At 36.2% G+C, this 54,624-nt stretch overlaps 2 protein-coding genes, 1 long non-coding RNA gene and 2 other non-coding genes across 6 annotated transcripts; 3 read left to right on the forward strand and 2 right to left on the reverse strand.

Moving 5' to 3' along the window:
- Nucleotides 1–2,655: 2,655 nt before the first annotated feature.
- Nucleotides 2,656–12,263, reverse strand: LOC149658735 (putative glutamate receptor). Its single transcript, XM_089844484.1, has 9 exons — nucleotides 10,899–12,263; nucleotides 10,650–10,794; nucleotides 10,457–10,554; nucleotides 9,844–9,937; nucleotides 9,608–9,772; nucleotides 9,037–9,205; nucleotides 3,677–3,897; nucleotides 3,257–3,546; nucleotides 2,656–3,087 (listed from the first exon to the last, which is right to left on the reverse strand). The coding sequence occupies exons 2-9, from the start codon at nucleotides 10,686–10,688 to the stop codon at nucleotides 2,832–2,834; spliced, it is 1,332 nt and encodes a 443-aa protein (XP_089700610.1). The 5' UTR covers nucleotides 10,689–10,794; nucleotides 10,899–12,263; the 3' UTR covers nucleotides 2,656–2,831.
- Nucleotides 12,264–15,842: 3,579 nt separating this feature from the next.
- Nucleotides 15,843–40,467, reverse strand: LOC149658736 (putative glutamate receptor). Of its 2 annotated transcripts, XM_089844381.1 has the most exons (8): nucleotides 39,320–40,467; nucleotides 37,848–37,945; nucleotides 37,680–37,773; nucleotides 19,019–19,183; nucleotides 18,372–18,531; nucleotides 17,874–18,091; nucleotides 16,561–16,850; nucleotides 15,843–16,152 (listed from the first exon to the last, which is right to left on the reverse strand). In XM_089844381.1, the coding sequence occupies exons 2-8, from the start codon at nucleotides 37,913–37,915 to the stop codon at nucleotides 15,942–15,944; spliced, it is 1,206 nt and encodes a 401-aa protein (XP_089700507.1). In that variant the 5' UTR covers nucleotides 37,916–37,945; nucleotides 39,320–40,467; the 3' UTR covers nucleotides 15,843–15,941. The 2 variants fall into 2 exon arrangements, with proteins under 2 accessions (XP_089700507.1, XP_089700505.1); XM_089844379.1 differs by lacking the exon at nucleotides 39,320–40,467 and having other exon boundaries at nucleotides 37,848–38,117.
- Nucleotides 24,490–27,113, forward strand: LOC149658737 (uncharacterized). The gene is made up of 2 exons (XR_016369910.1): nucleotides 24,490–25,244; nucleotides 25,559–27,113. It is a non-coding gene; the product is annotated as an uncharacterized LOC149658737 (long non-coding RNA).
- A 3,419-nt stretch (nucleotides 40,468–43,886) lies between the features above and the next one.
- TRNAV-CAC (transfer RNA valine (anticodon CAC)) lies at nucleotides 43,887–43,959 on the forward strand. The gene has a single exon. It is a non-coding gene; the product is annotated as a tRNA-Val (tRNA).
- Nucleotides 43,960–44,024: 65 nt separating this feature from the next.
- Nucleotides 44,025–44,097, forward strand: TRNAV-CAC (transfer RNA valine (anticodon CAC)). Its single transcript has one exon. It is a non-coding gene; the product is annotated as a tRNA-Val (tRNA).
- Nucleotides 44,098–54,624: the final 10,527 nt, after the last annotated feature.

Below are 54,624 nucleotides of genomic sequence, written 5' to 3' on the forward strand. Positions count from 1 at the left end.
TGGGAAACTCGCAGGAAATATATAGTCTGGGAAACTCGCAGGAAATATATAGTCTGGGAAACTCGCAGGAAATATATAGTCTGGGAAACTCGCAGGAAATATATAGTCTGGGAAACTCGCAGGAAATATATAGTCTGGGAAACTCGCAGGAAATATATAGTCTGGGAAACTCGCAGGAAATATATAGTCTGGGAAACTCGCAGGAAATATATAGTCTGGGAAACTCGCAGGAAATATATGGTCTGGGAAACTCGCAGGAAATATATAGTCTGGGAAACTCGCAGGAAATATATAGTCTGGTAAAACTCGCAGGAAATATATAGTCTGGGAAACTCGCAGGAAATATATAGTCTGGGAAACTCGCAGGAAATATATAGTCTGGGAAACTCGCAGGAAATATATAGTCTGGGAAACTCGCAGGAAATATATAGTCTGGGAAACTCGCACGAAATATATAGTCTGGGAAACTCGCACGAAATAGGAAAACTAACAGGAAATAGTTTTTTTTTGGCAGGGACGTTACTCCTGCACCATCTTGAAAAATGGCGACCAGATATGTAAAAAAATTATTTTTGGAATAACTTTCGGATAATTTAATATATTTCTTTGTTATTTAGTACACTGGTTCCCTATATCCTATGAACTGGTTTCACGGCTATTGGGTTTGTATTTGCTGCCATCTTTTAAAATGGCGGCCGATAAGCTGACGGGCAACGCCTGGTGCCTTTGCTACTAGTTATATTATAATTTTCCTACCTGAAAGCGAAATATTTCCGATATCGCCGCAACGATCGTGTTGTCTTTGATAGAACACTTAGCTCTTTATGTTCAACTGCCAGGGTTGGGGGCTTTGAGAAAGCGGGCTATGAGCCTCTCATTCTAAATGGTCATTTAAGATTATAATGCTAAAAAAGGGATTATCGTTATAACTTTCGCTATTTTACCATTTTGCGTGGCTGAAGGTCGAAACGTAGGAAAATAATATCTAGTAGTGTTCCATAATGAGACATTTTTTTACTGAAAGCTTGTTCAGATATGGATTATTATGATATATCGATATTTTCTCGACGATATATCACGGTATCGATAATTTTAAAATTTTGGTTCCACTGGACATATACGTCGTTCAGATAAATTTGGTACTTTTCATGAGATATCTGACGTAACTGATCAGAACCACACTAGTTTCATCGACTTTTTGTATTCTAAATCAATTATCGATTTGTCTTTTCAATATTTTTTAAAATTTCGATATTTCTACCCGATATTAACTTCCTTAATGACAAGAGCGTACACTATGGGGCCTACAAAAGATATAAATCTGTATATGATCTGTTCTAAGGATTTGATAGTCCCATATAGAATCAATAACATTTCACTTAAATACCTTTACGACGAAACTTTCGGTGACTTATAGAATAAATTCTATACTTATGGTGGCCGTATTGTCAATACTGACTGACTGACCAAACAAAATATTCTAGACTCGAGAGTTTGTAAATAAGAAAAAACAATGAAAGTTTTTACGATTATTCTCATTGCCACGAGATATTTACTCTTTACAATGTTATAATAATGTAAGGCCCAAGAGTAGATAAAATATTGGTTGTCTTAATCGCTAGCCATATAACGTCGAGTTAATATAGATTATATCAGAAGTGAAATGAGACTAGATGTATTGAGCTAACCAAATTCTTCACTCGACGAAAGTGAATATTCTTGATAACACACCAACGGTTGGCCCTCTAGTGGCGGTTTCAGAATTTCCCCTCCAAAATGTGAGACGCTCGCGGTGGTAGACGGCCGAACTAGATTCAAGCACCCGTGTCCGTGTTCCGCGGCTTTAGGTTGAGGGGAAGGGGGTAAGAAATTTTTTTGGAACTCGACCAATTTTTTTCTCTCTAATTTTAGCGCGTCGGAAGCCGCATAAAATCCTCAAATTTGTTCACTAATGCCAGGATCTATCACCAATGCTAGACCCCTTCACTTCTAGCCTCATCTCACTTCTGATTATATTTAACTTGAAAATGAGTCCATTTTAGACTGAAATTATAATATTATTGTGAATATACTTTTTGTTTTTCCTAGATTCCCAAAAATGCCTTAAATGAACTTATATTGTTTTTTGAGGTAAAATTGCGTTGATTTATATTAGACTAACTGTTACCCGCGTCGTCGCTCTCGTGTAATAAGAACTTCCATCAAAATGATATAAAGAATGCGTAGATTTTACTGATGACTAATATTTTTACAGAACCCTAGGAGAGAAGGCACTCGGCGTTGCCCGTCAGCCCGACGGGACATTTTTTATTATTTTTCATGCAGATATTATTCCATAAATAAGCGATTTTAAGTTTTTGGCCGCCATTTAAAAAGATGGCAACAAATCGAACCCAAAAGATCACTCAGCCCGTCTATAGGTTAAAGGATACCAGTGTACTTAATATTTGCAAAATCGGTCGAAACGCGCGGACTTTGTTGCATAGAGAAGATTTTTTTACATTTCTGGGCGCCATTTATTAAGATGGCGGCGGATTGAAAAAATCTTCCTTAGTACGCGCCTACTACTTCTAGGGCAAGTGGTTTGGGCTGGGCGTTGATTATCAGTCAGTCTGTCAGTCAGTCAGGACTTTGATTTATATAGATATAGATTTATTTAATATTAAAGTGAATGGTACATATATATTTTAATGAGTTCATTTCAACAATTAATTGCAGTATATATAAACTGAAGTACCCTCTCGTAAGTTTTTATGTTAACGCAGTAACAAATTGGGATCGTCAGCTGTAATCTTTGGTTATTCAGCATGTTTTCCAGAACATTTTCTTTTCTATTTTCTCCAAGCCTCGCGTTTTACGAGAGTTGTTTGTTTGACTTTTCTTCCTACGACAAACTCAAATATAAACACGAATATAATTAAAAATTCAGACAGAGACAAAAAGAACAGTCCCATTCGAAACTGCTTTAGAGAAAGAGGTTCCACAAGGCTTTTGACCAATTTGTGTTCTTCCAAGCAAATATGCGTCTTCCACACGTTGAACCGTTGGTCGTGGTACAGCAAGTGACCCTCAAACAAGGCTTGTGATCTGAATGAAACTTTATTTTGTAAGAAGTAAAATATTTCGTTGTTGTGGGGAAACCGGTTTTACAAATACAGAACAACTTTTATGTTTGATTTCAAGATGGTGAAATCATTAACGAAGGTTCGAGAATAGCAAACGCAAGACATTGTAGGCAAGCACAAAGGTTTCTTACGTGTTTCTAAAGACAGCAGAAATATAAGGATGGACTCCTCTCCTGATTGGAAACGCCAGTCTGGTGGTGAAAGCGGGTTCTTTTGAAAGATGTATTTGATTCTCAAACATCTCGCATAACTCGAGCATTTTAATTCCTTCCATTATAACGATCTTTGGTAGCATCGAAAATAATAAGTTGTCCGCCATCTCGTTAAAGCGTTCCACAATATTGGTTTCAGCCACAGTTTCTATCATGTTGTGTCTTAAAATCTGTTCGTGGATAGCCTTGGCAACTGGATCTATCGAATCCTGAAAGAATATTATATATCATTTAAATCAATAACATATGTATCAATGCCGAATTTGCAACAGTATATATGTAGTTGTAATGTAAAATCAATTATATCTCATGGTTTTGGAAAGTTCATTCTCAATTTACTTTGAAGTGTTCTTCTGATGCCGAGTCTTTAGGAACATAAATGGGCAGGTTAGGATATCTCAACATATCCTCCAGTGTTTCAATGTAAACTCTTTTCGATGGTAAGGTCAACTTTGAAAGAAGGCCTCCCGAAATGCATTGCGTCATAACGAAACAAAAGATTACCCATGAACAGACGGCCAATTTAAGCCCAGCGTACTCGTATACATTTGCATTTACTCCTATAAAAAACGCAGTATTCGAATGCCTTGATAAGTAAGTAGCATCAGAAGTCAATAAGAACACCCTTCAGAAGGGGGAGGTTACTTTGTCGCGTAGTTTGTTGAAACAGAAAAACGGTGCGATGCATTTAATTTAAGAAATTATGTCCAAGTTGTTTACCACATTAAAAACATTTTCCCTATAGAGATATCTCAGTTGTGACGTGGGTGCCTAGGAAAAACGTCACCGGTTTAGCTTTGGCAGCGGGCGGCCATGTTTGGTACCGCTTTGTTTCTATGAGGAAATAGCATGGGTGACGTCACACCAAGGAGTCTGAGATAGCTCTATATATGATAGTGTATTTTAGTAAAGTCACGCGGTTAATAGTCCGCTACTTTGGCGCTACAACGTAAGAGTTCCTTAAAATTTCTATTAAAACGAGTTCGTAACATTTTCCGAAAAAGGTGTCTCATTGACATGTGGTTTGTGTTGAAGTCATAAGACAATTTACCGAGGGGCCGGACATGGAGCGATTTTGTGTACGGGATTTCAAGATTTTGGGATTTTCAAAATGATTTTGGAATTTTGAGATGGATTTTAGGATTTTGGGTGGGAATTTGGAACTTTGACCAGGATTTTAGAATTTTGACCTGGATTTTAGAATTTTGACCTGGATTTTAGGATTTTGGGTGGGAATTTGGAACTTTGACCAGGATTTTAGAATTTTGGCCTGGATTTTAGGATTTTGAGTGGGAATTTGGAACTTTGACCAGGATTTTAGGATTTTGATTGGGAATTTGGAATTTTGACCTGGATTTTGGGATTTTGAACGGTATTTTGGGAATTTGACCCTTATTTTAGGATTTTGAACGGTATTTTGGGAATTTGACCCTTATTTTAGGATTTTGAACGGTATTTTGGGAATTTAACCCTTATTTTAATTTTCAACTTATTATTATAGTGTTCTGAGTGCTGAATTATATGCCAGTAGGCCAGGACAGATAGGCCAAAAATGGGCTTGACCTAGAACATTTGAACATAAAGATGAAACTTGGTACATGTGTTGTTTTTGACCCAACAAAAAATATACTAAAAGTCCCCTGCTGTAGAGCGCGAGCTTTCGCCGCCATCTTGGAAAATGGCCGCCGTGAATTACAGCTACAATGTATTCTACATTCTTCTTCAAAAATTATGAAAATTGGTGCACATTATGATTGGAACCACATGAACATCATGGCAAAGTTTTACAGCTCTGTGTTTAATAGTTCGGTCGCCATATTGGAAAATGGCCGCCGTGAATGCTAGGTACAGTATATTTCACCATGTTGTTGGAAAATTATGAAAATTGATAGCTATTATAATCAGAGCTGTGTGAATCTCATAGTAAAATATTGAAGCTATCAGACACATAGTTTGGCCGCCATGTTGGAAAATGGCCGCCATCAATGCCATTTAGATACAGTATATGGTTCAAAAATTATGAAAATTGGTAATTATTATGTTGAAGACCGTCTAAATATCATACTTGAATATTGAAGACGTGCTACTGATAGTTTGGGCGCCATCTTCGAAAATGACTGCTCGAAGTGCAAAATATATTACCTATGTATAAAATTTTTCGATATTTTTTTATTGAGTAGATGATTTTCATGAACGTATAAAACGCCATAAAAATAACTTTTTTCGAGTCTAAATTATCGATCCTTCTTCAAAAATGGTCCCTGAAATATTACTATCCTAAAATCTGGAAAAAAGAAAAGGAAAGCCATATTACTTGGATTTTGGTTATGAAAAACCGTGTTATATGGGGTATATACATTCTAATGTCGTTAAAGATTAGATTTAAGACACATTTTTAACATTTCGTTCATATTTCTCGTCATCCTGAAGATTTTTTATTACGGCTAATACCTTGAAAATGACCACACATTGCCCAGCAAGCTAATCCTGATCGTCTACATTCACAGTTCTTTATACAAGATGTTCTGCAGACTGCAGGTAGAAATAATGAGTGTTACAAAATCATCTGATGCCGGAAGGAGAATGGTGTGAATGGGATTAAATCGTTTCCTAGCTATTTTGGACTTGAAGATACGCTCGGAAAAGTGTAGTTTTGCGGTGTCGGTTGTTGGATGAAGCTTAGCGAGATCAAATGAGGACTTGACAGTATATGTGGCAACCGTTCCATTATAAGTGTAATATCTACATAGTTGAAGCGTGACGTGTCAATTATCACCCTATGAAAAGCGAAAAGAAATCTCTCTTCGGCAGCAGCTATGGCTTCCCTAGATGCAATATGGCCATTAAAAAAGCGCAACAAATTTGTAAGATGTTGATTATCTGTCAATACTTTAAACCACGCCTTATCATAACCACACCAGTCACAGCACATAAATGGAAGAAATGTTCTCTTAACCTTTTTAACTCAAAAAACTTATCGTGGCGGAGGGGGCCAGAGTTCGGTGTGACGGTTCGGGAGTTCCTTGGGTTCGCCCTTGGTTCAGACCGTTCCTTGCCCATTCCGTGAAGGTTTTGACCCCCCCCTGCTTCGCCCCCGCCTATTTGTTGCCTCGGCTCGCCCCCGCTATTGGTAACCCTCTAGGGGTCGCGGATACACTATTTGTTTGGGCCGTATGGCACTGTTGTGCTTGGAGAGAACTCCCCCGTCCCCTCGAGTCTTCTGCTGCCTTAATCCTTCCCTATCACCGACCAACTCCTGACTGGGCTCGCCGCTGACGGTGTCCAGCTTCTGTCACCTGCTCAAGTGGCGTTTGTTGGTCCCACTGGCCGATCCCGTGTGCCATGACGGCGGTTCCGCAGGTTCAATTTGGAATATGATGGGGAGGGGCGCTGATAAGTCCCCTAGCTAGGTGTAGCGCCTAATCAATTATTATGAAAAATCTTCAGGATGACTATGAATATGTATGAAATGCTAGAGATTTGTCTAAATTCTAATCTTAAACAACACTAGAATGTATAAACCCCATATTAAATCATATTCTCTAATCAACATGTTGAGAATAACAGCTTAGAATAACTTTTGCTTCTTTCAGAATTTAGGGCAATGATTTTCATTTGGCCATTTTTAAAGATGGCGTCGATAATTTCGACTTCGAGATATCCAATTTTTGTTTTTTATTACGTTAATGAAAATAATCTATTCAAAAAAGGAATTTCAAAAAGATTTATATATTTGAAATATATTTATCATTTTCAGCAGTCATTTTCGAAGATGACGCCCAAACTGTCAGTAGCACGTCTTCAATATTCAGGTATGATGTTTAGACGGTCTTCAATATAATTATTACCAATTTTCATATTTTTTCAACCATATACTGTATCTATATAACATTGATGGCGGCCATTTTCCAATATGGCGGCCAAACTATCTGATTAATGGCTTCAATATTTTACTATGAGATTCACACAGCTCTGATTGTAATACCTATTAATTTTCATAGTTTTCCAACAACATGGTGAAATATACTGTCCCTAGCATTAACGGCGGCCATTTTCCAATATGGCGACCAAACTATTGAACACAGAGCTGTACAATTTGGCCATGTTGTTCATGTGGTTCCAATCATAATGTGTACCAATTTTCATAATATTTGAAGAAGAACGTGGAATACATTGTAGCTGTAATTAACGGCGGCCATTTTCCAAGATGGCGGCGAAAGCTCGCGCTGTACAGCAGGGGACTTTAAGTATATTTTTTGTTGGGTCAAAAACAACACATGTACCAATTTTCATCTTTATGTTCAAATGTTCTAGGTCAAACTCTAAAAGTCCTGGGCTACAGTGTATTATCGTCCGATTTCAATCCCCAGTGTATTGTTTTCATTCAATTTACTATACTACCACTTAAGCATAGTGTAAAAACCGAAATTTAAAGTAGATCACCTATTCATCATATTATGACACCATATTTAATGCATATCAAGGGAGTGGCGCTAGTTATGTTAACAAATAAGCCGACCGTCACAACAAATCCGTTTTAGAACCCTTAAAATTAAATTGATTTTTATTACTTTTAACACTCGGCCTATCTACTAGTTTTCATCGTAACATGTTGAAACAATTAAGAAGTAGAAACTTATCCGAGATTTATCTGTAGAATAATAAAACAAGTTGCGAAACCAAAATAAGCCTCTCCGAGGTGAGACGAGGGCTAACTACCAAATTAAGAGGTTTTTCTCAAAAAACTAAATAAATATAGTTGATATTAATTATTTTAATCGTCAGAAATATACCTTTGTTCTAGTTAAGTCGCTTTAAGAAACTTTATTCCTAAAATAATTTTAAACATAGCAATTTTTAACGTTTGATTTCTAGCGACCATCTTTTTCACTGATTTTGTAAATTTATAAGGCAATTGGTTCATATTAAATGATAAGACAAGTTTGGAAACATAAATACACCTCTCCGAGTCGAGACGCAATTACGAGGTTTTTCTTAAAAAATTAAATAATCGTCATTAATTTACCTTAATTCTAGCTAAATCTTTTTAAAAAAAGTCATTTTAAACATAGCTATTGTTGATCTTTGAATTCAAGCGTATGCCTCTTTAACAGCTTTGGAAAAGGGTATTGATTCACAATAAATGATAAGAAAACCCGCAATTGCAATTTTTGGTGGAAGCCGTGCCATTGGGAGGCTATAAGTTTCTCGTAACCCTATGCCAATCGCCGCGTACTTCTTAATCCTAACGATGGGAGTAGAAGCCAAAAATTGCTTTCTGTGAACACATTTGCTCCGATTTGCCAACTGCGGACGCGGTGACAGACACACACACACATTTAGTGATTTTGAAAGGGATTTTAGAATTTTCACAGGGATTTTAGAATTTTCACAGGGATTTTAGGATTTTCATTTGGATTTTCGGATTTTAACTTGGATTTTAGGATTTTCATTTGGATTTTAGGATTTTCATTTGGATTTTAGGATTTTCATTTGGATTTTAGGATTTTCATTTGGATTTTAGGATTTTCATTTGGATTTTAGGATTTTCATTTGGATTTTAGGATTTTGACTTGGATTTTTGGATTTTAGGATTTTCAGTGGGATTTTAGGATTTTAAACGGGATTTTAGGATTTTCAAAGTGATTTCAGGGTAAGTGTACGGGATTTTGGCCGAAGTCCGACCCCTCGCAATTTACCCTGATTTAAACAAATCTTGAAACTCGTGAAGACATTTTCAAAAACGCGGCTGAGAATCGATAATTTACGGTGCCTGTTCCGTGTGAATTTAGTTTTTGAATAACCAATTTGAATGCCCGATAAAGCCATTGAATAACAGAAAAAGGCGACACCGAATGCTACCCAGGTCTGCAAAAACAAATATCATTTTCAGTGGGTGCACATTTGAAGGAGTATACCAGGAATAGATGTAATTTTAGAAGCAGGAATGGAGAATAGAGTAATCTGGGCGCGCTTCAGAGTCCCGGACCCCCTTCCATGGGACGGGGGCGTATGAAAGAAGAGGCGGGTCATAGCGACAGAGGTAAAAAGTAATAACATATTTTACGGCATGCCGGCAGCAGCGTCATCAAAACGTATGTTGAAGTGAGCCAATAAGATAATTTAAAATTTACGTCAAGTGTTGGAGGGAGGTGCTATATTCTGGGCTATGATTCAGACTGAAGTAAATACTAACCGTTCTCCATTCCTGCTTCTAAAATTAAATCTATCCCTGACTATACAGTGGATATTTATTCGAACGTTATTTACCAAAATATCGAAAACGCCCAGAAATGAGAAGGCTGTTGAACGAACTTCAACAGCGTCACTGGAACTAGTTATAATCCATTCGTCAACTGAGAATACATTGGTGAATTCCACATATTTAAAGTTGTCAATTTTCGGTTGAATCATAGCGAAACCGATGTCAGCTTCCTTAAATTATATTCGAATATGACCTTCAAGTAGAACGTCTTAACTAAATAATCTAACTTGGTTGCACTAACCCCTCTGGCAAGTATTCCTAGCATCCCAGTGCCATTTCCTTCACCATATATTCGACCGAAATCCATGTCATTCTTAGTGAGAACTCCTGTATAACTAAACAAAATTATGAAGCACCACAGATGATTTGCGTGCCAGTTATATCTTAGACCACCTAACCCATGGACAGGCAACTGAATAGGAAGCTAGGTTTGCTTAGAGCAACGGCTGACACTAGCGCTGTGGCGGCGGATGTTGGACGTTTTTCACCAAACCCTAGTAGAATTCGCGCCATTTTGTTTTTTGACGAGTAGAAGCCTCCAGTCACCGATATTTAAGAGTTGAATCTCATTGTTTATTTATTTTAGCTTGTCTCTAATTAAAGATTCATAAACGATCTATCAAGTTAGTTTTTGTAAATATCACACTGGTATTGTTCATAAAGTCTGTTTAACATTAAGCCTTGGCTAAAAAATATCCCGAACCATTACAGAGGAATTTTTCTTTACGGGACATTTGGCGATAATTTGCGGTCAGTAGACGCGTGAGGGCGCGTGCTACGCATTGACATTTGATAACGCGGGTTTAACATGGCTTTGCCTGTCCATGGGTTAGGTGGTCTGAGGTTATATTTACTTCGTATTCATTTTCAATATTGTTGATTCAACAAGAAGTTTAACTTCACCGTCGACTACCGGAGGTACCAAGCTATCGAAGAAGCCCCAAAACGGTAACTGGTCAAACGAAATTCTTATGTTTTATTTTTAACGTTCTGGCGGTTGGATCATCACCATAGCAATAACATTCGGATATTTTCTATAGTACTTACGGCTGTGGAGCAATACGTTAGAAACGGCCGTGCCTCCATTTGTGCTGTTTTTGGGTGCTCGGTTATCGGAGAGTTAGAAATTTTTGGATCTTGGTGATCACAGAATTCGTAGTGCAAACGTGAAAAATTTAATTCGGTACGGCTACTGGAACAGATCCAAAGTAGGCCTACCGATTACTTTTTTAAAAACAATTATTCACTTTCCCCTCGCGGTTAAAACAAATTGTACCTATGCAGAGAAACACTTACGTTTGTAGCAGAATTCGTTAAAAATAGATTTACACGTTTAAACTGAACGCTACCTGCGGACGAAACTAGATCATAGAACATGAGTTAGCTTAGATCTGTCAGTGTCTTTCGGTTTTATCAAGAATCATAAACCAAGAAAAAAAAAATGTTTTCGAAAACCCAAGCGCAATTACCTTTGTATAATGTGAAAGCACCTGTTGTCGGCAATATTCGTATTTTCAGAAGTGAGATGAGACTAGAAGTACTGAGCTAACCCAAATTCTTCACTCGGCAAAAGTGAATATTCTTGATAACACACCAACGGTTGGCCCTCTAGTGGCGGTTTCAGAATTTCCCCTCCAAAACGGGAGACGCTCGCGGTGGTAGACGGCCGAACTAGATTCCAGCACCCGCGTCCGTGTTTCGCCGCTTTAGGTTGATGGGAAGGGGGTAAGAAATTTTTTTGGAACTCGACCAATTTTTTTTTCTCTAGCGTAGGCGCGATTGAAGCGGCGTAAAATCCTCAAATTTGATCACTAATGCCAGGATCAATTACCAATGCTAGAGCCCTTCACTTCTAGTCTCATCTCACTTCTGGTATTTTTGCCTGTTTTAGTTTTTTGAAGTATAACAATGCTGGAGTTCACTTACATAATCGATTAGTCTGTAAAGGGAAAGAACCCTAGCTCCTTACGGGAAAGTCTCCTTCGTATGTTATTAAAACAGCACAAGGTAAATAAGTATGAGAACATTTTTTACGATGTCCTCGTGCTCCGCTTACACTGGGCTGAAAATTATGTATTACTTAGCTTTCACCTCAATGTTGCCAGGACGTTGGTGGACAAGAGGCTGCAGAGAGATAGGCCTGCAGTTCAGTTTCAATCAGTACTTGACTAACTAGGCTAAAAAAGCGGGCCTGACAACACTGCAATGAAGGTAAAGCTGAGACAATAGGGAGGAATTTCTTCAACTCCTTTAGTGAAAACATCTCTATATTAAACCTTCCGACTTTGCTTACGAAATATGATGTACTTTATCTACATCGTTAACCTCATATATTCCCAAGATAGAGGGAAATAATTAGCCTCCTTGCCAATATGGTTCTTGATAATTAGATTTTTGGAATTTTCCTTTCATGTCGAGCTGACTAATTACTGGGTAAACATTGTTTTCGGCATAAGATAATGGGATATATTGCAATTATGGTTAAGTGTTGTTTTTTTCTTATTACATTTTTAATTGCATTGTTTATACACTGTGGTATGTTTTTGGTATTGTTTGGTTACATACAAGATTTCTATACCATGTAAATATATACTATATGTATATATATATTATTGGGGGGATTGCTAAGGTAATCGAAGCAATTGGATTTTTTATTAAACTAATAATTATCCCGTGGAAACCGAATAATTTCCTATTATATTATTAATTACACTGTTTATACACTGTCCCCAGTAGCACAAGCCTTCCGCATAACAGTCGGTTAAAGGTCGAATAGTCGGTTTACGGTCCAGTCAGCTGTACCATGCTTATTCCGACACTTTTCCGACTCATGAAGCCGACTACTTCTTTTAGTTGGCAATGCCGACATCTATCTGACAGTTGGAACAGAGATGGTTTAAAGTAGGCTTGCCTACCGTCTAGAAAATTCCAACTTATTTTTTGCCAATTGATTACCGACTCTCTCGCGCTAGTCGGTATTGTGACGTTTAAGAAGAGTAAAATTAAAAGCAAAGTTATGCTTAGGCCGTTTAGTAACCGACATTTATCCGACAGTTGGAACTGAGATGAATTAAAGTAGGCTTGCCTACTGTCTAGAAAATTCCAACACATTTTTTGCCAATTGATTACCAACTCCCTCGCGCTAGTCGTTATTGTGACGTTTAAGAAGAGTAAAATTAAAAGCAAAGTTATTCTTAGGCCGTTTAGTAACCGACATTTATCCGACAGTTGGAACTGTGGTGGTTTGAAGTAGGCTTGCCTACGGTCCTAAACATGTAACCCATTTTAGCCAATTGATTACCAACTCCTTCCCGCTAGTCGGTATGGTCACGTTTTAAAAGAGTAAAATGAAAAACGAAGTTGTTGTATAGGCCTTCTTTTTCCGTGGGACGGTTTTTTGGACTTTTACTATTCCGCATATGCCACCAAATTTTTTTTGTTATATATTTAACTTATACTATATTTCGACCCACAAGCAGAAGTTGATAATCCTATATTTTTAGCAACACTAGAAACATAACGTTACAAAAAAACTGCAAAGCAAGAAAACACATCTGATTTTCTAGTTTGAATTTTCCAACCTGTAATTTCTTGGGTCAGGTGACACGCCTCTTCTATTGGCGTAACTAAGGTAACGCCATGCACGTCATCATCGAAGAGGGCGCTGCTAGTGCGAAAGCAAGTCAGCCTTTCCAGTATCTCTGACGCGGCTGGGTCGTTAGAAGGTTTAAGCGAGATTTTTGTGGTCGAAAATGATTAGTTCTAGGCTTGCTAACTTTTAATTTCATCACTAAGGTTCTTTGTCACACTATATAAACTAGAAACGTCTTCGTTTGTCACGTAAGGTTTGAATTTTGTTATTGAATTATCAATTTATCTTAGAGCCAGTTTTATGCATAAGCCTTTGCTTTTTTACCTAGCTTCTCATCTGCTGGGAACCACACCCATAGAAAATGAAACCAAAACTTAAACGTTTATGTATACCTTCAGTTTCTTTGTTTGATTATAAAAGAAGCAAGTGTTTTGGGCCTTTGGAGTTCAAAAATCATATATATTAAGTATTTTAAAGATTTTTGGTTGTGAAAATAATACCGAATTCCAAAATAGATTTCAATTTGTTTTAGTTAGAGAATTTTTATGCGGTTTCAAACATTTTAAGAGAAAAATGTGTCAAGTAATACCCTTTAGAATTGCATGGTTTTTTTTTTCCTTAAAAAATCTGTAAGTGTATATTTTTCATTAAGATTTTTGTAATTTAAGAGATAGTAATTGGCCAAATCGAAGATATTAACAATGAATATTAATAAATGCTTTAATTGATGTAAATATTATACTCGCCCTGAAAAATTTTAATTTTTGTTAAAACCAATTAGCTAGGCAGCTAATAATTTCATTCGACTAGTCGTGTCATATAGAATACATTGTTTAATATTTGAAATTGTTATAATTGACCTGCATGTTACTTGAAATATAAAAAGTACAAATTCTTAAGTGTTGTTCATTGAAAATGTATTAAAGAAATTTCAATACTAGGTATCAGTATCCTTTACTATAAGCGAATGAAGCCTCGAGTTAAGGCTTGATCGTCGCAAAACCATCGGGCCTCGAGTTAAGGTTTGATCGTCGCAAATGCGTCGGACCTCTTGCTGACAGGCGGTTAAGTCGACTCTCAAACGTGTTGGATGAGGGTCTTATTTCATTCGTGTCGTAACAGTCGGTAAACCAGTGGGCCGTAGTCCCACCGGGCGGACATTTCGATTCTCAAACCCTTACTCTACCAGCCCTTTACCGACGATTTACCGTTCCTATACAAAAAAGCCGCGAAATCGTCGGATTGATCGCGGCTTTAGGTAGGCATAATGACGCCGACCTGTAGTCGGCCAACAGTCGTTTTATAGTCGCCTCATAACAGTCTGAAAACCGGCGGGCCGTCGTCCCGCCGGCCGGACATTTCGACTCTCAAACCCTTACTCTACCAGCCCTTTACCGACGATTTACCGTTCCTATACTAAAAAGCCGCGAAATCGTCGGATTGAGCGCGGCTTTAGGTAGACATAATGACGCCGACATATAGTCGGCCAACAGTTGTTTTATAGTAGCCTCAAAACAGTAGGAAAACCGGCGGGCCATCGTCCCTCCAGGCGGACATTTCGACTTTCAAACCATTACTCTCCCGACTTATTAGTGACTTTTTACCAACTCGTCGGTAACACACAAAGCCGACCATGTAGGCCCTACGTCGGCAGTGCTACTGGGGGTGGCGTGTTTTTCGGTATTGTTTGGTTACATACAAGATTTCTATACCATGTGAATATATATATATATTTTTTGGGTGGGGGATTGCTAAAGTCATGTAATCAATTGAATTTTGTATTAATTGAATAATTGTCCCGTGGAAACGTAATAATTGTCCCGTGGAAACGTAATAATTGTCCCGTGGAAACGTAATAATTTTCCCGTGAAAACGTAATAATTTTCCCGTGAAAACGTAATAATTGTCCGGTGGAAACGTAATAATTGTCCCGTGGAAACGTAATAATTGTCCCGTAGAAACGTAATAATTGTCCCGTAGAAACGTAATAATTGTCCCGTGAAAACGTAATAATTGTCCCGTGAAAACGTAATAATGGTCCCGTGAAAACGTAATAATTGTCCCGTGAAAACGTAATAATTGTCCCGTGAAAACGTAATAATTGTCCCGTGAAAACGTAATAATTTTCCCGTGAACACGTAATAATTGTCCGGTGGAAACGTAATAATTGTCCCGAGGAAACGTAATAATGGTCCCGTGAAAACGTAATAATTGTCCCGTGAAAACGTAATAATTGTCCCGTGAAAACGTAATAATTGTCCCGTGAAAACGTAATAATTTTCCCGTGAACACGTAATAATTGTCCGGTGGAAACGTAATAATTGTCCCGAGGAAACGTAATAATTGTCCCGTGGAAACGTAATAATTGTCCCGTGAAAACGTAATAATTTTCCCGTGAAAACGTAATAATTTTCCCGTGGAAACGTAATAATTGTCCCGTGGAAACGTAATAATTGTCCCGTGGAAACTTAATAATTGTCCCGTGGAAACTTAATAATTGTCCCGTGGAAACTTAATAGTTGTCCCGTGGAAACCAAATAATTATCCCCTGGCAACCCATTATGGTAACCGAAAAATTGTCTTTTGGAAACCAAATACTTAGATCTAACTTCTTGTTGAAACGTCGTGTTCTTGATGAATTTTTTGTCCTGCGATCAATTAATAGTCAGAATAGTATCGTAATTTTCTCATAACAAATTTAGTGTTTCACTCCATGTTATTAGGTTTCTGATTTTTAATAATTATTCTTAATGAAACGATCGAACTTCTATGAAGCATAGGATTAAGGCTATGATGGATGATACAACTAAGAAGAAAAAAGACAGCTCAAAATTTTTAAGAGATATGCTAGCAAATTCTTCCACTTCCACTCGATGCTGAGCGAGACACACTTCGGTTGTCCATAGAGCAAAAGTTAGGTCTCGAAAAATAGTACCACTTTCTAGCAAAGCTTGTGAGCTATAAAATAGATAATATGTATTAGCTTTAAGTAACTAAGAACTCGTTGCATTTATGATTGAACCATTGGACCGAGCAAGGAAGAAACGAGAAATACACTCGAAGAGTCATTTTTCGAAGATGGTCACCATTAGACCCTCTTCAAAAGTCAGGGGTGTATGTTGATACAAAGACTTGGGATATGGCTTCCAATAATGGGGACTTAATTGGACTGGTAACATTGAAGCCTATATGTAACGTCTTTGGGTTCACATACCTTATGTTCCGTCAAGCAGACGATGCTGCGCCCCCTTTTGAAAAGGGCGTATTTAAAAAAAACTGTACGTGCACGAACAATATGATTTTGTATCTAAAAGTAATTCTCGCTCGCTCATTGCTCGGTGAACAGAACTTAGGTTAACTTTTTACGTTTTTCGAAAGGAGTTTGTGATAAATATACTAGCTTCATCTCGCATTGGAAATGCCAAGCTCGATATTAGAGCTGGGGCTCTCGATAGATGTATTTTCTGTTCGAAAGCTTTGCACATGTCCATAACGCGAATCAGCTCTAGGAGGACGTCTTTAGGGCCAATTCCCAACATATTTCCATTCGAAATAGCCTCAAGAGCCTCCAAAACATTCTCGCTGTCGGCGTTAGTCAGCATTTCATGTCTCACGATTTGCTTTTGAACTTCACTCGTGATTCCAAATTTCGACTGCTAAACAAAATTTAAACAATTTCCAATTTAAGTTCGGTGGTGTAAGATGTTTCACTAAGTCATTTAGTTATCTCTAGACTGATCGTTCTTTAATTTCACTATAGGTAACATCAAAAGTAGGATGAGACTAGAAGTAAAGATCTCTAGCATTGGTAATAGATCTGGCACCCGTGAACAAATTTGAGGATTTTATGCCGCCACTATCGCGCCTACACTTGAGAGAAACAAATTGGTCGAGTTCCAAAAATTTCCTACCCCCTTCCCCTCAACCTAAAGCTGCGGAACACGGACGTGGGTGCTTGAATCTAGTTCAGCCGTTTACCGCCGCGAGCGTCTCACGTTTTGGAGGGAAAATTCAGAAACCGACACCGGAGGGCCAACCGTTGGTGTGTTATCAAGAATATTCACTTTCGCCAAGTGAAGAATTTGGTTACCTCAATACTTCTAGTCCCTTATCCTACATCTGGTAACATATTATTACATTTCAATTTATGTGCAGCTACTCACTGTTTCACATTTACAGTAGCTAAACCAATATCACTTCCAGATTCAATATATCATAAGATATGTTCCATAAGTTTGTCACTGGTTATTGAGAGCTTGTCGTGAAGTGCCGTAGGTGAAACGTCATAGATTCTCGTAAAGCGATGCCTGTCGAGGCGCTGTCAAAGGCTTTGTACTGATTAAATAGGAATATGAACTGCAAAACAGCGTGTAGTCAATTCTCGCGTCGTTCTCGAACTAGCTCTCAGTATGTCTCTAGAATTACGAAGTATAGAAAGTGTCATACTTATGGAACATATCTCATATACTTATGATAAGACTAAACCCATATATATTTAAAATGTCTTGAAATTAAGGAAGATCATCGTTTGCCCCACGGTCCAAACAGCCCCTTTAAGAATGTGGAATTTACATCCTCGGATAATTGTACAAAAACAAAGATCCATTAATTCGAGGCACTCATGTTTTGTATATCACTTCTTTAAGAATATTAAAACTGTAATTTTCTTTTTAACTTACACGGAAATACTTTTCTGGAGCAGATGATTTGGGTAGATATATTGGCAAATCCGGATACTTCAAAACGTCCTCTAGAGTGTCAATGTAAGTTGGTTTCGGTGGTAAGGTCAATTTGGAAAGAATGCTGCCAGAAATACATTGAACAACAATAAAGCAAGCGATTATCCACATAATAACAGCAATTCTTAGACCATCGTGAGTTGGGAGGTTCTTCATGGCTGTGAAATAAAGAAAAACATGGGAAAATATGAAATTACTTGACAAAAATAGCAAGTCAACTAGAAAAAATCTTTTATTATATTATCTCAAATCATATCTGAGCATAGCCGACTGAGTTTTGGTAATTTATTGAACCCCTTCCCCAAAAGGTTGAGTTTCAATTGACATTCGCCAGTTCTCGCGTTATCTACCTTTAATAACAATCCCTGTTTCTAATATAACAGTCACATACAGCTTGCTTTAATCTTTCTTCTTTGAACAGATTAACAGTCTACTTACACTGGCTAAGAATATTCCTTATACACGCGAAGATGTGCTCAATGAAGAGTTGACTTATTTTGGACTTCAGTTCTGCCCCTTTCTGTCGAAAATGTTGTATTTCAAGGGCAGTCCATGCCATCGAGAAAATGATCACAGTGAAAAGAAACGTCAGCCATGTCTGAAATAACATATTCAAATTAATATTATTTGTTTTTATCTAAGTTTATATCTAGTCCAAAATTTCATGATGTGATATTTTTGTTAGAGTTACGCTAACACACGTCGAAAACTAATTTTAACAGAATAATTAACGAGCTTACCCTAGATCGCCTCTAACTAGGCGCTAGCAGGAGCCTATTTTCTTCTAATTGATTTTGAAATTTACTCGAGTGAAGCTTTCGAAGTAGGAATGGAGAACAGAGTAATGTGGGCGCGCGTCAAAGTCCCGGACCCCCTTCCACGGGACGGAGGGGTATGAAGGAAGAGGCGGGTCATAGCGACGGAGGTAAAAAGGATTTCTCCATTTCTACTTCTAAAATTAAATCGATCCCTGCTTGTACTAAAGCGATTCGAGAGTGACTGCAGGGTAATTTTTTATGATAGTCAATAAATCCATGATTTTACGTAATTAAAATCTAGCATGCAGTTAAAAAAAATTATTATACTGTTGTATCAAAGACGCTAAGGATGGTGAAGTCCGTTGAATCATAGTTCACGATGTTCTTGGGACTAATAATGATCCATTCATCCTCTTGTACAATATTTGTGTATTTGAGATATTGGAAATATTCGTAATTTGGAGTCACCAAGATGAAGCCAATATCCGCTTCCTAATTAAAAATCGTTAAGGGGTTATTATCTTTCGAGTAGAGATCATCTGTATGTTTTACCAAAAACGGATTTATGTACTAAGAACGTCGGATCGTAGCTTTAGCCTCTAGTACCATCCTCGCATACTTTATTGAGAAACTTCGTCTGCTTATATTTTGACTCCACCCACAAATTCTGTGTATAGCGACTTCTAGAGATCGAAAATGTCATTCTTATCTCTATTTTCGTGGTTAAATATTTTTTTCCGAAATAGCGCCAGTGGTAAAAAAGCAAAGTGGACAACAATGGGATATAACTCCCGATTTAGTGGAATTAAGTTTTAAAGTTAAATAAAGAATATAAATAATTGGTGTTTCTTTTTTTAAGTATCTAGTTTTTCTTCAACATCATTTATTTAAATTCTTAACTTTAAAACTTAATTCCACTAAATCGGTAGTTATATCGCATTGTTGTCCACTTTGCTTTTTTACCACTGGCGCAATTTCGGAAAAAAATATTTAGTCGCTATATACAGAATTTGTGGGTGGAGTCAAAATATAAGCTAAATTTAAAATTTGCTACGTTCAACGTTCTTCTTACATAAATCCGTTTTTGGTTTTACCAACAAAAGTGTGGCTAAAGATGGAACATCCTGTATGTGGATCCAAAGAGGTAAGTTAGGACTTCTTTCGTTTGAAGCCTTGTCTCATGTCTAACATCTTTGGATCCACGTACCGGATTCTTTGTCTTCAGAAAACAAGATGGTTAAACACAAAACTCTATTTTACTCCCGACGTTTGTAGGTCTCTTGTTAACACAAGTTGGGAAAACCAAAATATTACCTCTCCGAGTCAAGAGGTCTACTACTACAAACTTATTTACCTAGATATGGAATTATTTCTCTTTTTTTGAAGTAAAATTTATGAAATATTGAAGCAGTATTCCAAGCATAGCGAATATACAGTAAAGCAGACGACATTTTACATCCAATAAGAATAAATCTCGGACACATGGAAATCAGTCAATGGGGAAAAGAACAGGAAATGAAGTCTACGCTTCAGCTGTTTACCGTTTATTCTGATAGCTACATTCACAACTGGTTTGCAGTGTAAACACTATCGTCTCGTCTCACCTCAACAATATTCTTAGTTTGCCAACATGAATGTTAATGTTAAATAACACCAAAGCTAAATTGTAGCTAGACGCACTAATAGTCAATGCGCACCATAAAGAGAATAAAAAGTCTGTAGCTATTACCCGTTTATCATTAGCCCTTTTACTATTCTAATTGCCACCATGATCTTTCCTTCTATTATAAAATCTCAACCTGATTATTTAAGAGTGTATTTAACTTTCGGTTCACTCTGAACCGTTAATGTCTCTCCATTATAGACAAGAAAATCAAAGCCCAAAGTTTACTTCACCTCAGGCCTCAATTATTTACTCTTTGTTTCACTAAGCCTATTGCGGATAATACTTGATATACCCGCTGGAGTCTAGGTCTTAGTTTTCTTCATGAAATCACTAAATCAAGGATTATTCTATATACAGATGTAGTAAAGCTTAAGTAATATATAAACAGCCATTTCAAATAACAATATTAAAAAAAATCTTTGGAATATCAAAATGAAACAGAGCTTTAAAGCTACAAAAGTACTAAACGCATCATAATTACGAAAAATACTTCCACATATTCACTTTATATTATGGAAAAAGGGACTATTAAGGTTCTGTATGATTTCTTAACACATCAACACAAGGCTAACTGCTAACGCGACGCACTAGTGTAACAATGGACGGACACACACAGACAAAAACATAAACTTCTACTTTACTCTTTCCGTATTCTATGAGAGCGATAGCTCTCTTAGATAAGACCTCATACCGACTTCAATGTATAAGGATGGTTTTTTGATTGGTTATAACTTTTTTTGTATCGTATTAACTGCTTTGAAAAAATTCCACAGAACTACAATTCGGGCCCTCAATATGTGGTTAAAATTTCAAAAAGATCCACTCATTAGTTTATTTTATAAAAAATAAAGTTGCTAAGGGTGGTTTTCATTTGCATAAAATTAATCAGCCCTTTTGGTGAAAAAGTTAAATTTTCCCATAGAAATAACATGGAGTTTTTTTCAAATTTAGCCATTTTGTGGCCACCTTTTTGACATGAAATATTCGTTTGTTACGTTTGGGAACGGTTTTATATCAAAATTTAAACCTTTTTCTAGGACCATTTTTAAGGTTTTTGAGAAAAATTAATTTTAAGTATGTTTAATTTTAAATTTTAAAAATACCCCAATCTGCGATATTTTAGCATTTATACACTGTTTTATTAGGAAATATCAGCGAGACCAATGTTGGCCTTTTTTAACGTATAGTTGCCTCATAATAATCCGATTGTTTCTTCTTAATGCCTTTTGGTTGGAATGGCCTATCGATAGTGAGATAAGACGGCTTTAATATTGTTGCAGTGACGTTGACGCGGCCGCTACAGCGACGCCATCAAAACACACGGGTCTAAATTGTCGCGGATATAGTCAAATTCAAACTAGCTTAATGGACATTTTAACTTTTCCCTACTAATTATTCTGGATTACCAATAAAAGATAATTAAACTAGACTCCCAATTAAAGATAAATAAACTAGACTCCCAATTAAAGATAAATAAACTAGATTACGAATTTAAATAATTAAAGTACTTTACCAATTAAACGTTCTTAAAATAAATTATCAATTAGAGTTAATTAAACTAGACTACCAATTAGAGGTTATTAAACTAGATTACCAATTAAGGGTTACTAATTAAATTACCAATTAAGGGTTACTAATTAAATTACCAATTAAGGGTTACTAATTAAATTACCAATTAAGGGTAATTAATCTAGATTACCAATTAAGGGCAACTAATCTAGATTACCAATTAAGGGTAATTAATCTAGATTACCAATTAAGGGTAATTAATCTAGATTACCAATTAAGGGTAATTAAACTAGATTACCGACGACTGGTAATTAAACCAGATTACCGACGACCGGTAATTAAGCTAGATTACCGACGACCGGTAATTAAGCTAGATTACCGACGACCGGTAATTAAGCTAGATTACCGACGACCGGTAATTAAGCTAAATTACCGACGACCGGTAATTAAGCTAGATTACCGACGACCGGTAATTAAGCTAAATTACCGACGACCGGTAATTAAGCTAGATTACCGACGACCGGTAATTAAGCTAGATTACTGACGACCGGTAATTAAGCTAGATTACCGACGACCGGTAATTAAGCTAGATTACCGACGACCGGTAATTAAGCTAGATTACCGACGACCGGTAATTAAGCTAGATTACCGACGACCGGTAATTAAGCTAGATTAACGATGACCAATAATTAAGCTAGATTACCGACGACCGGTAATTAAGCTAGATTACCGACGACCGGTAATTAAGCTAGATTACTGACGACCGGTAATTAAGCTAGATTACCGACGACCGGTAATTAAGCTAGATTACCGACGACCGGTAATTAAGCTAGATTACCGACGACCGGTAATTAAGCTAGATTACCGACGACCGGTAATTAAGCTAGATTACCGACGACCGGTAATTAAGCTAGATTAACGACGACCGGTAATTAAGCTAGATTACCGACGACCGGTAATTAAGCTAGATTACCGACGACCGGTAATTAAGCTAGATTACCGACGACCGGTAATTAAGCTAGATTACCGACGACCGGTAATTAAGCTAGATTACCGACGACCGGTAATTAAGCTAGATTAACGATGACCGGTAATTAAGCTAGATTACCGACGACCGGTAATTAAGCTAGATTACCGACGACCGGTAATTAAGCTACATTACCGACGACCGGTAATTAAGCTAGATTAACGACGACCGGTAATTAAGCTAGATTACCGACGACCGGTAATTAAGCTAGATTACCGACGACCGGTAATTAAGCTAGATTACCGACGACCGGTAATTAAGCTAGATTACCGACGACCGGTAATTAAGCTAGATTACCGACGACCGGTAATTAAGCTAGATTACCGACGACCGGTAATTAAGCTAGATTAACGACGACCGGTAATTAAGCTAGATTACCGACGACCGGTAATTAAGCTAGATTACCGACGACCGGTAATTAAGCTAGATTACCAACGACCGGTAATTAAGCTAGATTACCGACGACCGGTAATTAAGCTAGATTACCGACGACCGGTAATTAAGCTAGATTAACGACGACCGGTAATTAAGCTAGATTACCGACGACCGGTAATTAAGCTAGATTAACGACGACCGGAAATTAAGCTAGATTACCGAAGACCGGTAATTAAGCTAGATTACCGACGACCGGTAATTAAGCTAGATTACCGACGACCGGTAATTAAGCTAGATTAACGACGACTGGAAATTAAGCTAGATTACCGACGACCGGTAATTAAGCTAGATTACCTACGACCGGTAATTACCGATGGACGCGCAACGCCCTAAGACTTTTTCTCCCATATTTTCTAAACAATTTTAATTAATATGAAGACTGAAGTGACAGATATTAATAAAAACTGTCATTGTAGACAAAGACTGGAAAGTGTAAAAGATAAGGTTTGAAAATGAATTGCCTAAAGTAACAGATATTAAAATTTTCACTTTTGAAGACATCATTATAAAACATCAATTATTTTAAAAAATTCTTATCTTACTTTTTTTCACCAAAATTACTTCGGGAAAGTATTTTAAAAAGGAACATGCGCGTTATTTTAAAAATACTACGGCTTTACATTTTATTTTTTATCAAAAATTTAAAATTAGGTAGAAAATTGACCCTATAACGTGAGAAAATCGTTGAGAGCTTACAAAATATAAACCGTATTAAAACTTTACAAAACGTATTCATAAATTGTAAAGCTTTCAAAGTATTAAATATTAACGTGCTGTGTTGCTCTCAAAGATCACGATCAATCTACAGATCTTTTCGACACTAATAACTAAATCACAAAGAAAAGGCCTATATTATTTTCCGCTTCTCAATATTTTGAATTTTAAAATATAAAAATTTAAACTCTTCAAGAGAAATCTTTTCAGATATCGAAGTATTTGAATCTCCTAGAATCAAATGTTAGTTGAAAGTAAAACCAGTACCAAGCTAGTATCCCTTAAACCCTTCTAGGTGACAACTACTATTGAGGACAAAATACTTGGTAAATATTGCTGAAAAATATTTTGGGAAAATGAAATTTTGGTGAAAAAAAGTAAGATAAGAATTTTTTAAAATAATTGATGTTTTATAATGATGTCTTCAAAAGTGAAAATTTTAATTCTAGGAGAGCGATAGCTCTCTTAGATAAGACCTCATACCGACTTTAATGTATAAGGATGGTTTTTTGATTGGTTATAACTTTTTTTGTATCGTATTAACTGCTTTGAAAAAATTCCACAGAACTACAATTCGGGCCCTCAATATGTGGTTAAAATTTCAAGAAGATCCACCCATTAGTTTATTGTATAAAAAATAAAGTTGCTAAGGGTGGTTTTCATTTCCATAAAATTAATCAGCCCTTTTGGTGAAAAAGTTAAATTTTCCCATAGAAATAACATGGAGTTTTTTTCAAATTTAGCCATTTTGTGGCCACCCTTTTGAAATGAAATATTCGTTTGTTACGTTTGGGAACGGTTTTATATCAAAATTTAAACCTTTTTCTAGGACCATTTTTAAGGTTTTTGAGAAAAATTAATTTTAAGTATGTTTAATTTTAAATTTTAAAAACTACCCCAATCTGCGATATTTTAGCATGGATACGCTGTTTCATTGGTAAATATCAGCGCGACCAATATTGGCCTTTTTTTACGTATAGTTGCGTCATAATAATCCGATTGTTTTTTCTTAATGCCTTTTGGTTGAAATGGCCTATCGATAGTGAGATAAGACTGCTTTAATATTGCCGCCGTGACAAATTACCCCGTTTGTGGCCGCCATTTTTTTAAGGGGAAAAAAATTTGAGAGTGGGTCCTTTTTCGTTGCCATTTTCATATTTTTTGAGGATTTGCTCATGGATGGATTTTAAATATAATATAAAGTAGGTTTCAAGCTTTAATATAAGCCTAATTTCATAGTTTTCCACCTTTTTATTGTCCCACAATCTATTTCTAAACTTGGCACTTTCTTTAAGGCGGTGAAATTGCGCTAAGCCTTGGCTTACCTTTAATTTTTGCCATTTATAAAAATGTTTACCTCTTGTTGTTACTTCGCCTTCTCGTATCGTCGTGTTTTTAAAGTTTAGACTTTGAAAGTAGTGCTTAGTTTTCTTAAATATTACTTAATTGTATAAAATTTCAATATTATAATTGCCTAAAACGTCCGTATTAACGAATTCAATGTTTTTTGTTGAAGGGACGCGCCTTGCATTTGAATTTCGTTCCCTCGAAACTACCCCCTTTAAGAGACCGGCCGCCGGAGGCTTTTTCTTCTACGCCCTCTCGGTCGCTCGTTCAGCCCCGATTCCCCCGAAAACAGCTGTAGTGACTCTGTTATTTACCAAAAATGTATGCGGTCAGTGTGTTGTTTTTGCATTTTAATGCTTCTAATCGTGGTGCACGTCGAGGTTTACGAATCCAACGTGTGTTGCGTAATGAAAATCAAGGGTGGATACTATATGATCTAATGATCTATGCTTTAAAAGGAATTTGACGGCGACAGTCATGCAAAAACGGTATTAGGCCTTGCCAAAAGTTGACCAAGCTATAGTGAGCCTTGTCAGTCAATGATATAAGAAATTGACCCTCGGATATCCTCTGACTAGGAGATGGTTATAAAGTTACTAACTCTCGATTTTGGAGGTAGATACTGTCTAGTGACACTTAAAGTAACGACTTAATCTTATAAACAGACTAACATCATAAGCCCATATCGTAAATTCACCGATGTTGATATCTAAGCTTACTTGAAATACCAATACCAATTTTTTTAACTCAATGAATCTTAAATATCAACATCAAAAATTATCTTCTGAAAGAGATATCTACTTATATTCCATTCAAATTTCTCGCAACATTTCAAATTAACGAATAGAAATGTGCAAATGAAGTTCTAACTGATTAATTGGGCAAATTGCTATATTGGTCACCATTACCGATCGCAGATAGATTTGCGCCCTTCAGTAGTGTTTATTATGCTTGTGAAATGGTAAGCGAAATCTGTGATTAAAGTTTAAAATAGACATGAGCAAAAAGGGCTTTATTCATATCAACTCGATTACCGAATATCTAAATTTGACTAAAATTAACAAAATATTCCCTTCATGGTTAAAAATCTTGTTTGAAGCAGCAAGCCATCTAATCCTTATTGACCTTCTTTTGAAAAAAAATAATAGGTTGATACCTCTTTCAGTAGATTATTCATTCATATTTCAGTTTCATTGAGTTTAAAAAAAATTAGTTCCACCATTGGTTAATTTTCAATATTGACCAATCGACAATCAAAAATTTTAATAACTAAATTACAAAGACCGGTTCAAAACCATATTAGTTTTGAAACGATTAAATTATAATTTTAAACATATATACTAGTTAATTCCTCGTAGGTAATTAGTTTATTTCCTTAGTGAAATTAATGCTGAATATTATATACACAAAGTAAATAATAAATTAACTTCTAAAATTTAAATGTAAAGTGTGTGCATTATTTCCCGATTAATAAAAGATATCCACCTATTTTCATTCAAATTAATTACTAATTTGTGGATAATGGATAGAAAATGTCGAGCTCTAATTGCGATATAGCTAAAATCAATCCCACGGGCTAATTATATTACAATATAACCTTTGCCCTATGTTTACTGTTTTGAATTTTATTTGTAAAATTTAAAACATAAAATAGTATTACAATTTTTTTTAATTAAATAATTATTAATAAATTTCAATAAAATAAATTCTGGTTAAATACATAACACTACTTTTTATTAATTTTCTGAAATTATCAGAGCTAAATATGAAAGACACATATTTAATTGCTCTCATTTCGACACAACTGCAACCGTATAGATTTATTCATTTAATAACATTTCTCATTTCTAATTATTTAAATTCAAAGGGCTGTATTAACTTTTAAAGGTGAAAACCCAGCTGACTTAGAAGTAAAAAAATACCAGGCTGCCAGGCTGTCTCTTTACACAACAGAGTTGGCCATTCTCGCTTATGAGAAATGAATCCTTGTCATATGCATCTCTGGACTTTAGGAGCTCCAGGACTCCCAACTGAATCAGGGTGGGAAATAGGGATTTTTTTAAAACTAGACATTGGGCCAGCGACCCCCTGCCCAGGAATAAATGAACTGGTCCATGACCATTGACCAGGGCGCGGCGTCTGCTAAACTAAAGAAGTGGGTAATTAAAATAGTTGAGATAATGTCTGGACCCTGGTTACCCTAGAATTTCCTTAGTGGTCCTGTGGACCACTGCTCACCCTTCGATTTAATTTTTAAACTGGTCATTTTCCCTGTGCCACCGCCTTATTTGCAACGCTGAACTGAAGATTTCTTTTGACCGGACCATAGCCTACTCGATCACGCGCAACACGTCGCAAGCATTGAGTTCAGAACATATATCCATGTCGCAAGCTGCTTGCGCTATAGCGCGAGTCAGGGTGGGAAATAAGGATTTTTTTAAACTGGACATTAGGCCAGAGCCCTCCTGACTTGGAATAAATAAACTAGTCCGTGACAATAGACCTTTTCACCGGTAGAGCGGGGGTGAACAGGGGGGGAAATTTCGAGAGGTGAGCATGCGTAGAAAGAATGTTTGGGTGCAGTGCAGTACTTTTAACCATTCCTTTTGCCTTATTTGCTACGCATTCGAGTTTATTTTTATAAAACAGTGTTTTATTACTTGTTGTAAAAGTATTAATTGAACTTCCGAGGTGAAATTTTATCGAATTCAATTGATAGACGTAAAATTAGGGAATTTAATGAAATTCTACTCACTAAATTGGGCGCCAAGGCTTACGAGCGTGTTATACGCAGCACTTTCGGCACGGCATCGGCGGTCATCGCCGATGATCCCATACCGTCGCCGAGGCTTAGTGAGTTTAACCTACTAGTATCAATGCACCGTTTCCATTAGAACTTAAACACTTTATTTCTTAACATGGTTTTAATTGTACTATCTCAGTTTTAAATACTAGGCATTTTATTTTAATATTGAATTTCAAAAGGTCTCCCATACGTCCATCGTAGTTTAGTTTACACGTTTAACTCCATAGAAGCGCTATAACTCATGCCCCCAAACATTGCAACTTCTCATGCGCGGCCCTTAAAGTGAATAGGCTAATTGGCCAGAGCACGTCGTCTGCTAAGCTAAGGAAGTGGATAATTAAAATATTAGAATTTTAATGTGTGGACTCTGGTTACCCTTGAATTTTTTAGTAGTCTCGTGGACCACTGACCCCCCTCCGATTTAATTTTTGAACTGTACCAGGCAATTTTTAAACTCGTCATTTGCCCTGTGTTACCGCCTTATTTCCCACGCTGGCGCGAGTTGCTTTGCGTTGTCGAGTGCGTGATGGAGCGGGCTATGCCTGGAGTCCCAACCCCCGTTACTTACTACCAAAATACCCACTAGCATAGCCCACTCGATCACGCTCTCTTTTCCCCGGCTACATATTTTGAAGAGGGCACTTTTTAGGCGTATTTATTAACAATCTTGGATCACCTTTGTGGACTTTTAGGGTAGCCCTTATAAACTGAGTCGGCATTGCCCTGACTATTTTGTGTTTAAGGTTTATAAGCTTAATATCAAACAGACGTTAGTTAATGCTACAAAAAAAGTTCGAAATTGATAATCTCGGATCGTCTTTGAGAAGTTTTAAGGATATCCGAATTTCATATTGGGCTTATGAAAAGTTTGAGCTAAAGGTTAAACAGACATAAATCAGCGTTTTAAAAAATTGTGTAAAACTGTCAATTTGGTCCTATTTGTGGAATTTTTAGGGGAGCGCCTCGCGTTTCAATAAAGGGTTGTAAAAAATTGTATTATGTTAATTACAATAAGAATACAAACTTTCAATGAGTTACGTTTTTATTTTTTGGAGTATCATTATAAATAAATGACTGATTGAGCTAAAGTTACGGTCCCCTTTTTATATGTTTCTGCTTAGTGTAGATTTTGAAAATGTAAAACAGTTTCTTAACAATCTTAATTAAAATGAAGACTGAAGGAGCAGATATTAATCAAAAATGTCTTGATTAGAATCAAGTCCTAAAAAGTATCGATAAGACTGAGGTTATCACTTGTCTGAAGGATCAGATATTAATTTTTCTTTTTAATTGAAACTTAAAGGCATGCTTAAGAAAAAAACAACGTTCCATTACCGTTTTCCGTTGAAATAACTTATTTTACAGGTAATCAATTTCAAAAATTTACTTATCTCGGGTTTTCGGGCACAATTCCATTCCCCCAAAACATTTTATCATTACATTAATTACTTTTGAGAGATAACGTGTCAAAATAAGCTTTAAAACAATAAAAAACTGAATGAGCGGTCTGTTTAGCCATGACCAAAACCTTCAAATCAGTGTTGCTAATGTTAGAAAGTGGATGTTCCCACTTCCATTTTAAAAATTTGCCGCATTTCCCACACCCCCTTTTTTACAGTCATATTTATCTGGACTATTTTATCATACTAAGTTTAATATGGAATATCACTCCGCATGGCTTTGACAATATGTACAAATGCTATAAAGCTTTAAAATTCTCAAAATATGCTTTCTTTTTTTTCAGTGCCAAACTTAAAATCACCGAATTTATTTCAAAATGTCGCTTGAAATTATTAAACCGGATAAAATTTTCGAAAATGCACTAATTTTAACTGTGCAGTTAAAATTAGTGCATTTTTGAAAATTTTGCACTATTAACCCTTGAACAGGAAAATTCCGACATTTGATTGATTTCGGAAAAATATTACTTTTTCCCCACAGAGCCTAAAACCAAACCTAAATCTCCCACGATGTGGGAAATTACCCACACATTGGCAACACTGCTTTAAAAACTTACAACAAGCACACTTTCGAGACATGTTCTGAACAAATTAGTGCTTAACCCTCTAATAGTACGACCACGGAGAATTGATGTAAACTGTAGTTGAAATATATTCATGTGCGACCTGTGGCACTGAATGGTCTCTAACCATTGTTTGAAACTAGAGAGAGAAATAGTGAGCAGCATTAATCATGTCCTGAGCTATGAGAATGAACAGTATGACTGTTGACTGAAGTACACTAGACATTACATCATTTTGCATAACCACGAGTAAAAATCTAACTGTCCCTACTTAATTTTCCGCCATTGTTTTAAAACGTATCCACTGCGAAGCATACCGGGCACAAATGAGGGAACCTTTTAAAACTCAATGTCATACACGTACTCTCTCAAAAGTAATTAATGTAATGATAAAATGTTTTGGGGGAATGGAATTGTGCCCGAAAACCCGAGATAAGTAAATTTTTGAAATTGATTACCTGTAAAATAAGTTATTTCAACGGAAAACGGTAATGGAACGTTGTTTTTTTCTTAAGCATGCCTTTAAGTTTCAATTAAAAAGAAAAATTAATATCTGATCCTTCAGACAAGTGATAACCTCAGTCTTATCGATACTTTTTAGGACTTGATTCTAATCAAGACATTTTTGATTAATTAATTCTGAGCTGAGAAACAGGATTATCTCGAATACTAAGACAAGGAAGGATTATAAAATATGAAACATGGAGTGGAAGCTGTATCCTTATTACTCAGTTTTTACCTCTCCGAGTGACGTATGTCACGGAGAGGTATTACACTGGACGTGTGTGTGTGTGTGTGTGTGTGTCTGTCTGTCTGTCACGCCCCACGTGACCGCGTTCGCAGTTTGCGTATCGGAGCAAACGTGTTCCCAATTTCCGGACTGCATTGACAGTTCACGGAAATTTGGGTTTGTCTCCTCTGGCTATTCTACTTGAGTTCCAACACCACCAGCTTTGGTTTTCGTCCACTCCACATGGACACTAGTCTGTACGTGCTTGCTTCCAAGCACCACCAACTTCTGTTCTTCGTCAATTTCACCTTGACTCCAGCTTCTATGCACCACCATCTTCTGCTCGTCGTCAATTCCACATTGACACCAGCTTCTATACACTACCATCTTCTGTTCTTCGTCAGTTCCTCATTGACACCAGCTTCTATGCACCACCATCTTCTGTTCTTCGTCAATTCCACATTGACACCAGCTTCTATGCACCACCATCTTCAGGTCTTTTGTCCATTCCACATGGACGCCGGTCAGTACATTCTGGCTTCTTTTCCACCGTCATCGTTTGGTTTCAAGATATACGCGGCGAGCGGCTAGGGTTACGAGAAACGTCTAGCCTCCCAATGGCAGGGCTTCCACCATCGGTTCACGCGAATGCGTTTTTATCTATTATTTGGTTTTAAGATATACGCGGCGATCAGCTAGGGTTACGAGAAACGTCTAGCCTCCCAATGGCAGGGCTTCCACCAAAGGTTCACGCGAATGCGTTTTTATCTATTATTATAATGGAAACGGATCGTATATATACCCCAAAATTTGAAGAAAGCGGGCAAGAAGGGTACCCTTCACTTTAAACGTCAATATTAGCAAAGATTCGAAAGATATTATGAACAACTTTATTTTAAACGATTTAACTATTTTTAAAGTTATTTACTGGCGATTAAAATAATTAAAAATAATTATATTTATTTAAATATTAAAGATAAACCCAAGTACCGAAGTCGTTAAATCATTGCCTCCTATATCTATCAAGGCCCGTGCATTGCGTTATATTTCCTACATTGCCTCCTGTATCTATCAAGGCCCATGCATTGTGATATATTTCCTTCATTGCCTCCAATATCTATCGAGGCCCGTGCATTGCGATATATTTTTGAGAACAACAACCAAAATGGGAAGCTCCTCTCAGAACCATAATAATTTGTTTTCTCAGTTATATGAAATGAAAATATGGATAATATTTTCGACAATTCGATTTGAATGGCTCTTTCTGATGTATCATTCTCTCAGCACTGTTCATAATGGACAGGAACGTAGAGATTCGAGACACTAGGAATTACGATAGTGTTTCAAATCCTCTGTATTGAGGGCTTAAAGGCTTGGAGTGAGTCGAAAGATAAATACACATCCTATTTTTTAGTTGTACCATGCGTACCACAATGTTGCCAGGCGTTTATTGAAGGATGCTTGGGTACTTGGTACAGACTGTTACGTCTACCAAGTTTCCTAGCATCCAAGAATAAATAGGATTCATAGAAGCCAGTGTTAAGGGCATGTCATGGGTCAAGTCGTTAAATATATCGACGCAGTTAAATAGCTGATGGCATTATTTTATCCACTTTCCCATTGCCTTCGAGTGGAAGTTCAACTTTGGCACGGACGACAGATGGCGCTCTTAAACTTCTACCCCCAAAAATCGTTGTTGTCTGCTCGTTTTCCCCTTCCGCGTTTTTTCGTTATAAACTTATGATTTAACGAACTGTTAAGATAAAATTTCATATTTCCTAAGACAGATAAGCTTCTACTCCTTTCATATTACTCCCAGTTAGATTTAATGCTTAAAAAATATATTTTCAATAAAAACACCGCTTCCACTAGTGGATTTATACTCCTTGTTAGATTAGTGTAGGTGTAGAGAGTAATCATTACAAACGCTAAAAAATATATTTTCAAAAATGAAGAACATAGAACATTTATTCTATATCAAAAAATATTTTGGTGGTAAGATTGGTTTAGAAAAATCCAAACGGCTAGATATTGGTAAAAAAAGACATGTGTAAGCTATTTGTAGATGAGATAATTGTTTTACATGTTTTAAATGAGACTAAAACTTCCACTATTGTGTCTAAAAAAGTGTTGGCCATGTATATTTTTTAAATATGACGGAATTGCGGTTGATATGATAGCGCCCTATTTGCGAAAAAAACCTTTTTTTAAACAGTTGAATCATTCTTTGATAGAATTTCGAAGGAAGAAGTTAAGTGTTAGATTTGCTCGATTAATTTTGTTCGGCAAATAATATAATTAAGCCTTACGTATTACTGAAGGAGATTGATTTTGCCAACCTTTGTGAGTATTTAACTGTTTAATAATTATTTTGGTTAAGTGGGAGCCTAGCTTATGTGTGATTGGGTTGTGGCTTCCATGATTTGGGCACATTTGCTTTTTGTGTGGCAAGGTATGATTCAGCTTTGATATGGACAAATGTTACAAATCATACTGGTAGACTAAGAATGCGGTTGAGGTATAGCGAGAGAGTAGAGTTTCCACAGCAATTGAGAGATATTGAAAAGGCTTGAACAATAGACTATTTTAAAATTCAATTCCTGCACTTGCAAAGAATTAAAAAAAGCGATAGATGCATATATTTAGGTTGTTTAAGGGGTAGTGATAGTCATCTCCACTCGGAGAGGTAATATTTTGGCTTTCCCAACTTGTTACCTCTCCGAGTGACGTATGTCACGGAGAGGTATTACACTGGACGTGTGTGTGTGTGTGTGTGTGTGTCTGTCTGTCTGTCACGCCCCACGTGACCGCGTTCGCAGTTTGCGTATCGGAGCAAACGTGTTCCCAATTTCCGGACTGCATTGACAGTTCACGGAAATTTGGGTTTGTCTCCTCTGGCTATTCTACTTGAGTTCCAACACCACCAGCTTTGGTTTTCGTCCACTCCACATGGACACTAGTCTGTACGTGCTTGCTTCCAAGCACCACCAACTTCTGTTCTTCGTCAATTTCACCTTGACTCCAGCTTCTATGCACCACCATCTTCTGCTCGTCGTCAATTCCACATTGACACCAGCTTCTATACACTACCATCTTCTGTTCTTCGTCAGTTCCTCATTGACACCAGCTTCTATGCACCACCATCTTCTGTTCTTCGTCAATTCCACATTGACACCAGCTTCTATGCACCACCATCTTCAGGTCTTTTGTCCATTCCACATGGACGCCGGTCAGTACATTCTGGCTTCTTTTCCACCGTCATCGTTTGGTTTCAAGATATACGCGGCGAGCGGCTAGGGTTACGAGAAACGTCTAGCCTCCCAATGGCAGGGCTTCCACCATCGGTTCACGCGAATGCGTTTTTATCTATTATTTGGTTTTAAGATATACGCGGCGATCAGCTAGGGTTACGAGAAACGTCTAGCCTCCCAATGGCAGGGCTTCCACCAAAGGTTCACGCGAATGCGTTTTTATCTATTATTATAATGGAAACGGATCGTATATATACCCCAAAATTTGAAGAAAGCGGGCAAGAAGGGTACCCTTCACTTTAAACGTCAATATTAGCAAAGATTCGAAAGATATTATGAACAACTTTATTTTAAACGATTTAACTATTTTTAAAGTTATTTACTGGCGATTAAAATAATTAAAAATAATTATATTTATTTAAATATTAAAGATAAACCCAAGTACCGAAGTCGTTAAATCATTGCCTCCTATATCTATCAAGGCCCGTGCATTGCGTTATATTTCCTACATTGCCTCCTGTATCTATCAAGGCCCATGCATTGTGATATATTTCCTTCATTGCCTCCAATATCTATCGAGGCCCGTGCATTGCGATATATTTTTGAGAACAACAACCAAAATGGGAAGCTCCTCTCAGAACCATAATAATTTGTTTTCTCAGTTATATGAAATGAAAATATGGATAATATTTTCGGCAATTCGATTTGAATGGCTCTTTCTGATGTATCATTCTCTCAGCACTGTTCATAATGGACAGGAACGTAGAGATTCGAGACACTAGGAATTACGATAGTGTTTCAAATCCTCTGTATTGAGGGCTTAAAGGCTTGGAGTGAGTCGAAAGATAAATACACATCCTATTTTTTAGTTGTACCATGCGTACCACAATGTTGCCAGGCGTTTATTGAAGGATGCTTGGGTACTTGGTACAGACTGTTACGTCTACCAAGTTTCCTAGCATCCAAGAATAAATAGGATTCATAGAAGCCAGTGTTAAGGGCATGTCATGGGTCAAGTCGTTAAATATATCGACGCAGTTAAATAGCTGATGGCATTATTTTATCCACTTTCCCATTGCCTTCGAGTGGAAGTTCAACTTTGGCACGGACGACAGATGGCGCTCTTAAACTTCTACCCCCAAAAATCGTTGTTGTCTGCTCGTTTTCCCCTTCCGCGTTTTTTCGTTATAAACTTATCATTTAACGAACTGTTAAGATAAAATTTCATATTTCCTAAGACAGATAAGCTTCTACTCCTTTCATATTACTCCCAGTTAGATTTAATGCTTAAAAAATATATTTTCAATAAAAACACCGCTTCCACTAGTGGATTTATACTCCTTGTTAGATTAGTGTAGGTGTAGAGAGTAATCATTACAAACGCTAAAAAATATATTTTCAAAAATGAAGAACATAGAACATTTATTCTATATCAAAAAATATTTTGGTGGTAAGATTGGTTTAGAAAAATCCAAACGGCTAGATATTGGTAAAAAAAGACATGTGTAAGCTATTTGTAGATGAGATAATTGTTTTACATGTTTTAAATGAGACTAAAACTTCCACTATTGTGTCTAAAAAAGTGTTGGCCATGTATATTTTTTAAATATGACGGAATTGCGGTTGATATGATAGCGCCCTATTTGCGAAAAAAACCTTTTTTTAAACAGTTGAATCATTCTTTGATAGAATTTCGAAGGAAGAAGTTAAGTGTTAGATTTGCTCGATTAATTTTGTTCGGCAAATAATATAATTAAGCCTTACGTATTACTGAAGGAGATTGATTTTGCCAACCTTTGTGAGTATTTAACTGTTTAATAATTATTTTGGTTAAGTGGGAGCCTAGCTTATGTGTGATTGGGTTGTGGCTTCCATGATTTGGGCACATTTGCTTTTTGTGTGGCAAGGTATGATTCAGCTTTGATATGGACAAATGTTACAAATCATACTGGTAGACTAAGAATGCGGTTGAGGTATAGCGAGAGAGTAGAGTTTCCACAGCAATTGAGAGATATTGAAAAGGCTTGAACAATAGACTATTTTAAAATTCAATTCCTGCACTTGCAAAGAATTAAAAAAAAGCGATAGATGCATATATTTAGGTTGTTTAAGGGGTAGTGATAGTCATCTCCACTCGGAGAGGTAATATTTTGGCTTTCCCAACTTGTTTATTAACTAACGTTATCATTACTTGTCCGATATTAGCTTTGCAAAAGAGTTTCCGTGGTTTGTAATACTCGCTCTATATTGACTATGAAATGTGTATGGTGTTTCGACTTCATACGCAATCTTCATTACTCGTCCTATATAAAATTTGACTAGAAATTTTTGATTGATAGAGGTTTTTCTTAAACAATTTCTTAAATTTATTTGATATTAATTATTATCTTCGTCAGATATTTGCTTTAGTTATACTTACATCGTTTTAAGAAACGTTATTCGTAATATCGTTTGAACTTAAACTATTATTTTGGTTTCCCCGCTAGCGTACTGCCTTTGCCAAAGTTTTGGAAATCTAGGGTATATATAGCAATCGTCTCCCAGTAAATAATAGGAAAGTACGCAATTGCGAAAACCTTCGGTGGTGATCCCACCTTAGGGAGGCTAGACGTTTCTCGTAACCCTAGCTGATCGCCGCGTGTATCTTAACCCCAACGATGATGATGGAGATAAATAATAAGAAAATGCGCATTTGCGAAAACCTTTGGTGGTGATCCCACCTTAGGGAGGCTAGACGTTTCTCGTAACCCTAGCTGATCGCCGCGTAAATCTTAACCATAACAGCGATAATAGAGTAGAAGCTAGTGTTGCAGATTGGTGTCTATGTGGTATTGATGAAAGACCAGTTGATGGTGATGTTAGAAGCCAATGTTGCAGATTGGTGTCTATGTGGTATAGACGGAAGACTAGTGCATGGTGGTGTTAGAGACCATCAAGTAGGGACAGTTTTCCGAATTTCTGTGAACTGCGAACGCAGTCCGGAAACTAACAATACGTTTGCTCCGATTTCCCAACTGACAGACACACACACACACCCACCCCCACACACACACACACACAGACACACGTTGAGTGTAATACCTCTCCGTGACATACGTCACTCGGAGAGGTAAAAACTGTTAATTGATTTCAGTTTATCATCCGATAGTTCTTACATAAATATAATTTTTTTCTAAGTGTAGGACTGTAGGGACCGTTTGCCTAAGTTGGGAAAATTTCCCATGTTATTTCTATGGAAAATTTCCTGTTTTCCGTCAAAATCAGCGACCCATTTTCAGAAAAAGGAAAATATTTTTAGCAACTTTATTTTTCATAAAATAAACTATTGGAAGGATATCTTTGAAACTTTAACCACACAATAAGGGTTCAGTATTTAGTAAACAGAAAACGAAAAAAGTTACATCCAATCAAAAAACATAATTATACATTAAAGTGATCTTCAGGTCTTACCTACCCGCTCCCTTAGAACATTAAAGTTACCTTTCGGAGTAACATCCCGAGGACTCCCGTACCGTTTCCTTTTCCGTATACATCTCCGTATTCCATTTCATTTTCAGTAAGAATACCATTGTACCTTAAAATGTAAGTTTACGTGATTTCAAATTACCTAATTATTGTACATATAAAATTATTTAAGAGTTACGTTACTTGACGTTCAATTTCGAAAGTGTTTTTTCAACAATTAATTTGTAGTAACCTTCAACCTTGGCAGGCATCAGTTGTTCATAGACGCCCCATATTGGTATCTGAATCACAAATTTCAAATTACGAGTGATTATTAATTTAAAATATATTTTCCATAAGCATGACACCACCATAGAGCATATACAATAGAGGAGTGGATGCAGCTCTCTTTAATTTTTTGGAACTACTTCTGGCACTCGTTTTCTTTGTTGACAAGTGGTTACCTTTGTCTAAATATCACTCACCACCCTCCAAGAGGATATACAGTAAAGCAGACGACATTTTTCAACAAAATATTATATGTCTTATATAAAAGTAAATCAGTCAATGAGAAAAACCAAAAATGAGTAAAAAAATGGCGAGTTATTCCCATATGCATAAGTAAAGGCTAAAGTGTCTACTCCTCAACTGGATATCCTCTATGACACCACCTATATTTTGACAGAATTAAGCCTTAGTGAGAGCTAGTTTGAATTTGACGGTATGGACAATTCGTGGTCAATAGTGGCAATAAGCTGTGCTAATTAGCTGACAACTAATTGAATTAGAATTAGTAATTAGGGAAATATTTTTGAACTAATTAATTAGCCAATTAGCAATTAGGCAAATATTTAAGAACTAATTAAATAGCTAATTAGCAATTAGACATAGAAACTAATTCAATTCAATTAGAAATTAGACATTTATTTATCAAACTAATTAATTAGAATTACTATTTTCTAATTAAGGTAAAAAAGAAACCATAAGTAAACATAAAAGTTTAAAAGTGCCCATGGATTTAGTACTTTGGTAATGCAAAGTTTAATCTTTCAATGCCATTGAAAAACGGGTACGGAAGCCAAGAATTATTTTCGAAAAATGAGACAAGCCTCGAGCCTTCCGTCATGTTAAAATTTGTCTCATTTCTTCATTTTCTTGCCACAGTTCCTATAATGGACTCCTGAGTAGTAAATACATGCGCGCTGCTTTTAATTCGAGTAGGTAAAACAGTCGAAATTTCGAAATGGGGCAGTTGCGAACTACGAAATATTCTACAAGTACTAGTATTCTCTCATATTTGAGGAGCTGAAAAATTTAGAGTAGCACTAAGGCTTCCTCATCGATATAATAAGGCTTTTTCTTATTCAAATAGATGAATCATGAGTTAATTCCTCGATTTTTTTACATCAAATTGGCGTAAAAGATTAATTGAAAATCCAATTGGCTAATTAGTTAATCCTAAATCTAATTAAATTTTAATTAGATAATTACCTTTCCGATTCATACTAATAAATTAGAATTACTTCTCAATTAGCACTAAGTTAATTAAAAATTCAATTACCATTTTCAATTAGTAAATGTTGCTAATTAATTAGAAATTCAATTAGTTAACTAATTAATTAGCACAGCTCTGTGGCAATTAAATTTTAGTTTAATTTTTTTTTCATAAAAAGTACTTTTTAAGGTTTCAGCTGTCTTGTGGCAGTGGTGTACACTTTTGTTACTATCTATGCGCTTTTGGTAATTGTTTCCTTGAAATAGCTGACAATCGACGTCATTATCGTTGCCCCATACCACGTGACTGAATTTGTGCCCTTTTTTTAAACATTTCGGAGACTTCGGCTCAAGATCTATTAATTTTTTATACAAAAAATTCTACAAATCATGATCTAGATTTATTTTACCCATCAAAACTCTTTATAGTTATTTTTTACAATTTTTTTTTTCATATGAAACTGTGCCGTTTTCAATTGGCATTTTATATGGAGTAATTTTCTTGGATTGAGAACGAAAGTCCCTTAAAAATTGCATTAAATGCATTTATGGCTATTTTAATATTGCTCCATGGTGGCAAATTGCTATCAGCCAATGGAAAACGACATAACAGGTTCAGTGATTTTAGCCTGATTTTGGGGAGTGGGAAGCCATTAATGAACCATTTGACTTTCAGATGCTGAAATCTCGGCTTTTTTTCAGTTGCTAGTTCGCGTTCGGATGAAGTGGTCTTGTAGAAAATTATTAATTCTAGAAAATAATCAAAGGAATGATAAAACGGCTAGTGCGTGTCTTTGTGAAGTTGAAAATAATCGCGAATACTTTAATATACGCGTAATGAACTCCAGACAATAGAAAATAATGTCTTCTACGAACTAACTCAATGGCATACTGTGATTATTTTCCGTAAGCTTCTACTAGTTTTTGATTTAAAATAAAATCTACCATTATTCTAGAAATGGGCATAAAACGTCTTACTGTTCTCGTTAGTTTTTTATGTAAAAGCGCGGCTAGAGTACGCCATCGTGATTTCATATTGAACACAAAGAGGCCTATTTTAAACCGTACCAAACTTGACCTAACCCTAACTAAACACCAGCTAAACTGAATTCGAAACATACCAACCCTTGCCTTAACTGGGCTAATTTTTTTTCTTTTTTATACGAAAGAGCTTATAAAATAATGAACGTTTCAATTGGTAATATGTTATAATTAGTGATGAACCGGTACCGATACTCGGGGTTTCCCGGTAGTATCGGATCCGTTGGTTTAATATAATACTAAACCGATACTCGTTTAAAATGCGCGTTATATGGCGCTACATTTTTAGGTCTTTCAGTGATGTATTGAAGGTGATAATATCTCATTTCTATGAATTTCAATCGTGACGAGTTCTCATTTATATAAAAAGTACCTAAATTCAGTTTATCTAACAACTAATAAGCGAAAATCTTTCTTAGTACGCGCCAGTAGGGATGAAGCGGTACCAATACCATATCGGTATCGGTTGAAGTATCGGGTTTTTTGATCAAAACGAGTAAATATCGGTATCGGTTCATGTTTGCACCGGTATCGATCGGTATCGGTTCATGTTTGCACCGGTATCGATCGGTATCGGTTCATGTTTGCACCGGTATCGATCGGTATCGGTTCATGTTTGCACCGGTATCGATCGGTATCGGTTCATGTTTGCACCGGTATCGATCGGTATCGGTTCATGTTTGCACCGGTATCGATCGGTATCGGTTCATGTTTGCACCGGTATCGATCGGTATCGGGTTAAGCCTGGTATCGGGTTAAGCCTGGTATCGGCCATCTCTAGTTATTATCTAGTATACTAGCATTTAAGTTTCCGTAATGGGGCGAAATGGATTGAACCCTACGCGTTAGGCTTTCTTGCGAAGCAGTGGGAAGTACCCCTATTGGCCGCATAGTAAAACCTGCCGGATATGTCCAATAGGGGTACTCCCAGTGCTTCGCAAGAAAGCATAACTGTAGTGTCCATTACGGAAACTTAATTGCTCGTATCTCCTTCAATATTGTAGATAGACAAATGGTTCCAATTGATATATTCATTTTATTAAATATCGATAAAAAATCCAGCCTGGTGTATCACTTAAATTAACACACCCAGAAGTAAGATGAGACTAGAAGTAAAGAGCTCTAGCATTGGTAGTAGATCCTGGCACTAGTGAACAAATTTGAGGATTTTATGCTGCTTCCATCGCGCCTACACTAGAGAGAAAAAATTTGTCTAGTTCCAAAAACATTTCCTACCCCCTTCTCCTCAACCTAAAGCGGCGGAACACGGACGAGGGTGCTTGAATCTAGTTCGGCCGTCTACCGCCACGAGCCTCTCACGTTTTGAAGGTAAAATTCAGAAACCGCTACCAGAGGGCCAACCGTTGGTGTGTTATCAAGAATATTCACTTTCGCCAAGTGAAGAATTTGGTTGGCTCAGTACTTCTAGTCTCATCTTACTTCTGACACACCTTAACTAAAACACTGTCTAATCGCCAAACGTCAATTTTTGCGGATTGATGTTTTTTTATGGAATTGGTAACGTAAACCGAATTAGCTTTTTATTTGTGTGCTTTTATTGGACCATAGATGAATATTTATGACTGCATTTTTATTTACTCAAAACATATCTTTTTGAAATTTTAGATTGAATTGTCATGGAATTTTAAACGAAACCGGACCACTTTTGAACAACCCAACATTTCGAGGGAATTCAAAGTTTCTCTGAAAATTTGGTCACCCAAGGTAAGTGGAACCTTATTATTGAAAGTGAAAAATTGATATAATATTTTCATTAAAATGGAAGTTAACTAAGAGTTAAAATATCTGGCTCAATATATAAAAATATATAAATTATATAAAAATTGCTATAGTTCAAATTAGCTTTGGTTAATTGCGAGAATTAAAACTTCATTTAGTAATTTGGTTTAATATTTATCATAAGAATATTTGCAAAATATCAGGCTCAATATATAATGAATCCCTAAAAATTGCTATAGTCGAAATTAATTTTGGTTAATTGCGAGAATTAAAACTTCATTTAGTAATTTGGTTTAATAATTATCGTAAGAATTTTTGGAATGTATGAGTGGTCGTCATAGGTTATATCAAAAGTATATAATACTACTTTTCGAGAGAAGTGTACTGCACAAAGCGGGGTAGTTGTATCATGATTCTTCCCAACATCAGAACATTTGATGCAACGTTAATAAACCCAAGCATATACGCTACTCTATTAGCGCTTAATTATTTGCTAAGGCAATCTTGTGGATATTCGTCCCACGTCAAGACAATCAAGGTTTGTGGGTTGATTACTGGGTATTTAGTACCAAACAGATTCACCCTAACACTGTGTGATGCCCATTTGAAGTTTGATCAGCGGGAGTGCAAACAAAAAGGCGCATGAGCCTAGGAAGAATCATGTTACATATATTAAGTATTACGAGGATACAGAGTGTCATCCCTCTTCTATTATCCCCTTCTGGTTATAACAAAACTAGCGTTTTAGTTTCTTGTTTATGCATGAAAACTAGAAGGCATTTGCCACCCGAAGGTAATAGATTAAATTGAAAACCCTCTAAAGAAATGTTATAATTCTTGATAAAAGAGGTATTTCAGCGAAGCATGCAGCTTTCTTGCGTTATCACAAACAATGAAACAAAAAGCCTTACGTCAGTTGAGCAATAAGTGAAAGGTCGTGTTTCGTTCATCGCAAATGCAATTGTACGCGTCTTTCGAGAATGCTTTTTCCGCGCGTCCAAATGAAAATTGGAAGCTCCTTCAAACAGGTGTATTGTTCCCCTCGGTTATTATTTATTAATGGTTCATTGTTACGTGATACTGTTGATCTCTTCTTCGCATTGTCAAATTGATAACTATATTTTTGAAAACAACTGATATATTTTAGCCTTGTACGCAATTGTGTTGGCTGTTACCATATAGTTTGATGTAGTTGTTGTAAACCGCAGTTATACATGCAGACAACTGATTTAATATTACGTGGGCTCTATATATTTTTAATACTTTGATAAATTTAGTATTATGTTATTGGAAGGGTGCTATTTTTAGATTATTTTGGAAAGCAAGATTGCATTATTTTGCAGTAAGCATTATATATCTTACGGCATAGGAATTAACTGTAATACTTTGCAAAGAGTGAGAAAGTAAATCTGGTTCACAGAGAAAATTCTCCCTAGTTCAGTGAAAACAAACCTATTCACTCATCACGTATGCCGGCCTCTAAAAGCAGCATTAGGTCCATAACTCTACATAATTTAAACAAATCGTCACAAACTACCTTGCATAAAAAATTACTACTGTTTTATAGTAGAACTGGTATGAAAATTGTTTCCCCCTTTTCCTTGTCGATCATGAGATTTAAAATACGATTTTTTTTTATTCTACAGGGCCGGTAGGCACTTGTAGATATGACTTGATACCGTTTTGTAACGTTAAAGTAATATTCACCAGCTTTTGCTAATTTCCTATGGAGATTAACATGGGTTTTTCGTGATTTTTTCCCACCGATAACTTAAAAACTACAGCGAAGATACTTTTCGGAATTATCTTAAATTAACAATTAAGTATTCAGGGTGTGCTATCGGCCAGCTTGATCAAAACAATTAAGTCTAAGTATGTTAATTTTAGTTAATTACAGAAGAACGGCTTTGACCATCGTGATTGGACAAAATAATTAGCTAGATCTCTTGGAAAACTCAGTGTTACTACGTATCTGTAGTGTAGTGGTTATCACGTCTGCTTCACACGCGGAAGGTCCCAGGTTCGAGCCCTGGTAGATACATGTATTGACCATCGTGATTGGACATAAGAATTAGCTAGATCTCTTGGAAAACTCAGTGCTACCACGTATCTATGGTGCAGTGGTTATCACGTCCGCTTCACACGCGGAAGGTCCCAGGTTCAAGCCCTGGTAGATACATGTTTTGACCATCGTGATTGGGCGCCTGAATTAGCTAGATCTCTTGGAAAGCTCAGTATAACCACGTTTCTATGGTGTAGTGGTTATCACGTCCGCTTCACACACGGAAAGTCACAGGTTCGAGCCCAGGTAGATACATGTTTTAACCATCGTGATTGGACATAATAATTAGTTAGGTCTCTTGGAAAACTTAGACTTACCACGTGTCTGTGGTGTAGTGGTTATAATATATATTTAACAATTATTTCACTTCACTTGGTTTAATAATGTGACATAGGTAGCGTACTTTTTCCCCAAGGGGTGCCAACGCTCAATTCCGAATTCGCGTTTTTTCTCTCTCCTCGCTCGTGACGTCAGAATCCGACCTCCGCGAGCGCCCGAGATATTTACTACGCGCTATGGAATAGGTTATTCGCTACTTTATAGAAGCGCGGAATTTTTAAATAAATAAAATAAAATAAAAATCAAATAATTTTAAATAACTTGTTTATTAAATTTGAAACTGAAGTTATCAAAACATTTAAACAATTTTTACTGAAACTATTTGTACTGTACTTTAGGAACATTTTAAATACAAGGAACATTTTAGGAACATTTTAAATACAAGGAACATTTTAGGAACATTTTAAATACAAGGAACATTTTAGGAACATTTTAAATACAAGGAACATTTTAGGAACATTTTAAATACAAGGAACATTTTAGGAACATTTTAAATACAAGGAACATTTTAGGAACATTTTAAATACAAGGAACATTTTAGGATCATTTTAAATACAAGGAACATTTTAGGAACATTTTAAATACAAGGAACCTTTTAGGAACACTTTAAATACAAGGAACATTTTAGGAACATTTTAAATTCAAGGAACATTTTAAATACAAGGAACATTTTAGGAACATTTTAAATACAAGGAACATTTTAGGAAACGTTTTAAAAATATCACTTAATTTTTTTTTTCACAAAGAACCATCAAGCCTAAAATCATTTCACAAACAATTCCTAGGTATAGGTTCATCCAAAAGCTTAGTTTTGAAATTATTCAAAAATATCACAAATTTCTAATTAACTATTTTAGCCATTTTTTGGCACCTTTTCTTTTTCCATCCTTGTCTTCTGCATTTGTAATCTTAATTGAGTTCAAATGTTTAATTCGAATGAAAATTCTAAGTTTCACAAATGTTTTAACAATTATTAAAGGGTATTTATTTTCAATTTCAAATATTTTTGACTGATATTTTGAACAATATTTTCTTCGTTAGACAAAGAAATGTTGGGTAATATATTTTTAAAGATGTCCTCATAAATTTTGATTTTTTCCATAAAGGCACTTGAGGGAATGACTAAACCTCCGTATGATAAGAAATTTGCCCAAGAGGGAATTTGATAATCGTGATCTAGTTTATTTTTGTCTACTAAATCTAATTCTGGGTTGGCTTTTTAATGTTTTTTAGCAACCCACCCACCGAAGTATTCTAATCCACTTTCTTCACATTTCTTAAAATCACTATCATACTTTTGGGAATCAATCGTTGCGTTAATAATTTTGCTTGCTTTCAGTGAACATAAGGGTTTAGTTGTTGTATTAATTTCTAAACTGTCATTGACTAGGACATCATTTGGTAACAAATCAGGGAGGTCAGTTTCAATCTCGGCAGTTGTTAAGATATTATTTAAAAGATAAAAATCCTTTTGACTATTTTCTTTATCGGAATGATTTAAAACATTTGAAGCTAAATAATCCGCATGAATCTGATCAGTGGTATTGCTATTACAATTAAAAACCCCTGGATTTTTTCCTAAAATTACAACTCTAATTCGATGTAATGCATTAAGGGGTGTTGGGTGGTCATCTAACCCACCCCTTGAGCGAACTTGGGAAAAGAAATTTTCCAGATAGTCCTGATTTAATCTATGCGTAAGGAGGTATTTAATACCATAATTTCGTTTTAAATCATAAAATAACCCTTTGAGAGATTTACAAGAAGTTATTATTCCTTTTTGGAAAATTTGAAGAAAAGATTAGACTTTACCAGTTTTGTCTTTGCACAACATGTTGTCAGTTAACGAAATCATTTCATCTAAGACCACCCCTTGCTCTTTTAAATGTATTCCAAAGCCACATTTGTTTGGATTAGAACTATTTTCAACATAAGAGTTAAAAACATCAAACCAATTGTTTACTTTTTCAATAAAAAATGCGAGTTCCATGGCTTGATTTAACTCATCTGGCTCTAAATCTTCCTTAGCTTTATTTTTAATCATATAGAGAAGAGCTTTAGATACTGTGTTCGATAACAGTTGCGCAGCCAAAGAAACATTTTGCCTACCAGATCAGCACATTCTAAATGTAACTTTTTTAACTTTGGACACATTTTCATATCCCCTTTCTGGGCATTTAAGAGCTTCGCCAATGGTTTTTTACCGATTTCAACATCTCCATCATCTAAAACAAACCCACCATCTAAGAGCCAATTTCGAATTAATTTTAACGCGTGAGGTGCATCAGCAAAGCAATATATTTTTTTTTCGGGATTACTAGGATGATCAAAAAAATTATTGTTTATATTGATCCTTAACTCGTTCCACAAACCCATGTTACCCCCTCCCATATCACTGACCATTGCAACTACTAAATAACCCGCATCGTATAGTTTGGAGACTATTTGAAACAAAATTTTTTTAGTCATTTTTTGATCAAAATCAATATAAATTGGTTTCTTCCATTTAGAGAATAGACCTCTCACCATTGCCACCTGCATTTGACTATGTTTCCCTAATACCTGATCTCTTTTTACATCATATTCGTATTGACTTTTAATCTTCATTTCGTCAAAGGTTAAAACTGAAAGCTTTTCTAGGTCAGGCATATTCATTCCAGTACTTTTCATGATTCTCAAAACATCGTCTAATACTCCCTTTCCTAAACATATTTTTGAAGCGTAAGCTCTTAAAGTTGACAAAGATGGCAAAGGAATTTTAAGTTCCTTTTTTACAAACAAATATGCCCGTTTACTGAAATATCTCAATGCAAATGCGTTGGTGAGATCTTCAATGGACCAAACCACCATTTTTTTACCCATTAATTGTTTGACCTGACTTTATGTAAACACAGTGCTAAGTATTTCGGAACATTTGCGGTTTAATAGTTCTTTTTGTTTTTCTTAGTTTTCAAAAGCTTAAGTTCTTTTTTCAGTTGTTTGTTGGAAATTTCCGATATACGTTTTTCGATTTTTAAAGAGTTAACTTCCCTGATTTTTTTCACATATTTTTGCTTCATATTTGAATACCTTGATTGCCAAATTTTAAGTAGGTTCTGTTCTTTTTCTGAAGATTCACAACTACAACACTTGCGCTTTTTTGGTATATTTTCAACGCTAAGTTCGCTAACAGCCTGTTTTTGTTGCTCCGAATTAGCCAAGTCAAAATTAATTGAGGTTGACTCTGAGTTTAACACATCCTTAGCGATTTTTTGTCTTTCTCGTTTTCGGGCTCGTGCTTGCCTTTCATTTCTTGTAGTATCACAGATTAAAACCTCAATACCTAGGTTTTGGGTGGGAATTGCAGTTTTCTTTAATAGCTTTCCATGTTTTTTTGGTTGATAGTTTAATAATTCTGCTTTGAGATTACGCTCATAATCTTCCTCATTAAAATGAACGGAACAAATAACACTTGTAGACGGGTTAAAAACATCTTTTCTCCTACATTTGTTTATCCAAATGCTACGTCTTTCGTCTTTAGGAAAGGCATGATAAATTATGTGGCATTTTTGTGGATTCTATTTTGTGGCAAACAAACTATTGTTGCACAGAGCCACTGCACACCTCATTCCTGGCATTGTGTAGTGTTATGAGCCTCTAAAACAAACCAACGGAAAATATTCTTAAGAACCGAGATTTGCAAATAATTTAATAATATCAGGAGCAGATGACAAAGGAGTCTCGGACTCTAGCTTCCACAATATAGAGGGCAATAGCACCCGCGTACGTCACAGCTGTAGCGGTATCGTTTGCCATAGAGGCGCTATCAGACATTATAGCAGACGATGCTCTTGGTGGATTATATCTGGCACCAAAGTCTGCTGGGAATTGTTTTTGTAATAACGGACTAACGGTGGCTACTGAGGTTCGTCTTATCCGATCGCGACATAAATATACACAATATAATTACTTTATTCAAACAGCTGTAACCGTTGGTATTAAGATAAAAAATAAGACTACATTTTGTGACTTTAAACCTACTAAATAGTCAAATTAAGTCTAAACTAGCAGAGAAACCCAGGTAAGCCAAGCTTAATTAACAATTTGGGCCCACTGGAATGATTGGGCTCGGGTTTTCAAAAGATAAAAGCAAGGTCTTAAAAGATGCCGAAAGAAAAAATTGGCACTGAAACACATTTTAGTTTTTTAATAGTGTACATACGTTACTCGCTGGACTTTTCATTATCAATTTTAGTCTAAAAAAAAAAGATTAAAAAGCCGTTGAAATCCATTTTTTGACTCTAATACTCGTTAAGCCTAGGCTAATTATAAGCAGACGATACGTATTTTTAAAGAGATGCTCCAGACGCGATTTCCCAGATCTCCTTTCGAGACTTTGTAGCCACGCTATTGGTTGGAAAATAAAGCTCAAATTTCCTACGAGAGGTGGCACTGGCGTAATGATTTTGCTTAATAACCGTGACGTTCGCGGATCCCATTGCCTTCTACATTATAGAAGCTAGCGTCCGAGACTCCTTTGTCATCTGCTCCTGATAATATAGAGTTTGAGCGGATTTACACTATTTAATTAGTACAATTGATTACGAAGCTTTGTAGGTAAAAATCCATTAAATTATGGGCAATAACCGATGACAAAAAATAAGTACATTAAAGTTTTAAATTAAACCAAAATACACTTATAAAACCAGGCTTCATAATCTCTTGACCAAGTCCTAATGTAACCTAATCCTAGAATATCTAGTGTGACAGCGAATGATTAAAGAAACCTCAACGTTTGATTTTTTTAACCTTATGATAATCGTATTTAGCATGAATAACAAACATTTCAAATAAAAATTAGAGAATTAAACGTACCATTAAAATAAAACCTCCTCGAAAAAACATCGTAGCAAGCCTACGAACTGGCGAGACACCCGTGACAGGCGATTCGGAATCTCGGAGGTCGGAATATGACGTCACGAAACTTTCTCCCTTCGTCGCGTATTTTCCGAGTCGAAAACCGGTCGCGTTGGCACACCTATATAAGCAATATCTCCAACAACCTTGCTTTTTCCCTACTTTTAAAACCATTAAACCAAGTAATATTAGAAGTTCAACAGATTGTCAAAAAAAATCTTTAAAGCCACTGTAAATGGTGCATAAATGCCTAATATTTCCTTAATACTTCCAAATAATATTAGTAAATGGCGTGAATTGATCATAGAAATGGGGTTAAAGTACACCCTAAATGATGTCTTTTTGGCACTGGAAAAAACAGCATATATGGTGTTTGAATGCACCATTATATTTTAGAGTGCAAATGTATGACGGTAAAGCAAACATAATTATTCAAAATTTAATTACATTAAGACTGAAGTAACAGATATTATATAAAAACGTCTTGGTTTGGACCAAGGCCGAAAAAACAAACGATATGTGTGAGGTTTATCAATTGACTGAAGTTTCAGATATTGAAATTTTTTTCTAGTTATTTTTATCCACTCAATCCTTAATCAATATTTAAATCAATCAACTGATTTTACTGTTAATCGATCTAGTCCCTCTAAATTAATTGATAAAATTACATATCTACGCTTTTTCAAGAACAATTTATTTCATGATAAAATGTTTTCGGAAAATGTAATTGTTCTTGAAAAAGCGTAGATATGTAATTTTTTCAATTAATTTAGAGGGACTAGATCGACTAACAGTAAAATCAGTTGATTGAATTAAATATTGATTAAGGATTGAGTGGATAAAAATAACTAGAAAAAATTTCAATATCTGAAACGTCAGTCAATTGATAAACCTCACACATATCGTTTGTTTTTTCGGCCTTGGTCCAAACCAAGACGTTTTTATATAATTGATTGGTGTCACCATAACTGTTTCAGATGACAATTCGATTTAAAAAACGTTCACTAGCAGAATGATATCCTCATTTTACTTTCTCTCTTACTGGTCTGTTTAACTTACATTAGCATTTTTTTTGTAGACAGGGACTCAAATTTTTGCATCTCTAACAGCCATAGAGAAATTCATGTGATGTGAACTTTGGTGGGGGTCATAAACTTATGGTATAAGTAATTTTTATACCTAGTGCTAAGAAAGGTTACAGAGCGATACAATATCACCGCTTACCTTTGTTGCAGCGACAGTGACCGACTTCTTACCTACAACAACCGAAGCACCATAATCAACTCTTATTTTAGTCTAAATCTGCCAACCTTCGTAAAGCAAAGCTATTTACATTAAATCCATAACGACTTGCACAATGATCAATTATCCCCGAGTAAATAAGACTATAGTTTCTTTTACGCGCAAAAAACTTTCCATTTACAAACACATCTTTGAATCACGCAATTTGAACCACGAAACGAAGCGCTATTTTGAATTAAGATTTAGTTGAAATATTTCGAAATGCGTAAATGTTCTTTCGTATTTCTTACTTCTTACCCTAATACTCACACATCAATGAATCGCGTGAAAGCCAGAGTAAACCAAACAAAATGACACAATACCGAAAAGGATATGGTAATGATATACATAGAATAGCACCATATAATAAATTTGAACTATAACAGAAGTCCATTAAATTAGCCTAGGAAGTGAACAATAGCTGGCTAAATATCTCTCTCTCTCTCCTTGCTTTGCCCCCCGTCTTCTGAATGAGAGGAAAGTATGAATACTTTTTTTTTGATCGGCTTAACGGTCGCGCATGCGCGTTATCATTAAGTTGGCGACAAAGCGGGGTAGCGTCTGCTAGCAGTGCTGCTGGGATAGAAGTCCTGCCTATGGTGCCACAGTTCAAATGGCACCATAGTAACCTATGTTTTTGTAGTTTTATTGTAATTGTTGTGTATTTACTATATTTATAATAGACAACACGTTTTCCCCTAATCCATTTAGCTTTTTTATTCACTTTATTAGTCACCATGATTGCAATTTGCAAGAAGACAGCAACACACAGAAAGCAGAGCAGACTACGTTATTTAAAAAAGCAAGGACTAAATTAGATAGCCAGTAGTTTATCCAATATGCAAAGCTAGATTCTTACTCCTAGTCGAGAGTATGAAGAGATTTTTATTTAACCAGCTATTACAATGGCTGGTATAGCGTACGTCTCTGCTGGGATAAAAACTCTTTCTAACTCCATGGATAGGGGGTTAAATTTTTCCCCCTTTCCTAACGCAGTTAGAAATCTCTAGCTCCTCTCTAGAAAGTCTTTCTTGACGTGAGCGGGGCGTGACTTCTTCAGCCCATGAACGCTGCATCTCTAAAGGGTAGTTGTTTGCTTTATAAAAAACTAAAAAAAGGAACGGCCACGGTTGTTAAAGGGAGGGTGAAGTAGAAAATCAAGTGGTTTTTTTATCGATTCTTCTACTAATTATAAAAAGGCAGGGGGTTACGCGATTGGTCGGACGTCCTTATTTAAAATTATCCTTTAAATCTGAACCTAATTTGAATTTTAAAATCATTCGGAAGTATTTCCTGAATGTTTGACTATGCAGACTGGTCTTGTAATTAGTAGAAGAATCGATAAAAAAAATCACTCTATTTTCTACTTCACCCTCCCTTTAAATAGTTTTTTTTTCAATAGGTTTATGAAGAGTCATAAAAAACTGAATGACCTTGACTGTTCCAAAATTCACACCCCCATCCCTTCTCCTATGCTAAAGAGGGCTCGGTTTTATAGTGGAAGGGGGCGTTTTCCGGTCCCTTTAGCCAATAGTTTTTTCTCTCTCAATAAGGCAAATTTTGGCGTACGAGTCGCACCTAAACCGGAGATCTGAGAAAAATTATCACGAGGTGGCGAATGTGTCGCCCTTCTTCAGTATTGCTACACAAGAGAGGGGAGTCCCAAACCCCGCTTTTGGTTACTTCCTAGGCTAATTTAATGGACTTCTGACTATAATAATGATTATCGTACGTTTCTTATGGATCCTGTTTTACCTCCACATATGCCCATGGAAATCTACTACTCAATTGCTACACTTAATGATAAGAGAGTTACTTTCCTAAATTAATTTGACCAAAAATAACCCATTTATTTATGAATATGCCATTTTCCATTATGACGGTGGTTTGGAAAAATCTTTCTCATTGCATGCCTACTACCAGAAGTGAGATGAGACTAGAAGTGAAGGGCTCTAGCATTGGTAATAGATCCTGGCATTAGTGAACAAATTTGAGGATTTTACGCCGCTTCAATCGCGCCTACGCTAGAGAGAAAAAAATTGGTCGAGTTCCAAAAATTTTTTTTACCCCCTTCCCCTCAACCTAAAGCGGCGAAACACGGACGCGGGTGCTTGAATCTAGTTCGGCCGTCTACCACCGCGAGCGTCTCACGTTTTGGAGGGGAAATTCTGAAACCGCCACTAGAGGGCCGACCGTTGTTGTGTTGTCAAGAATATTCACTTTCGCCGAGTGAAGAATTTGGTTAGCTCAGTACTTCTAGTCTCATCTCACTTCTGCTACTACTTAAGAGTAACGTCCCTGCAAATTTTCAACCTTCTAGGGATAGCGGTTTGGGCTGGGCGTCGATTATCAGATAGGCTGTCAGTCAGGATCGACTTTGATTTATATAGATATATATAGAAGTTGAGCCCTAATCGGTGTTCAGACTGGGACCTCTTACGCTGTTAAAAAGGCCCTACCCGTTTTAAGACATAGGCCCTCCATGTCAGAGCAATAATTAAACTCTTGTGGAGCACTTTACCCAAACTCATCCGACGCATTTACATGCCACTAATAATAGAAAGATAAAGAATCTCAATTTTTAATGATATTATTCTTTAATGAAAATCTTATACTTGTAAGAGCAGCATACAAAATCACATACATACCATCTTGTTTCATATTTTGTTTGAAAAATATTTTTTTATCCAAAATTTAATGATCGATTTATACGTTGCTATCTTTCTTATGGGTTTTCGGGCTGTCATTGTGTTATTTACACGTGACAGTTGACAAAGAGAGCTTTCCATTAAGGGGGGGGGAACTATGAATCGTGAGATACACGGCCACAATGACGGATTGAATGCAGGAGGAAAGGTGTTATTCACCAATATGGCTGTCAGAACCATGGTGAAACTTAGGAGGGTATGACGTACTACTCACCAAAATGAAAGCTTTCCAAAGAACTTGGAATTTCTTCCAGTCGATTACTTAATAAAACATCAACCTAACCTACCCTGTAAAAAATACCTAATAGAGATCGTAAAATTTTGGATGTGTATGAATAGAAACTTGCTACAGCGTCAACTCTTTGAACGGGTCTATTTAGATAACTTCCATGTTTTAAATACAGTGCATGGTTAGTTTAACTTTCCAGTCTGGAGAAGCTAAGTTGCAGAAAAGGTTGTAATTGAAAAGGCTGAAATGAGGCAAGGTGAACTTTTGTCCTATTTTGTTTATTACTCAGCTGCGCCTTTTATTATTCCTCCATGGATTCCAAAACGTTTTCTTCCACAATTTCGGTAAATAAAAACCGGTACTGTAATAGTCTTAGTCTATATTGGAGTAAAGCCTACGCTACTTCATAGGTCTCTGAATTTTCGGAGATGCCACGCTGCCAGACACTTTTCTTAGCATTTTTTTTGGATTGATTGTCGGCTGCTATTTTTACAGTTTTCAGTCACAGAACATGCTTAAAAGTTATATTTTTTGTTTGCGGCGAATATTATTTGACTTAATTTCAATAAATATTTAAGAAAATTAAGAACCTCAATTTGAAAACGTGGATAAAAATAACAAAACCTTAAAGTATACGCCAAAGATGCTGACATTTTTAAAACTGTGCCCTATTGTTCTCTGAACGATGGAACAAACGATTATCAGTTACCAAAACCATAGCCCACGCCCTCACGAACTCCAGAACAAAATCCTTCGTTCCATAAATGGCGGCTGATCACGTGATCATATGTTTCCCGCGAAAAACACCGCGACATTCTTTAGCAGTCTGGGAAATAAGGATATTTTTTAAACTAATCTTTGGGACCAGTGACCCCCTAGTGACCGAAATAATAAACTGGACTCCGACCTGGTCCCAAAATAATTTTTTATACATTTTGTAATTAATAAACTGGTCCCGCGGACCAGTTAACCCACACTTCTTGAATTTAAAAACTAGTCCAAGCAATTAATAAACTGGTATCGAGGACCAGTTAACTACCACTTCTTGAATTTAAAAACTAGTCCAAGCAATTAATAAACTGGTATCGAGGACCAGTTAACTACCACTTCTTGAATTTAAAAACTAGTTCAAGCAATTAATAAACTGGTATCGAGGACCAGTTAACCCCCACTTCTTGAATTTATAAACGA

The sequence above is a fragment of the Phalangium opilio genome, unplaced genomic scaffold (assembly GCF_054372755.1).
Source record: "Phalangium opilio isolate 3A_F unplaced genomic scaffold, DU_Popi_V2 ptg000075l_1, whole genome shotgun sequence".
Lineage (NCBI taxonomy): Eukaryota > Metazoa > Arthropoda > Arachnida > Opiliones > Phalangiidae > Phalangium > Phalangium opilio.

What these genes read in the sequence shown, in the direction of transcription:
- LOC149658735 (XM_089844484.1), bottom strand. Translation starts at nt 10,688, where the DNA reads ATGGAGGCACGGCCGTTTCTAACGTATTGCTCCACAGCC. An exon ending in TAACGTATTGCTCCACAGCC is followed by an intron (nt 10,555 to 10,649) that starts GTAAGTACTATA and finishes TCGTTTGACCAG; the next exon opens with TTACCGTTTTGGGGCTTCTT. An exon ending in CATCAGAAGAACACTTCAAA is followed by an intron (nt 3,547 to 3,676) that starts GTAAATTGAGAA and finishes ATATTCTTTCAG; the next exon opens with GATTCGATAGATCCAGTTGC.
- LOC149658736 (XM_089844379.1), bottom strand. Translation starts at nt 38,017, where the DNA reads ATGGTGGTGTCATGCTTATGGAAAATATATTTTAAATTAATAATCACT. An exon ending in CTCCAGAAAAGTATTTCCGT is followed by an intron (nt 16,851 to 17,873) that starts GTAAGTTAAAAA and finishes AATTTTGTTTAG; the next exon opens with CAGTCGAAATTTGGAATCAC. An exon ending in ACAAACTCCTTTCGAAAAAC is followed by an intron (nt 16,153 to 16,560) that starts GTAAAAAGTTAA and finishes TCTATTTTATAG; the next exon opens with CTCACAAGCTTTGCTAGAAA.